The 72,089-nt window shown below is 29.3% G+C and overlaps 1 protein-coding gene and 1 long non-coding RNA gene across 2 annotated transcripts in view; both read left to right on the forward strand.

The window, feature by feature from the left end:
* Positions 1–4,618: 4,618 nt before the first annotated feature.
* LOC121118286 (uncharacterized) lies at positions 4,619–41,368 on the forward strand. Its single transcript, XM_040712854.2, has 6 exons — positions 4,619–4,640; positions 38,711–38,772; positions 40,202–40,393; positions 40,448–40,533; positions 40,612–40,854; positions 40,917–41,368. The coding sequence occupies exons 2-6, from the start codon at positions 38,712–38,714 to the stop codon at positions 41,091–41,093; spliced, it is 759 nt and encodes a 252-aa protein (XP_040568788.1). The 5' UTR covers positions 4,619–4,640; position 38,711; the 3' UTR covers positions 41,094–41,368.
* A 29,568-nt stretch (positions 41,369–70,936) lies between these two features.
* LOC139905352 (uncharacterized) overlaps positions 70,937–72,089 on the forward strand; it is a 1,395-nt gene continuing 242 nt past the window's right edge. The window contains exons 1-3 of the long non-coding RNA XR_011780017.1: positions 70,937–71,447; positions 71,522–71,855; positions 71,919–72,089. The exon at positions 71,919–72,089 is cut by the window's right edge and continues 242 nt beyond it. This is a non-coding gene — a long non-coding RNA (uncharacterized lncRNA). The remainder of the gene's footprint in view (positions 71,448–71,521; positions 71,856–71,918) is intronic.

Raw genomic sequence — 72,089 nt, forward strand, 5'->3', positions numbered from 1 at the left:
TTATAATTTTACGATGTTTTTCCTGCATAAATGAAATTTTAAATGTTGAAGGCTCTCCTTTCTTTAGTATTGATACCTCCAAAATCAAATAACAGGCAATTGATGTTAACAAGGGATCCGGAATAGGGTTCGTGTATATTTTCTTCATGTCGTAGCTGCTCACAGATAATTTAATAAAACGTCATGACAGCTAAGCTGTTGTCCTCCAAAGCATTCTTCAGTTTGTCAAAGTGACCACGTTAATTTTCGGCTTCTTTTTTTTAACATTCCTGTATTATTATCATTGAGGATATATACGTATATAGATGAAATTAATATTATAATGGAAGAGGGACTGGATTTTTGTAATTGCTACCTGAATATATGTTTAATTTCTGGCTTCAGATCATTCAATCAAATATGTTTACATATTTATGAAGAAATTTTATTCCTTCTCTTCATTTCTGTAAGAAAATTTTCATGGCTGTTTTTTAATATTTCAGTTTAAAAAGATAAGAAAATTATTGTGCTCAAGCTGTATAGAGTTGTATTAATAAAGAATTTATGTTTTACAGGGTATAATAAGTTTGGGAATATATATTTTAGTATTATATATATTTTAAAAACTTTTTTCCGTAATACATGATAGAGGTTGCACGGACAAATTTGCTCACTGCTGAGGCTATTCAGAATGCCCAAAATAACTTTGTTTTAGGCAAAACTATTGGCACCATCCCTCAGGAGCACTTGATCATCATCAGGTGCCAGAAGCCGCCCTAATGGTTCAAATATCTAGGTCATGTTGATCGACAAGATCCTTCCCTAGCTTCAGGACACATCAAAGCTGGGATCCTCTGGAAAATTTTGTAGTAATTCAAATAATGTGTGGCCTCCATGCAGCTATGATCGGAATCCTATCTAATACATCCTTCAGTCTATGGCATGTACCAAGCAACACCACCAGGCGGGTAGGGAAAAAAATCGATCCATTGATTGATACCCAAAAAATTAAGTCTACAAGGTGTGTTCAAAAATTATGTTGACTTTTCAAATTTCAAGGATAACGTAAATTTCGTATGCCCAATTTGTTATGTTATTACACTTGCCCCGAACATATATTTATTGGTACAGCTATATAATCTGTTTAGTAAGTTTGTGTGAGGCATAACGTTTAGAAGTATTTTGCGTGTTCGGCGATTTTGTTCTATTGAAAAAAGAATTTGCATCAAATTTTCAGTCAAAAATTTAATTAAGCGGTCTAAAACACTTGTAATGTTGACAAGAGCATACGGTGAAACTCTTCTGAATTAAAAAAAAATGTTTACAAGAGGTACAAACTCGTCCAAGATAGCCAAGAAGATGCCAATGACGAGCTTCGCACGTCAACAACCAATGACAACGTTGAAGAAGTGAAGAAAATTGTTTTTAAAACAGTCGAATCCCTATCGATGAAGTTGCTGAGAATATTGATATATTCGTTGGCTCGTTCAGTTACATTTTTGGCATAAGACAAGTGTCAGCCAAGTTTGTTCCGAAACTGCTTAATTTTTATGATATGGCCACAAGGACAATACAAAGTATTATTTTGAAGTTATGTGCCACTTATGCCAAAAATAACACCACCATCATGCCTCAGCCCTATATTGACCTGTTTTGGACCCATATGACTCTTTCTTGTTCCCAAAACTGAAGAGACCTATGAAAGGACACATATTTGTAACGATTGAGGAAATTAAGACTCTATCGTTGGAGGAGGTCAAGGCTGTACCGAAAAGTGCTTATCGGAAGAGCTTTGAGGATTGGAAAAAGCGTAAGGTACAAGTGTTTTGTATCTGAGGGGGATTACTTTGAAGGGAACTACATAAATATTCATGAATAAACAAATATTTTTTCATAAAAATACAAAGACACCTTTCCTTTTGAACCCAACTCATATATGTTGAGAAAGAAAAAAATTGGTGTAAGATTTGAAAACGATTAAATTTAGGTCTACGGTCCTAGTCGGGGTCATAATATCGGTTTAGAAAAATAACTTAAGGCCTAAATAAAAAGAATTCCGTCACAATCACATATGTATGAGTCAATTATAATTGATATTAATATTAGTAAGGATATTTATAAATAAGAAATATACCTACTTTCTTAAAAAGACGTATTGAGATGGTTATCAAATACAGCTTCAAGAAATTTTAATGAATGAACAATCCATCCCTCTGTTGAAAATATTTATCTATAACATGTGATCTCTTTTTAACACACAGACATACTATTTTTATTTTACCAAGGACAAACTTAACCCCTCATATTCGGAAGGGGAGGTTGATTTCTAATAACAAATCATGGCACTAGATAATGCTATCTATGGGCTGAAACGTGTTTTCCAATACTTACATAGGTATAGTAAAGGAGTATATTAAGTTCCAAGCTTTTTTCATGAAACCTTGAAATAGATTAATAAAAATATAAGATAACTTGAAGAGTTCCCAATTGAACATCTCTCTTTTCCACCTTTTTTTCTCTCCATTATTAAAATATTAATTAATCTTCATTAATATAAATATTATACATCCAATGATATTTCCTCACTTCCCCCGACGTAAGAAAAACGAAGTAGATATAAAAAAAGGAGGGAGAGTTGAAAATCCCTTTTAGAAAATTCCGGTTGATCGTAGAGAGACTATGTAAACATAAGAATTATAAAAAACTATCGTTTTCCATGGGCTATTCGCTGAGAAATCAGGATATTCGTAGTCGAAAATTTAATCCGCCTTCTCCCTGAATTGCACGTACTAGGAACTGGTTTCTTAAGACTAGCATAGTAAATATGACGAATGGAGTTTGATATTATTATCTCACTAAAATTATGCCCTTCTACGTTATGGACCGTCGTAGTTTGAATCACAAAACCTACCATTTCCTAAATGTTATTGCACGAGGTTGAGTGGCTGGAAAAAGTGAGCATGACACCTCTCTCATAAATTATAAGCGCCAACAAATTTCAAATTCTCGTAAAAACTGATGCTCTAAATTAATTTTTATATGTTTTTACCAAATCAATAGAAAATGGTCAAACTTCCTTATGTTTAAAAAAAATCTTTATTAATTGGAAGGGTCATTTTTGGCCCAAAACGTCGCAGCCAATTTAAAGATAAAGAAATAGTCCTATTATTAATTAGCGAGAACAAATTTCTTAAAATCATAAAAACGGATTCCTTGAATCAATTTCTATATTTTTTTCACTAATTAATAGAAAAATGTCCCATCTTCCCTAGGTGTTGTAAAAATTTTCTGTCAACTGGAAAGGGTGATTTTTTGCCCGAAACTGCCACACAAATATGTAGTTCATTACCTTCTCTATTCATTAGCGACTATAAATTATTTCATCTCATAAAAACTGATGCTCTCAATCAGTTTTTATATTTTTTTCACTAATGAGTAGAAAAATTTTCATGCCTCCTTACGTTAAAAAAAAATCTCTATTAATTAGAAGGGTCATTTTTTGGCCCAAAACGTCGAAACTAATTCGGAGTTCATTTTAAGATATTAAATGAAGCTCTATTTGACCAATTTTTCTTGAATTTTTGTAATGCCAATATAGCTTAACCCCTTGAGTACATTGTAAGGGTAAAATTTTTGTAATATCTTTAAGAAACAGTCATCAAATTTATTATTTAAAAGATGCACATATTTATGGGGTTTTATACGTCACCAAACTTCGTATCGATAAGCCGTTCGAGCAATGAGTAATACGTGGGGGAGAAAAAAGATTAGAGCAATCCCTCTTTTGTAACACACCTAATTAGTGTAAATTAGAAAAACATATATACACTTAACACTTTTATAATATATATTTTTTCCCGCCATCCATGCATCCTTTCTTAAATCCATCCATCTGTCCATTCTCCCGATCCAAGACGGGCTCCCCTATCTGTTAAGTATCCGAGAATACAGATATATTACTCAATATATTTCTCGAAACCACCAGCAATAAAAACTTAAAGAATAATACGTTTACATTTATAAATATTCCATGTCAAATCAACCCCGAAAAAATGAAATGTTTTTGTATCCACCACCCATTAGGGAAGTTTCGCTTTTTAGTAGAATTCTTTTTTTTTTTTTTTCATTTGGCAAAAAATTTAATATTTGAATTTTAATTATTTAAATTTTTATTTATTTTTTGTTATTAACTGTGGATTTTTTTTTTTTTTAAATTTAATATTTGAAATTTAACCTTTCAAATTTTTATCCAAAAAAATTTAATTTTCTTTGAAAGTTATGGATTTTTGGAATTATTTTCTTATAAATTTTATATTCGATTTTTTTTTTTTTTTGTGATTAATTTAAGTTTTTGAAATTTTTTCGAAAAAATATAATATTTGTAATTTTTTCTACAAAATAATTTTTCAAAAATAAAAAAACCAAGCCTCCCTAAACATAATCCTACGGACGCTCCTGCGACCCAGTCATATGTAGATGGTTTTTGCCACACAGCCTTAAATTTATAAGCAGATCAAGTGAACTAAATTTCAGTACATAATTCTTACGTCATTCATGAGATATAGTGTAGATACTCCTCCCAGTTAGGTTTTATTATCATAGCTTTCAAGACGGGATCTCAAAGTTAAGTTACTTTTCTCCGAAAATAGGGTCAATTTTACGTACGTATTTACATCTCAAACTTATTTTACGATTTAAATATACTTGCAAAAGAAAACTGAATTACAGTAATTCATAATATTGATTAGACGTTCACAAATTTTAAAAATTCAAACAGGCAATATATACATGGACTGAAACCAAAATATAACTAGTATCAAGCTAGGTATTAGTATAAATAAGTCTGAATATCACTCATTTTATATACATTTTAGTACAATAGATAAAAATTAGTTACAAGTATGAAAATACCTCAAGCAATGCATTTAAACTTATTAAGAAAAAAAGGAATCATACAATCAGTTATCATTAAATAAATATTTATTTTAAAGCCAAATTAATATCATAGAGCTCACTTCTTCTCAGATTTCAACTTCTTTAACTTATCTGGAAAACTTTTGTTTTTTGCTGTTTTGCAGGTTTCTTTCGGTTTCATGAATTACGTTATTAATTTCTTGAGTAAAATTTTTGCTCATGATATTAATTAACTTAAAAACACATTGCTTGATACATTTTTCGAACAGATAACCATTATCACAATAAGTTTCAAAAAGTTTGCTGTAGTTTGGAATTCAGGGTAACCATTCTTTACATAAAATTCAAGACCATAAATTGTACTTTTTTTTAAATAAGGAATCTCCTAGCTTGACGTTAGTTTTCTCAATCGGATAAGGGTTAAGAACTTTGTCATTCAAATTATGTGCATACTTCACATTTGTTTTGTTTGTTCGAGATGATATAACTTTTTTATATGGATAAATTCAGCAATAATTTCTTCATCATCAAACAAAGGACATTTTAAAAACTTTCTTCCTAATAAGTTGTTGTATATGCACTGAATCAAATAATATAAAAAAATCTTAGTATCACAATGGTTGACTATATGCATATCCAATGCGTTGTTGCATACCTCTTGAGTATAGAATTTTCTTTTTTGCTGAATAAGCTGCTTCAAAACTAACAGGTGTTATTGCTGTTACTTTTCCATGTAAGAGCCATCCTTGAAAATTAAATCCGTTACTTTTAATTAATACATTAAATTAAAAACAATATTTACCAAGCGTACTTTGGGAGTAGTTCCTAGGTTCTCTTTCGGCTTTACAAAATCCCAGTTGCACAGTCAAACAAAGTACCAATGATTTTAATCTGCTAAAACCGTTGAGTAATTCAATAGAATTCTCAATTAAGAAGTCTGCTTTGACATTACGGTTTGAGAACATAGTGATTTAGTCTAGGAGATCAAATTGCACCACTAACTCGTTGATGTAATGATAGCCCGTGGAGCCAACTCAGAAAAATGTATCATGCCCACAGTTCTTCCATTAATATGTACTTCAAAGGGCATAAGTGATTTGACCAAGAGGCTGAATTTCAAATGAGGATGAGAGGCAATTGCAAGGAGTAATTCTCAGATATAGTCCAATATATATACTAAATTCAAATTTAGAAAATTGGATGGTATCGCATCGGGGTTCAGTCTTTCTTGGAGTCGAGAGTAGAAAGAATTTTTCCTCCTCGTATTGGTGTCCTGAGAAGTAACTCCATAGTTGGAGGGATTGAAATAACTTGGCTTTTAATTAGATCTTGGAATTGTTTGAGTTCATCCATGACAAAGATCTTCCTTCTTAGGCAATACATGAAGAATAACCCCTGGAGCCTTTTCTTCATTCTTGTATCCTGTTCTACATCCAGGGACACAACATATTTCATGCATTGCATATACCAACGGAACTCAAGAGGAAATGAGACTTCATATTATTTCCGTGAAGTAAGTATTGAAAAGAAGGGAATTCAAAATACTACTTCTCTCTATAATCCCCACCGATGAACACTTTCCTTTCGAGTAAAAACTAGTTTAATTCCATTTATATATATAGTAGTCATTGGAGTAGGTTATAATAATTCACTACTTTGAAAAGCTAGACATAATTTTAAAATAGTTTGTTCATGCTTGTGAACGAAACGCAAAATTGAACGGTATTGCATTCAATTGCGTTCGACAAACGGAATATATATTTTTTTCGAACGCTAAAAATTAGATTTTAGCGTTCCACTCCATTAGGTCATAGTAATTTCGGAAGGGGTGTAGTTTTCCACGGGAAATAATATTCATGTAATAGTGAATTACTACTCTAATAAGTACGTAATTATTATTAATGTACTTTTACGCCTAGAGTCGAGTTGCTTGAAAGTGCAGTAATAATTTAATTTCTCTTGTACTTAATGAAAAATATTATCAGGCTCTTCACTATTTAAAAAGTACTTTAGAGCGAAAAATAAAAAACAGAGACGCACACAACATTTTTCGTATGAATTTAAAGTACTTCACATTGAGTCGAGATTTGAGTCATGTATTATGTTAACGTTACTGGTTGCAATCAAGGTTAAGTTTATTTCTATAATCTTGGCTGCAATGTATTTTTTCAATGTCGCCTACATGTCCGGGTTTAGTTGGAGAAAACTATTTCCTTTTAAAATATTGGAATCATATCAAGAGCGTCCGTAGGATTTTTTTTTGGGGGGGGCTTGTTTTTTTCACAACGAATGACTTTTTTTTAATAAAAACAAATAACAGGTAATACATATTTAAAAGAGATATTACAGTCAATTTTAGGATTTGAATTAAGATACCCGAGATGGTTAATTTAATTTAAAACCTCCGTTTTACATATCATATTTAATTTTTCTTATAAATATCATTTAATAATTTCCTAATTCTATAAATATTGCGGTAATTTTGGCTCCTTTAAGTACAATTTGTGGTGCCTCCAAGGGAGTAATCAAAATCATTTGTTCATTGAAATTAACTATAATTTGTTGGATAATTTTTCTAGCTTCTTTTTGGGTTGATATGCTACAATTATGCAATTTTATTACATTAACTATGTACTATTAAGAGTTGGTCATACGTTATATAATTCATCTATATTTACATACAGAATTAAGGGGAGATCGATATGAATCATAATAAATCTATAAATCAAAAGCTATTCTACTTCGGAACGCTTACAAGCCTATTTTTTTTAAGGCTTGAAATTGTCGGCTGTCACTTTCATTGGTGCTGTTATCACCATTTCCAACCTGATTTTTTTGCTTAGTAATACCCATAAAAAAATGTTTCCAAAGTTTGATTTTCATTAGAGTTGTGAAATTTTTTTATTCTTGTTAAAGTACTTGCCAGTGTATTTCAGATTATTATTAACATTTAAAAAAAAATCAAAATTGAGGTAATAAAACATATTAATAATCCACTCTTGACATAAATTATTAGATAACACTTCAAAATAGTTAAGTACTAAATTTTAGTTGTTTAACCCATTTCGAATACATTTTTTATAAGAAACCGTAGCGTAAGCTAATACGACATTAAAGCGACGCTGACACTTTTCGTCCAAAAAGGAATTGTGACGAGTATCTATCTCTCATTAACAACCAGAATTATGTGCTGAAATTTGGTACACATACTTTACTTATAAATTTAAGCATGTGTGACAAAAATAGTATAAATCTGAGAGTGACATATTAAATGCACCGATCAATTTAATAGCGAATGACCAGATATGAACTATGTTAAAAAACATACATGATAAAGTTTTTAAACCATACCGACAAATTGAACGATATTATAACTTTATAAAAGTTAATATGTTTTATGATATCAAATACTATATTTCTACATACTTTCTATCATGTTTATTGTATCTCGCAACCTCTTCTCCGAAAAGAAACAGAAAAAGGTTCTAAATTAGTTCATAGTCAAGGCGTTGCCCTATAACACAAAAATATAAATTGTGTTTTGTTATCAGCGTTCAAAATTTCTGTTTCTTCTCGCCTGATAAGTGTACTGAAAGTTGATTGGTTGAATTAGAATGATCTTTTGTTAAGCTTTGAACCCTTCTCAATTCATGAAAGCAGCTAAAAGCAAAAATTTAAATCGGATTTTTTTTCAAAAACTTGTCGTGCTAATAAGGAGAAAAAAAGGAGATACACTGTCAGCTGACAGCAAAATACTGCGTTACGTAATGTGTTATTGTAGTAAACCGTATACAAATCTATAGAAATAAAAATCTTCATTAAGAGAAAATTAATAGTTTTACTCATATGTTTTTCAGTTTTTCAGGTCAATTAGTAGTTTTTTGTATTAATAAAAAATAATTATGTGATAGTGAAGTTGACTACATACTTTGTTAAGTAATTGTAATTAACATTATATGTTGTTAATATATAATAATGAGGATGATAATGGGAAGAGGGGAAAAGGGGATTGAGGTATGCATCTGTTGATGCCAAATTCATCATGGTACTTTGGATCAATCAAGATTTTCGTTTTTGATTCTAGGGCAGACTGGGGAAGTTGACCGGTGTTTTTCTCAAACATCAAAAATATACAGCCACAAAATAAATAATTATATGTGAATTTGAGGAATAAATAAATTTTTTGGAGAAACAATATTTTTTAATAAATGAGTTTTAAAAGATAGCCCCTTATTCATTTTTTTTTTAAATTTCTTTTTTACTGAGCTGTAAAACTTTACTGCATTTGGTAAATAATTATTGACTGTTAAATATTCTACAAGTAATAGCAGGCAGATTACGTATATTGTTTAAAATTTAAACATGTTTGAATGTAGTCAAGTCTGAATCTAATGGTTTAAAAACAAAAAGTGTTGCATTTTCCTCGATCTTCTATACTCAAATATAAAATTTTTGTAACAAATTCTAAAATCCATAGCTATTCAAAAATATTTGAAAAATTTAATTAAATTTCGAAAATTACATTTTCTAGTAGGAATAAAAAATTAATTCATTTGGGGGGAGCCAAAATTAACTATAACTATTAATTATAACCCTTCCACCCTAACTCCTTCGGACGCCCGTGCCAAAAAAGCATCATTATTAAAAAACGTCATTATTCAATAAAATGTTGGGTTCACAACAAAATTATTAGATGAGTTAAAATTAAATATAAATATTAATTTTTTTAGAAAAAAAATTCTAATAATAAATTTCAATATTAAATTTCTAACATTTTGATTTTTTGTGAAAAAATATACAAAATTCAGAGTTATTTACAAAATGTTATTTAAAAAATATTCTAAAATTTAACGGGTTGAAAAAAATATAGTTATTCTCAAAAAAACTCAATCCTCAATTTGAAACAAATTCACAACTGTTCAAAAAAATAAATATTTGGAAAAAAATTCTAAAATTAAATTTCAAATATACATTTTTTGTCCAAAAAAAAAATTCTAAGATCCATAGCTATTTACAAAAAATTTGAAAAATTTAATTTCAAATATTACATTTCCTTGTAGGAATAAAAAATTCCTAATTTTTTTTTTGGAGGGAGGGGGGGATGGGTGGCTACACCCTCTCCATTCAACAAATCCTCAGTATTATACTCCGTCGTTCATGAACTAAAGATTACTTTTTGCTTAGATGTTCCCTTTTCAAGAATGAAACAATAATTATAACAGCTTTAAAAAATAGCAGCCAACTAGAAAATCTGGCTCTTTTATACAACCCTCAATCAATATAAGTACTTCTCTTTTCTTTTCTTTTTAATATAACGCGCTGAGCTTAAGTTACACATGTTATTTGTTAAAAATAAGTCCTGACCAGGGTGACATTGATTTAGTAATATAAATTTCTTACTTTTTTGAAGAATAATTATTATTTCCTTATTTTAGCGAATAATTATATTAGTAAGCACATATCTAAATATATTCCAACAGCAGTAAATATATTTTATTTACCGATCCAAAGTCAAACCAGCTCTAATTTACCGTTTAAAAAAACAAAAAAAAACATATCACAATGCAACCTCACTCTATAATCGTGTAAAAAGATGATATACATAAATTGTAATATAAATACAATGCTAAACCATAACACGTGTACGACTTATGTTTGACTTCCACCACACTTTCAAAAATAGACGTCATAGAGTATGAGTGGTTGCGTGTTTTGTCAAAATCTGTTTTTCTTGCCCAGCAGTAGGTACACGATACATTAAATTAAAAGTTCTAGCAATAGTCACGTCATACACTATGATTGGTTGTGTGTTTTGTCAAAATCGGCCTATCTTGCCCAGCACTCTGTACAATACATCAAATTGAATAATATAGCTAGCCCAATTACATGATGGTCTAACCCTGTATTTCTTCTATTAACCTTGATATACACTATATTTATTAGAAAATATATCTTGATCTGCTTATTCTTGATTTACACATCATAAACAACAATATGCACTTTTTTTTAAAGGATGACTGTATGGTCCTTTTAGGTGTTAAAGGGTGGCACATAACTACAACATTTTCCCTACAAAAATGCTAATTTAAATATGGAAAATTATCCTTTTTATATCAGTAATACATTTTCTCACCCAAAATCATAAAAGGGGCAGAGCTTATATTAACAAAGGCTTGGTTTTTGGATTTTTTTTCTGTAAAATTTCAAAAATTAAATTTTTCATATCAAGAAATAGAGAACTCTTTTTTTTTTTTACTTTTACTTCATAAATAAATTATACATACATTTCAAAATATCATATACATATTACCACATTCGATTATAGATTATTTTTTCAAATTTGTAGGAAGAGTTAAGGTACACAGGCTATAGCTTAGAATTTTTATATGATTTAAGAGACTTTTTTGCCCTTTTCAATTAAAATATATGAATTATAAAATTTGTTTTATTTTGTTTAAATAATTAATTAACTTTGTCAAAGAAATAATAAAGTATTTTATATATATAAAAGGGTCATCTTAAAATTATTTAAAAAAATAATAATTAGATTAGTCGCCGAATTCTAGATACTTAAAAGAAAGACGACACTTTTTTTTTCTCAAAAAAGTATTTTTTTTATAATTTACAACTAGTAAAAATAAAGATAACTAATGAAAAAATAAATAAAAAAATATTTAAAATTCTAAACCAAGACGATTTCATATAAACTACAAATATATAATTTATAAATTTTTATAGCAAAATCTCCTTGTATATAACAGTTTTTGTTATTCATGTCCATTTGATGTAAATATAATCAAAACCTACGCACCTTTTTGACACTCTTGAAAATGTAAAATTTAATTAACCATATGAAAATACTGGTTTTTGGTAAATATAAAGTTGTTTTTTTTCAAATCTTTGACCCTGTAATTTATTTATTGTCATTGCAATTGCTAACTTTTGTTCCTTTTTCAACAATAAGGAAGATTGAAGATACATCCTACACTTAACTCGCTCATTTTCTTCCTAATTTCCTTTTTTAATTCGTATTTAATTTATCTTCTGTTAATGTAATAATTCGGTTTTTGGATTTTTTTTTTTGGTGCATTTTTGAAATGATAACCCTTACAAAAAACTGTGTAACACAAGGAATCGATCTTGTTTTATAAAAAAAATCAACTTATTTGGAAAAAATCAAACTTGGCCTCCAGAGCCCAGGAATTTGGTCTGATCAGAACATAACATAGAATTACGTAGGTAAATCAAAATTCTGAACAACTTTTTGATATTTCTAAGTTCTGTATCTGTCTCTGTTTTTGAAATAAAAACGTTTTTGTCATTGTTTTTCTAAGCGGGACGTACATCACATACAAACATAAATTATTTAAATACTATGTAGGATTATGTGTATATATCAGATTAAAATAAGGTCTGAATATATATTGAATGAAACATTTTTAGAATGTGTAACTATAAGTTTTAGTAAAGATTGGTCTTCCTCACATTTTTTTATAACTAATTTTAAACAAAAATATTTTGACAATAATTTTAATTTGTGAAATTTTAAATAAAAAACTCATTACTAGACTTTGCATTTGTCAGTAATCGCTTACTCAACCAAAAAAGTGATCCTTTTGTCCTTTTTGTTAGAAATCTCTCATTTGAATGGAATTAAAATAATGCCCTGACCATAGGAAATTCCTAAGAAGCTGTGGAAGATTCAGCCCTTGGAATCAAGTTGTATTTCATAAAAGCTAGTTTGTCATTTTTACCGGAAGCTATGACAAAACTAGAAACAGAAGGAATGCCCATTTATAATTATATTAATAGAATCAATAGAATAATAGGAAAAAAAAAAAAAAAAAATTGGAGAAAAAAAGGAAATACTTCAGAGAAAAATGACTTCTATCATTCACAAAATATTAATCTTTCATCAATGCAAAAAGTTGGACGTATAATAATCAGTGGTGGTTCTTAATGAGATGCCTCCGTCTAACAAGACTCCTGAAGATCTCACCCACTTTAAATTTTCCATAACTACGAATTTAGACGTTGAATGCTTTTCTAGTATTTTTAAAACTACCAATACTGATCAAAGTTAAAAATTAACGGAAGAAAATATTTATAAAATCTTGATTTGTCGACCTAAAAAAAAAAGAAGAATATCAATAAATGATAAATAAATTACAATACTAAATATTTTAAATTATTCTTATAAAACTGTATTTTTCTTTAAATACAAATTGCTAAATTTTGATATTTTCGATGATCATTATTTTCCACGTTTATCATTTTTATTGTCTAAGAATTATCAACTAAAAATTAATTTAAATAAATATTATCCACTAAAAACTGTAAATATATAAAGTATAATGAGAAAAAGAATCTATTACTCAGGTGGGAGGGGAGGGGAAGGGGGATGTATGAAAGGAAACCAAAATGACGGCAATATTGTCAATATGTATCTAAAATTCCATGAATCTGCCCAAATTTTTTTGTCAAAAGTAAATCATAATTCTGAGGGATGTTGTTAATATTTTATGAGATAATGAACACTGTAAGATGCTTTAAAACCCCTTTTTTTTGTATAAAAAACAGTGATTCAGTCACTTGCAATACTATTATGTGCCATATTGAAGAACTTTTTTAAAGCTAAAGTATATTAATTGAACAAAATAACTTACAATGGTTAACTTAACGTTAAACTTTGAAAAATATATACCTAACCTTGGACATGTAATATTGGTCTTAAATACTCTAATATAGAATAAAGGTAACATAAGATTAACAAGTTCAATATTTCATTTCTGTGTAAGATCACAAGAGTTTTTGAAAATAGTAAATTAAATGAGCTTGACACTTTTTTTAGTTGATACCTGAATAGTGATTTATTTTCCAAAGCAGAAGGGAGCCGCTGAGTATAAAGAATAATACAGAAGATTTGTTCTAAAGTAATGTCCTCCTTGGACTAAAATTATAATTTAGGATATATATTGGGGTAATTCCTGCATATGTCCTTGCTAGATACGGTGACCGATTTGTACTTCTTGCCTTCATTTTATAGCTACTTGCAGATGATTTAATGAATTTTTTTTTGAGGATATCAGCAGGTAATATCACAGTTCTCTATGTAACTATCAATGATACTCAGAGTAATGAAAAATGCACTTGTGCATTGAGACCTTAAAATACAGTTCACTTTGACAACCTGCATAATTTTATAAAGAATATTATTTCATCAAGCTGTTTATTATTCGTTGCAGCAAGGATCATATTACAGCTTCTCATTTATAGCGTTCCCTCGACAGTAAATAAGCAGACTTCCATGAAACCATATAATGTTTGATGCCATCAGGTCCATTTTAACAAGCTTAATGCACTCATTTCCCCTTATCTAATCTCAAATTCGTTTCATCCTGAAAATACTTCATAAAATACTCTTATTAGTATTATTATTTTTTTCGTAACCTATTCTAGACTCCGAAAAAACAGAATGGATCGAGTAAATTTTTGGGATGTTACCTTTTGTGATACAAGCTAAAAATAACTTATATTTACCTGCCATAAGTGCCGGGATCCCCCAATCCCGCTTTTTCTGTAAAAAAACATCTGATGCAAAGAGCTTGGTCATATAAAAATAGATTCTAGTTATATTTTTTAGGTTTCTAGCTAAAAGAAGGAGATCTTTGGACCTTGATAAGTTATTTGTGCACCTAAATATATTTTTCTTTTGTTTTTGTATATGAGTTGATTCAATTCGTTCAACTTTCAAAACCAAACGAATATGCAATGTATTATTCCACAGAAAAAAAAGACTCTGAATGAATTATTAACAATGAAATTATTTTTTTGCATTTTGAGTAATACATTGAATTTCTTTTTTATTATTGTTCATATTTACAATTTATATCAAAATGTTCTTTAAGTCAGAAAAGTGCACTGAATTTTTGTTTTAGAGGGAATCTATGTAATCTATAATATATATAGATCTTATTAATCCTTAATACATTAAAATTTAATTATTCAACATCATGAAAAGTCAGTTATTTATTCATAAAAAAATAATGACTTATCTTTTTAATCTATTTCTTAACTCAAATTCGATATTTATAAGTAACGATGTAAATCGTGTGAATTTTTTAGCTGGGCCGGTTTTTTTTATTACTGTCCCTGTAGCCAAAGACGGTTATAAAATTTGACGAGTTGTATTCAAATGCCATTAGTGAAAAAATACAATTGACTGGTATAAAATTTAAACAAATTAAAACAATAGCTGACATATTTAGGTATGTTATGTATAAATTTGGCGATTCTAAGTCTAAATAGCTCGGACTAATTAAATTAAAAGCAAAAGGTGATGTTTCTGATTTCTCTTACTATGGACTTATTTCAACTGTGAATGCAAACCATCATTAGGATATAAAAGTCAAATTTATGGAATAGTGGTGTTAAAGAGCTTTAAATTAGTTTATAATTATACCTTAAAGGACATTTTCGTCATCAGTTATAATCATCTGATTATAATACATTAATCAAGGTGTTTTTTGAACAATTAATTTTAATGCATTACCTAATTTCATTTTGGTTAAACTTTGTCGTAAGAAAAAAAAAAGTTTTATAATTAGAAGAACAGTTATGAAATTTAAAATTAAATGAAAAGAAAAATAAAATTGATGAAGAAGAAGAAAATAAGTACTAATTATATTTTTGAGGAAATTAAAAAAAAATGAATTGCAAAAATTATACATATTTAATAGAGAATTTGACTCAAATTTAGAATGTACATGGTAGGGCAGCAAAACATGAACTCAACAAATGGATTTAGAAATATATCAATAATTTTTTTATTGTCAATAATAGGTAAAAAGATATTATTAAAAAAAACATGTAGGAAAGGTTTTTGTAAAACTTTTTTCACTTAATATGTCCACCTTCAATATCAATCACAGACTTTACATGTCACCAGAAAGCTATGTAGGAGTTGATTACAAACTATCCTAACAAACTTCAGTGGGTCCACATTTGGGTGTGAGGTCCTCTTGGTTTCCTTCTCCAATGTACCCATATAAAAAGTCACGTGGGTTGAAATCTGGTGAGGAAGGGAGCTATGCTCTAGAATCGAGCTATGTAATCTACACATAACTTTTGCCACTTGGCGGACATGTGAGGGGGGCGCCGATTTGAGTCAATACGTAGTTACCCTCAGGTCTTCAATCATGGCAGGATGGTGTACCTAAGCACATTATAGTAGTCCTCCTGGGCGATTTTCAGTCCATCCTTGAAAAAGAACAGATACATCTTCTTTCCATCAGAGACCACAACACCTAGGACCATTGTTTGGGCCGAACATTTGGTGTGGTAAACCCCTTGGACCTCTTTTTTTGTTTCAGCAAGGTCGTTACGGCGGTTGTGAAATTAATCAACTTTGAAAATCTTCTTTTCTGAGAAAATTAACATATCTGAATTAATCTGTGTGAGGATTGTCTTGCACCTCTCGAACCTCCTGGCTTTTATGCCCTCTACCAGAAGTTAACAAGGGGTTTTATAAAAGAATCTAATCCCAAATTGTGCTTTATAGCACTCTTGAAGGTCCTAGGAGCCACAGAGAAGTCTTTTGCGAAACGATTAGTGGGATCCTCCTTTATATTCTTCTCCAAAATTAGCATGAACTTCGTATCCCTCTTTAAACTATGCCCTCCACTTTTTGACAACAACTTGGAGAAATCTTATCCATTTTTTCATCTAGGCCAACTTAAAAACCAGGCTCCTAGAACACTTAACAATGTCCGTAATCTTTATCATATCAGCTCCAGCATCTAGGAGATCTGAGATGCGCTTCCTTTTTCTTGTTGCTTGCTCAAGATGATGATGAAATGAATACATTATTGGTATAGTTGTTTTATGTAAAAAGGATGGCGGAAACAGAATATTAAAAAATAATCACAAATCATTTTTATAGTAATGAGAAAATAAACATTAATTTACAGTTCACGATTAGCTGCCTTTACCCTGTTGTATACAGGAATTAAATTTGTGAACCCATAACTAAATCCAACTCTAAGTTTTGGTGACTTAAATAAAAAGAAAAATACTTTTTGATAGATTTTTTATTAGTGATATAATGTAAACCGCAGCAAATGAGAGGAAAAAATAATGCCAATGAAATAGGTAAATTAAACTTCGATTAAATTTTTATATTATTTATGATATGAAAAAAAAAAAAAATAGTAAACCATGGCCAGGGTTGTTTACCTGGCATTTTTCAAGATTTATTGTCCCTGATTTTTTTAATAGATATATATTGATTATGATTGAAATCAATGATTGTGTGTTCATATTTAATATATTATGAATTAAAGACCACCAACCTTAAAATATTTAAGGTCAATAATAAAAACATGGTTAATCTTTTTTCAAAAAAAAAAAAAAAATTAAATATGTTTTTTAAGATCTTTTTATGGTGTATTATATTTGACTATCATTGCTTTGATTACGAGATATCGCTAATAAAACATTCATCAACATACTGTTTTCTTCATTTTAAGACCTTAAAACTCGGAATTGTTTGAGTTACAGATCACAATTTTTATTTCTGAGCTGTTCTACTCTCAATAAAACTAAATACCAAATTTTACTCCAATTTGTTTCCTCCTGAAAATGTAACATTAAATGATCCATATTTATCTATTTTGTAATTAATTTTTTTTTAAATGTCTTTAAAAATATGATTTTCTTCCATAACAAAAAAAAATCTTGTAATCACATAACGTTCTCCTCTAAAACAGTCATTCTCAAACTTCGTATATTTTTTGTGAAAACTTTTTTTGATTATTTGTTATCAATTAACTCTGTTGAATAATTTATGTTTCCCCAAAATTACGATAAGTATGGGTAAATATTTCAAATAAAATACTTATTTTAGGTAATAACAAATATTAAATACTAAGGCTGAAACTCGGTTCGGGATCAATTTTTTCCGGTTGGATAAAGTGATTTTTTGTACAGAATGTTTTGGACCAAAATTACTTTGAAATTGTGGGTCAATTTTTTAATCTCATTTCCATGAACCAATTTTTTTGTCAGCCTCATTCTATGGACCAATGTACTTCCCATCCCACTTATACGAATTGTGCACATATGAAACGCTATAAAGTTATAACAATATAACTGTACAATTTTTGAATTAACAAGAAATAAAACAATTAGTTATTGTTATAATTTAAAATTTAAATTATTTCTTTTTATAAATATTAATATTTTTGATGTCATTTTAATTTATTTTTTAACTTTTTTAAAAATTTCTTTTCACTCTTCTTAGGAATGAACCAATCACTTTTTTTTCCAGTTCTGTCTAAAACTGGTCTTTAAATTATATTTTTATAAAAAGAGGAATTTTTCTTATAAAACCATCTTTTTAATTTAAAAACATTGTTATGGAAGGAATGATAATATATTCAGTTTACGGCCCCTGATATTGTACATTAATGGCAACGAAACATACAGCACGGATAAAAGAGTTTTTTTTTCTTGGGCAGTAGGCGTATCTATATTTCAAAATTTTTAAAATCAAAGCCTCACAAACAAGGAAAATATAAATGCTCGACGAGAGTTGCACAATAAAATAAGTATATTTTTAGCTACAGTCACGAAAGCAGATATATACTTATAGTAGAATGTCAAAATAAAAATGAAATATAGTAATATAACGCTATAAAATCTTTTCTAAAAAATATAAAAGCAATGCGAAGGCTATAAATACTCTTAAGGAAAATAATTGTCAAATAAAAGCACCTAAAAGCATTAAATCATTTATAAAACATTTATGTGTAGCTTCACAACGGAAAATACGACAGAAAGGTTTGCATATAAAATCTGGTGAACCTTTATGATTATGGTGTTCATAATTTTTTCTTCATTTCCACTGTAAAAGGCTATAAAATGGTTTTTCTTCAACTTATGAAAGTCGTAATGTGTGTGTAGAAGATTTCTTATGGCTTTTTACAAAAGGTCCAAGTGTAGTGCAATCAAATAAAAAATGCTCACTTGATTAATCATGGGTTCTACAGAAAGAACATTTTTTTCCTATAAAAATTTGGCTCTTACTTCCAGAGTACTAGAAAGAATCCATTACTGAAGGCATTTATCTGATGAAGACAAAAGCGTACTTTTGAGAAAATTCAGACCGTTCATGACGGGAAGGTTAATTTTCCTTCGATCGAAATTGCTGATGAAAGTAGTCAATGTTGGTGTTTATTTGTTTTTCCTCAGAGCAGAAGCAGTCGTGGAGGTTAATTGAAATGGATAAGGTACCGCAGGTCTCGGAACCTGTACGAACTTCCCAAAATTTACTACGAAACATTTAAAGACATTTGGTTAATTCGACTACTTGAACCATAAGTTTCGGCAACAAAATCGACACCAATGGTCGCAACTCTAATGTCGTAAATGGAATCTCTGGTTGCTAATTTCCACTTAACCCTTTAACGCCCAGTTTTTTTCTTGTAGATAATTTATTTATTATATTATTTTTTTCCGTTGTTGTAGGCCATATGAAACTTTTGTGACTCCATTTTTGATTATAAATATAATTATGACAGAAATAATGAAATGGAACCATAAAGTCCTCTCCGACTCATCACATAAAAATGAAACCGGAATTAACAGTAGATTTAGATAGATACGTGACATGATTAGAATCAATAAATCCTCTTAATGTACTATGCTATACGAACAAATAAAATAAATTGTAATTAATTTTAATATAAGCTATAAAACTATAAAAAGACTCATATTTGACTTAATTATTCTTTATTTAAATTGTTAATTATGACCTATCACAAAATATCTTTGTATAATAAGGAACTATCTCAAAAAACCCGCATTTATTTTGAATGGAACCGAAGGAAGCAATTTCGGTTCTTTTGACAGTATAAGTGAACTTTACATTTAATGCAAGACATAATAATTTTGCCCTTACATCCAGGGTATTTGCATAAACCCCTTCTTTGATCTATTTCTGGAAAGTGTCCGATGCCATTTAGCATCATACCTTGCTGTAGTAATGACTTTGTTGAATGCCGAAAAAATTAATCCCATTTCAACGCTAGAGGCTTATTTAGATCTCTTTGCAATGAATAAACATTCAATTGTTCACAAATCTTGTCTAGAAAGTCATCAGGAATGAAACTCTTGAAATAGTCCATTGGGGACATATCAGTTTTTTCTTCATTTTGATCAAGAAATGGAGGGACTGATGATGGTACAACATATCTCGAGATTACTTTTTTTCCAATAGGGACCTTGATTTATCATTTTCGTTGGTCGAGACAGCCTTACACAGTTTTCAGTAGAGTCCATATCCTTTTCCTGATTTTTCTAGGGGTCAGTTTCTTCAATTCCGTCGTCATGAAATTCTTCATTAGGCAAGAGAGAGTCTAGATCCTGGAAATCAAGGTCAGATCAATAAGAATCAGAGTTACTATGGCATGCAATATGTGTAATCAAGCTCTGAATGCGAATAAATGATACCTTTTTGGAGTAATAAAGTACGAGAACGTATATAACTTGAAAAATCTAAATAAAAAATATGAAGGATAATTTTAATTCTTTAACTACACGTCCAATAGGACTGTTGCAAATAACCAATCCAATCAATTGCTGGACCGTACGGTCCTATTTAGAAAACTGCAATTATTTATTTATTCATAGGGGCGAAATGTTAAAGAAAAACATCCATAGTATATGCATGGTTTATATATATATGTATTTGAACATAATAATATGACTTGGTTTTTATGCCACAATTCCTCAAAACGAATTGATGAAATATTAATAAAAATTATATCACGCACTATCAAGGACAACTTACAACTAACACAGTAAAGTGAGGTCATAATCATAGTACATTTATTGACAGCTCAACTGCTGAAGATATGTTCAATAAAATATCAGAACTAGAAAACAGCTGGTTTTATATTCATAATCATTTTTGAAACAGAATCCAACGGTCCACATCCAAGGGTTAAAAGACTTTTCATGGGATATAATTATTTCCAAACCCCTATATGAGAGTGCTTGCATCCTATCTGCATATTTGGAACACTTATGGAGTACCACTTTGAGGCTGGCTGTGGGATCATCCGAGTATTTCCACCCGACGAATCCGAAAAGGTGGTGGTTCCAGTAATTATTTTCCGTCCAAAGGAAAGTTGTTTGTTTGTAAAACTTGCTTTGGAATAATTTTCTGACCCATGTGGAAAGCATATAGAAATCTGCAACTACAAATATTCAATTGATAAACTTTATTGAGGCACATTTAAATTAGATTTGATTCAAATTCCGTATTTGGAATATTATTAAGGCTTATTATTTTTGATGGTTTTGTTCATTTTCATGTACATTAAAATTGATATAAAATTATATTCATTTCTTTTGATTCTGACCTTTTTAAGTTTGTTTTTATCCTTATATTACATATTTTGCCTCTGGTTCGAAATCATATGATTTTGTTATGAATAAGGAATTGAAAGCTTAGGAATTAATTAGTTCAATCCGTATTCAACCATAAAACAAGGATTGTATATTTTTTTCGTCATCATAGTCACTACATATTTTAATTTCAATTTTTTTTTAAATAATAAACATAACGACGTGTCTACTTCATTTATATAGAGAGCATTATTGTGCTCAATAAATTTTTTGATGTTATTTCATACGAGGTAGAAATGGAAAAATTAATACAAATTTATACATATGAGAGACAATTCCAGCGATTGTATCGCTCGTTTTAAAAAACACTGAGCTCTCGCTCAGTGTTTTTTGGCAGCTCACTTATGCTTTTGTTTTTTACAAAAAAAAATTACCTGAAGCAAAAATTATTTTAGGATAAAATTACTTAGCATTATTTAGACCTCACACTTTGTTTGTAAAAATAATTTTAATCAAATCTGATTTAAATGTGTCCTCAATTATTTACAAATATTTATAGTGGTGATTCGCTGCATGTTGGTATGTATGTTTGCAACCATTTTTTAAAGGAGGTTATAAGGCTTAGAAAAAAAGAAGAAAGATTAAGGCAAACGATGTATGAAAATAATATAAAGGTTGAGCTAACTTAGTAAACTTAAACTTTGTCTTTTTATGTGTCCTGGAATTGACAAGATTAGATTGACTTTTGGCTAATTGTTGTATCTGAACTTTATTTAGAATGATATATAAATCAAATTATTTCAAAAAAACATATTTTTACTTATGTTTTGTATACATTTTTTATTTGAATTATCTTTTACTTTGAAGCAATAGAGAACCGTAAATTATTTCTTATTAAAACAGTAATAAAAGTCAAAAATTTAGTAAAAAAATAATATTTAATTAATAAATTTACTGCCTTACGAGGTAAGGTTTTAGCTCAAGGTTTTAAATGTAAAGACAAATTCATTACATATTGATAAGGTAACGATCCTATTAATTTATGGACGTATGAATTGACCCCGAATTAGTGCTGTGAAATGAGACGATTCCCTAATTATCCTTGAATAAATCATTTTCTGGATTATTATTTTAATTTTTTACTATCAACAAAGTACACTCCACAATAAATTATTTTAATATATGTAATTCATATATTATGAATTAATGATTGTATCAAAATAAATGTACACTAGAAGGACCGTGGTATAACAACTCTCTTTGCGGACTGCTGGTATTGAAAAAAAAAAGAAGAAGAAGAAATTACCTGTTTTGTAGAAATCCAAATTCGTAAATATATTTACAAATATATTATGAAAAAAGATGTTATAAGCATTATAAATTAATTTTTAACAAATACGTTATCAGTTACTCTTTTTGTATAAATGAAGTCAAGGCAAAAGAGGAATTTATCTTTGATCGCAGAATCCAAAACTGATCATAGTTTTTATCTCAGTCATCTGAATTCTAAAATATATGGGGTTATAGTAATTCGTGACTATCATCGTTCAGAGTCATTTTTACCCTTAAAACAATGCTCAAATTAAAAGTAGGATAACTAAAACTGTAAAAGTGTTTTTATTATTAAAAAAATGTTCTTATTGACTCTGTATCTTGTCCTGAAATCGATATATTTCCATTTTTAGGGTGAAAACGACACTCATCTATTAACCATCATGACTTATTCATAATAGATAGTGATGAGGAATATCATAGCTTATATTATAGAAAAATATTCAATGTTCAATTTAAAAAATAAGCATCTCTAAGGATTTTTGTTCCACTTTGCAGTATTACATTTTTTATGAGGGTGTACAAACAAATAGTCAAAATTATCATCATAATTTTCCCAATTTTGATACCAAATTCATGACGTCATACTTCGTAAAAGGAAAAAGACGACTATAGGACATTATAAGGGAGTAGAATGGACTCTTTCCTTGGGAATGAGGTACCAGAATTCTCCTCCCGTCGTCCCACGTCCGTATACTCACTCAGAATTGTGAGTTCCAAACGGTGTTGGAGGCTACTGCAGACACTCTGGATGTACTCGGCGCTTATAGAGGTACAGACCATGTTGACGGAATTATTTAGGGCGCGTGTGCTGTTGTGGCGTCTCCTGCAGGTTTGGACTCCACGTGCGCTTAGACAGAATAGTCCAGGAAGTTGAAGTTTGGGCTCTGTGGTAGCCAGTAGTCCTTATTTAGGACTAAATATATATCTGTTCGAAAACTTAAAAAGTGTGATCCTTGATAACGTCATTCAACTTTATTATTTTTTTTTTTTTAAATTAGTTCTAGTACTGACAGTCTGAAGGAATGATGGTCTTAAGGACCCATCCCAAGAACTGATAGGACTGGTTCTAAGACTGGATTGGACCAAATAAATATGGCCTGACACAGCACTATCTCTGAGTACATCTTTGAACAAGTACACAACTGATTCCCCACGACATTACCTCGCTAACACAAAAATACCCAATGTATTTTGTTGTCAGTTGTCGATTCCGTTTTCTCCCTTGATACGTCATGGCTATTCCATAATTTATTCGTTTTCATAAATACACAAAGTAATCATTTCTTCTAGACTTATGCTCTGTTTCCAAATGGACAAGAATACAATTTCTTGTAGATCCCATGTCATTTATATAATATATATATTAGCTATTTTATTATTTATATAAATACATTTTGGCTATTTCTTCATAGAAGTAATATAATAACTAATCATAACCAAGGTTAATAACCTTGATCATAACTACTCTTTTAATCAAATATTACTAAGCAATATTATAATACAGGATTGAATAAAATACTATGTAGATTTTAATAATATATAATTATTAATTCATTTTAAAAATAGTAAAAAAATAATATGACTGTGTTTAATAGTTTGTGAGTATATAAGAGATAAATAGCACTTGGTATGATTGACTTATTTGGGCAACTGATTTTGGTTTTTTTTTCTGTTTCTTTTTGAAGGAAGGGTTACATGTTACAATAAAGGTAACGACGTGTCCATAGCCCACTTAGAGAGAATACCAATACTGTCTTAGGGGCATTAAAAATTATATGGCTCCAAAATATCATCGTCTAAACTATTTTCCACAAGCTTAATAAAGTTCCATTTTTTTGGTTAAAGACTAGATTTTGAACCTTACATAATATTTTATGACATAGTCAAAAATGAATAACTTTCTTTTTTTATTATTAATATATTCGGTAAACCTCTCATACAACCACAAATCATTCCTGAATACAACGATATTTTGAACAACTACCTATGTAGCTACAACTTTTTTAATGTGTGACATAATCTTGTATCCAAAGAATAATTATTATGATCCAATTGGTTAGCAACGTAGCTACAAAATGGGTCATCTTCCAACCTATTGCTCCTGTATGATTTGTCTATTTTTAACCAATCAATTTGATTTTTATACGTCGAATCCTGTTTTCTGTGTGTTTGTTTTTTATTCATGGAAACAAAAGGATTTTGAAAGAAAAGATTCATATTTATTTACAAGATATATTTCTATAATAGGAATAACTTGCAGAATTTGTAAGTAATTATTTTTGTGGATGTCAGATTTTACAATTTTACTCATTAGATAATTTATCAGTACAACTCTATTAAATTAAAAGATGCAAATGAATTTGTCTACACAAAAAAAAAAAATCCCCCGTGAATTTTTACTTTTATTCAATGCCGGATGGATTTCAACAAACAATCCGTATAGAGTGTTTTCATGTGACGTCAGCATTACTGATGTCGACCATCCTGAGTGTCTAAGCCGCAAAGTTTTATAACAATAAAATCCTGTTTAATTCAGAGTATGCGAAATGATGAACTACTGACGTGTATGGAGATGTCAATTAAAATACTACCAAAACAATATACCTAGAGAAAATATAATTTTGGATTAATGAAACATTTGTATGCTTCACATTTTGACATATTGTACAGATACAACATAAATTAAACTCGTACTTTATTTAACACTAAGCCTTTGCCCTCAATAACACACTTTAACCGGTGTCGAAGTGACAGATACCCCTTAATAATCTGCCTGGTGCTGAAGTTTTAATTTTTCCTAAGTTATTTGTTCCTTAGGGCCATTCAAATTTGTTGCAATTTTAACACAGCCCCTGGCTTTAATACGCACCTACAAGAAAAAGTTTGGGAAAATATACTTTTCCGTCATTTTCATAAATTTTTATGACTTTCTTAATGTTTTTTACTTTAACCCGATAAAAATTATTATGAACAAAATAGATCCATAGAATATTTATTTAATTATTTGCATGTAAAAAACGAGCTGTTTTGGAGATTAATTGGAAGGAAATTTGTTTTTCAACAAGACAACGGTCCAAAACCTAGATCCCAGCTCTGCAAAACTTCTTGGAAAAGAAAGAAGCCTCTCACATCTTATATGTTATGCAATGACCAGTTCAATCTCCTGATTTGACCCAATTCTGGGTTATTGTGGGAACACATCGACATAAAAGTTCGGAAAAAGTGCCCCACAATTAAGTAGAACATTTAAAAAAATGTTTGGAATGATATCAGACCTACCTATCTAGAAAAACTTAAAGTAAGAATGCCAAAAGTCTGTAAAGCAGTTATAGCGGAAAAGGGAGGATTTTTTGATGAAGCTAAAATTTAAACAAAAATACTTTGATTTTTTACAAATAAATGTTTATATTGAACCTTACGTTGTCTTCATTTTAATAGCTTAATTACTGTATTACCTGATGATAAAGGCATAGCTAGTTACAAAAATAAGTAAAATTCTTCTTTTTTTTTCCAAACTTTTTCTTGCCAGTGTATGTATATGAATAATCAAAGGGGTTGAGGTCAGGCAAGATTTAAGGCAAAAAGTGATTTGGTCAATAACAAATATTTTCATCCAATATGCATCCCTAAGGTTCTCTCCTTCCATAGGACGTTGTTTTATTGGGTGTAAAGATGACCAGGATGCATTTGATTGTTTACAAATGCTGGGTTGTACACCTTTATATTGACATGCAGCATATCTGAGATTTGATTGCGGATTTCGTTTGGCATCTCAAAAATGTGTTAAAATGATGAAAAATATTTTTTTTTTCTAAATAGAACCCTAACAGCTGAATAATTATTATTTATTTAACTTTGGGACTGCTATTTATAGTACCTCTATAAAAATCATTTTAAAAAGTATGTCATAATTAACTTTACAACCGATATTTCTAACGACCAGATTTATTAGCCATTAATCAGATACGAATATATATTAAGAAAATTGTGTTAGATCATTGCCATTTATCTTATTTATACAGTGCAGCCAATAAATTAACTATTTCATTTGAAAAGATCCAACATTTTTCTTCACCTAACTTAATTTTCAACTCTGTGATCAATGCAAAACAAAGTCAATTGTAAAAGTCTAACGATTCATATGGATTTTTTATTTCCAATTAATTTTATTCATTCGCTGTTTTATTTGATATAAAAAAGTATTCAATATGGATGTTAGGATATTTTTAATTTTTAAAGCCATTTGATTAAGTTTCTTCATGATATTTTGGAAATCTATCCATTACATTTAGTAAAGGAGAGCCCTCAAGATGGTGTCATCCTCAATGATGATGCAATTAATGCCGTTATTAAAAAATATCTATTAAATACGTAATATGCAATCGTATAAATCCATTAGAATTTAACTCACACTTTTTAAGCTGGTAGACAATAGACAGTAGACAAAATTGACCCAAAGACTCAACGATACAAACACCATTGGGAAGGTTCTATATGCCAATGAGGCATAGTTCTACATTGGCAGTTGCTCCACCAATTATCAACCTATTATATATCTTACAATAACCGGTTTAAAAGTTTCAAAAAATATCAAAAACATCCATAAACATAGGTATGATAAGAAATTCAAAAGAATTTTAAATAATAATTTTTTTAAATCTTTTAAATAAATTAAGGTATATGTATTTGAGGAACATTCTATGATCATTTCTCAGGTAGTAAAAAATCCTTCAATGAATAAAAGGACGGAAGGGGGGAAGGAGGGAATTATCTTTATCGTTATTTTTTTTTTTTTTGAAAAATAAAAAATAAAAACACGACATCGAAACACAGAGTGTATCCCTCTCACGCGAAACCAAAAGTCGCAGTCCAGTTTTATTTCTTTGAGAAACCATCATTTATTTTGTTTTGAAATTTCAACGTGTGCATTCCATCAAAATATTTATCCTTAAGGATTTAATATAAGAAATCTGTTGGTTACTTCTCTTTCATTTCTCAGTTTATAAGAATATAATATATAGGTAAGAGTGTTTATTTTCCCCCTTCTTTCTGCTTTACTGATGTCACGATACCAATATTTTGTTATCAGTTCGAGTGTTAAAGTTTGTATTGGTACTTTGATACTTTTCAATCTTTATTCGACTGAAAATATAGAGCATAAATGTTGGTAAGAGCAATTCAGAAGTAGGATTTTTGATTGGTGTTTGGATAATTTTGCTATAAATTTTTCGACTCTTATGTGAGTTAACATATTAGTTATTCAATAAGATATGAGCCTTTTTATTTCTCCCCAAAAATGAAAAAAGGACCTTTCTTTATAACTATTTTGTTTTATTTTTAATCGAAGGATATTTCATTTTATTTTTTGATAACCTGTTTTGAAAAAGGTCACATCTTATTCATAGACTGTGTGGATTTATAGTTTCATAAGAATAATATTTATTTCTAGTTCTAAAAGTATATAAACCTATATTGTAACAAGAACCAGTTCTAATTACAATTTAGCATAGTAGTATTATAAAAGTGTAAGTACCCCAGTATGACATGGTACGATTTTAAAATCTCATTATTCCGGCTTAGTGATGTTTTTGTACATCAAATCTTTTTGTTTTGTAGTTTTTTTTTTTTTTTCAAATCATAAATTTATTCCTGCTTGCAAATTAGAAATATTTGAATCCATGATCCTTGGATCTACATATACATGCTAATAATACATAATTGACAACAAAAACAAATTATTAATCAGTTGACAACTTTTAAAACCCATATAGGTTCAAAATATTTTAATTCATTCACATTTTTATGGGTTTACTTTGCCTGTGTATATGGCACGGTTGTGGCTTCATTCCACATCAAATTTAATATTCGTATAAGTTAATCAAATAATAAAAACCAAAATAAATCATTTATGTAAAACTTGATAATTGGACTCTATAAATTACACAGTATAAATACAAATATAATTAAGGCCGAATGACAAAAGTTTTCTTCAAAACTTAAGTAAAAAAGGAAGAACCAGAAACTCCTTGGGGGAATTTGAACAATATTGTATCTGATTATAAAGATTCAGACACCAATTTAAAAGCATTTATAATGATCAATAGAAGCGTTTCAGATTCTTTGTAAAATGGCTTCAAAACTAAAATTTTATAATATCTATTATGTTTTAAATTAACATATAAACATAAATTAATGTTTCACAACTTTTTAGACGTTTTTATGTTGTATTCAAGTTTTTTTATTGGTGAAAATAGATTTGTTATCAAAAAAAATTGCGATACTTTTTACATTTAGTAATTTAAACCTTCAAGATCCTGAAAAGTTTTCAAAAAAAGCATGTGTAACTATGTTTGTATAGTCAAAAGTTTGAATTTCTAAGTGACAAATAATATAAAAATCAAATTTATATTCTTGTTCTTTTTTGAGATATTCATTTGTTTAAATTGACCATTTCACATACAACAAAAGTTCCCTCCCATATATTATAGAATTACAAAATATTTTATTTACAAAAAAGCCTAGTAAAGATCAATCCTTCCGTTCATAAGGTATTTGAGATTGGTAGAGATAGGCTGGATCTGGCTATTGAGTTTTTGTCAGAAGGAGCACAAAGAAACACAGAACAAATTAATTACTAATGCAAGACTCAGTCACATTTGTCAACACATAAGCAAACTAGAATAATTTATCTCAAAATGGAGTGTATGTTACTTGTGTACCTATTCTTCAAATAATTAGTGTACGTTTTTATCAACAAATTATTCTTAATAACCCTAAAAGTAGCTAAAATGGATTTTATGGAATCACGGTAGCTCATGAACAACGAGCTCGATATAAATTTTTCTCTTCTACTCAATGTGCGTAAGTTCGCCCCCTAGTCGTTCCAAGAGTAAGAAATATACTTTATCTATATGGACACAAGATTCTTAGGTTAGTTGGAGTAATTGTAATACTATAATGTTTACTTATACTTAATCAATGCAACTCCATCTAACTAATTAAAGGAACATTTTAAAAAAATTAAAAAAATGTACGTCACATTCAAAAAATTTTAAAAGATCCGATCGGGGGCAATATAAAAATTTTCAATCGAATAAAGATTGCCAGCTATAGTCCAAGTTATCTGGTATCTTAACCCATTCCATAAAATTAAATATAAGCATATCTAAAACTCCGATATGGTCATGAAATATTGGGATGTATTTATATTTTAAGTAAAAAAATAAATGGGGATGATCTTATTTCTGGATTTTTATTCAAGATAGTTTTTATATTGTGCAACACTAAAAGGTTTTTGGTAAAAATTTGTGGGATATAAAATGTTTTGTTTTTTTCAAATAATTGTTGTTCAGGTCACCATGTGGGGAACAATATTTCTATAATACTTATGAGTAAATATGAATTGGGATATTTCATTTGTTTGGTTTCACTGTTTTAGTTCATAGTAGCGTTTTTATCTATTAATTGAAATATATAATTATTAATTTTTGGATTAAGGGATAAATAAATTAATTTAAATCTCTTTTTTTTAAATTTTGTCCCTCTTAAAAAATTTGAAGTCTAAAATTTATATTTGTCAAAAGTCCAAGATCCCCCCCCCCTTTGTCAAAGAAAAATAATTTTTATGGCCCTATTCCCTAATAGGGCATAGGAGAAAGTGGTCAAAACGAATAATTGACCACCAGAGGAGTTCTTTGACAACAATAAAGTTGAGCACAGTTGTAAAAAGCTTCATTTACGTCACAATTTTACGGTGGAATGGCCATTAGGGGGGTCAATAACTTTTGTGAGAACTTTTCTTCGATATATTGGGGAAAACTGATTTTGATGAAAATTAATATTTTGTAATGATGCAGTTAAAAATTTATTGTTTGACTTCTAACTTTTATTATTTCAACAATCAACTACTCTACGGTCCGTTGATTTAACTTTATTTATTTTGAATTGTTTATTATTTTAGGCATAAACCTTCAAAGTAAGCATATTTGTTTGTCAAGGTAGGGCCCAGAAGGTGTATATAAATGGCGTTATTTAGACTTCAAAATATATTTTGTAGCCTAATTTTCATAATTTGTAGCTCAAAATGTATTTTAAACCATTATAACATTTGATGAGTTGCATTCAAATACTGGAAAAATACTCATGACTGGTATAATCTATAAATTGATTCCAACAATAGCAGACATAGTTGAGGTGGGTATCCCACAAATAATAGAATTTGAAATTAATGTGTAAAAATTAAGGTTTATGGATCTAATAAACAAATATGTCCAATTAGATTTAAATTTATTAATATCCACCTTGATCAAAATGCTCATGAAGTTTTTGACAAAGTGACAAGAAATTATGAAAATATCATTTTTCGGTTATGATACATTTTTTTTTTATAGCTCTATATTTTAAATTAATATGCAATTAATAGAAAATATTCATACGGTTTTTTAACAATAAACACATACTACCAAAAATAAAGGATAGTTTCAAAAACTGTAAATATTTACTTCATTTACAACTTTCCATATATATTATACATAGACTGACATTAGGGTATTTTCCTTATATTTCAACAAATTTAATATACCCATGGTTTAATTACATAAAAAAATTAAAAATTACATGCATGCAGTTAAATTTACACTTCCAAAAAAATAATTTTAAAATCGGCTGATCGTTTAGCACGATATGGCCCTTTGTAAAATCTTAACCACTAGGTGGCCCTCACATATTAAAAAACTTTAAAAACTGATTTTATAATTATACTTATGATAAAAGTATGGTTTTGCTATCAAATTATATGTTTTCGGAGCGAGGAGCTTCAATTTAATGGTATTATCAGTGGAAAACTAAGGAAAAGCAATGATCTTTAATGTGTTTATGTTTCGAGAAGCATATCTTTGGCGCCCAATTTGAGGATGAAGGATTGCACCATTTTTTTTTTAAAGGCCCATATCTCGCTAACCACTTGTCCGATTTTGAGATTATTTTTTTAGGTGATCATATTTATTGAGATTCTATGCTACAACGTAGTTAAAATAAATTTTCAGCGTAGTGGATATAAAATTATGTATTTGAAAATTTGTTGAAATATAATGGAAATTACCCATAATATATTACAAAATATATAGACGAGTATATTGGAAGGAATTCAAACAGTTTAACATAAGAATTTTAAATTAAAAAGGCTTGGAAATTTCAGCTTGTGATATTGGGAGCGTACATTGGTATTTTTATCGTGTGAATATTTTTTATACTTTTTTGGGATATTTTGAGGTATATGTATGTTGGAAGATGTTTTTTTTTAAAGAATAAATAATTCTAAATAGAATATTTAATAATCAAGTTTACTCTGAGAAAAGGTAAAATTTATATTACTCTTATTTATTAATATGGTATTCAAATCCAAAAAAATATTTAAGATTGAAGGAGAAAAACCAATTTTTTGAAATGAGTACAAATATATTTTCCCTCAAATTGTGAATTGGTAAAATATTGAAAATAAACTTATATTAGTGCAAGACTATACTCGGATGCAATCTTTAAATCGATTGAATCATTAAGTGATATGGGTGCTCTTAAAATATGGGTTTTCTCAGTCAAACCAGCTCCAAGTAATTACCCCAAAACAAATGTAAGCACTTTTGACATATAAGAAAAAAACGACCAAAATTAAAATGTTAATCTGACAATTTGGAGGAAAGCGGCTAAGATTGTCCTGTCGTTGCATAAATTAATCCCACTTTGTACCTAGAAAAGAAATAGGCAAAATAGACTCTGATCTCGATCGTCAATTCTACGTATAACTCCTTAACAATTCCTCAGCATTACTCTCCGTCAATCAGGAGCATCTTCACTCGAGGTTCAACTTTATGCATAGATGTTCTCTCTTTAAGAAGGAAACAATAATGATGACAGCTTTAGATGAAGAAAAACACTCTTCAAATTATCAACAACTACAAAAATCCCACCCTAAATAGATGCTTAGGAATTACAACCCTAATTATATTGAACAATTTGGCTTAAACAATTTTATTTAAATATTCTGAAGTCATTCAAAAATCCAAGACACGTGTTCTGACTTTAAATGAAGAGAGTAAACAAAAATAAATAAACGAGTTTGAGAAATTATACATAAATGAACTCTTAATGTTTCATAAGATATTTCTGATGTAAGCTCAGAAGTTTGAAGACACATTTTATTGAGAACAATTTTAATTTTTAAGCTTGCTCATTAATGGGGGATTACGCATATTTTTTTAAATTTTAATGGCGTTACAAGTACCATTTTCGCCCATTTTATTTTGATTTCTTAGTACAGCTTGAATTGCGTCAGTATCCCAGTAGTACCACTACAATACCGGTTGACCGAATATCACTAGTATCTATATATATCTTTTTTTTTTTATAAATCTTCCAAAGTATTCAATAACCCTTCGATTCGGGCTAATGTTGAAACGCGGTTTAAGGCTATTTTTTTCTGTTTGGTCGTAAGTTATTTTTTCTTCATCAGTTTCGGACGATATTTTGGTCCAGAGAGCGGATTCAAACCGTGGAATAAATTTCAATTATTAACCAAAATTTATACACATTTTTTTATTGAAATGTAAATTTTAATCCAAATTTTATTTTCTAAAAAAATTTAATCTCTTTAAAAAAAAAATTTTGTGTTACCAGATAAAGACGAATTTTATTACGAGACTGATTCAAACAGAAGTTGAACATAATCAGCAAAAATGATAACAGTCTCAGGTTTCGGTCTAGGATTTCCAGACCGAAACCCCAGACAAGTTCAGACCATAGTCAAATTCATATTTAAATAATATAAGTCCTACAAAAGTAATATTTATTAATATTTAATCATAGGCCGTATAATAATAATCTATTTTTTCCAATTGAATTGCATGATTATAAGTCGTATACATATATTGTACAAATAACCCGTAATTTAAAATATTTATGCCTTGATTAGGAATAGAGCAATATCGTAAATTAATGGTTTTTTTTACTATACATACACATTGATTTTGGACCGCATATTCTTCATGCTTGTCATTTTTCTTTCACAAATTACTAGCCTGCTCAGGTGAATATGATAAAGAAGCGAGCCATAATATGACATATCTCTTTATAGAATAATATAATACTCGTGAAGCACGTGTCAATCATAGGATCGATAAATCAATGTATTTTAACTCTTAACTTATTAATTCATTTACTTTAAAGATCATACAAAAATTTAACAACGAGAAAATAAGTAAACCTTTAGCATGTCTATCTTAATTACTAGTTCCATAAACTTATTATAGAGATTTAGACATGGTAAACCCTGTTTTGTTCTTCATATCATGATTCGACTTTATTTTTCAAATTTCTTTAAATAGTCATAAATACTTCTATATAATTAGTAATAAGAAATATTATTTATCGTTTAAAAAGTTTTTAAATTCTCAAAAAGTGGGCAGCTAAAATATTTTTATCTAGCAGATATTTAGAAAAGGATTATTCTTTGCTATTTGCCAAGTTCTGTAAACATAAAAAGAACGACCAAGAACTTGTATAAAATCTAAAATATTTCATAATCAAAACAAAGAGTTATAAATCATTTGAAGCTTATTTTTTTTGTAGTTCAATGATTAATTATGATTTATTTGTAATGAAGTACATACATTTTATTGGCATTAATTATGTAGTCAATAAAAAATTATATGATATTAAGAAATAAATTAGTATACGCACTCTACAGTGTCTCTTTTTTTTTTTTTTTTTTTTTTTTTTTTCTTAAGCTAAATATGTATTTATTTACTATTCTTTGCCATTATTGTAATTTGAATAGTCTCAATGATAACTCCTCAAACACAAAGAAGGAAAACGTGTCTGTAGTTAAATGAGTATAAATTTATGAAAAAAAAATAAGAATCTTTCAATTTTAATTAACCAACCTACAATTAAAAATAACACCCTAAATCATTAAGTAAATTTAAGTAACGTTTGACAACCTTTTTCTTTATGATTTCATGGTTTATTTATTTTTTCAGGAGGGTTGTTCATTTATAAATTTTTGTAATATTTATAGAGTACAACTTCAAAATATGTAAGCGAACTCAATATGATGTTCAAAATACATTTAAATATTTTGGTACAAAATTTCACAGCTATACCACATTATTTAGTATTAATTAAGATTCAAAGTCAGGGTTAACCATATCACAAAGACAGGAAGGAAGATTCTAAATTTTCTCAAGGCCAAAAAAATCAATCAGGCATAGTTTTGCTTTGTTCTGACGAAAAAAATTACATAATTTCAACTAGTATGTAATTAATTACGTATATTTTAATTTCAATAAATATTTGTGAATGGTTGAATTTGTCCCTTAGGTAATAAAGTGGGAAAAATAGAGTTGTATGGCCTTCATTAATGAACAATTGTACATATTGTAAGAGTGTAAAATGTCACTCAATAGTATTACAAAAAAAAATTAAAATAATGTTATTTAATTCAACTTTCAACGGAATTTCTTGATTAATCTCCGTTAGATTAAAGAATAGAGAAAGATTGACTAACTTAATGAAAAAAAAAGAAAAGAATGAAAGCATAATAATAGCACCTTGATATTAAAATGCTGTATGAATATAATATATATTTGTTTGTTCTTTTAAAAGTGAGAGCTTAACTCTGAGAATTTGTTGTTTACTTTCATTCTCTTCAGGAGAGAGAATATCTATGTATTGAGTGGGAGTGTGTGACTGTACTCATGATAAACGAAAAATAACACTACAGATGTCTTTTATATTATTAAAACAAAGATTATATGTTCATCAACGTTCAATCAAGTTTTGAATATAATGGAATCTATTTAGTAAAGGATATTCATGATTACAAGTTGCTAAACTAGTTTATTAATAATATTATTCAATAACTTCTTTTCGTAATAATATCTTTTTAATAATAGAAGTCTAAGAAAATATGTAAAATAATATATAAGTTATATCATTCTGATTTTCAAATTGGTATTAGAAAAATTATTTAAAATAAGAAATTGAGGTAAACCTATAATCTTTTGAATATATTTTTATCTTTTTCGCAAAAAATAAGGTAAATATATCATAAATTAATTTTGGTGGATGGAAGTATACAATTTTAGTACTGCCGTTTTCGTGCCTAGCAATTTCTCTTAATCTTTATTATGCTCTACAATCTTGATAATTAGATAATAAATTATAAAAAAGTATTATTTAAAAATGGACTATATTTAGTTTAATCTATTTTTTTTTTAAATTAATCCTGTGTTTAATGTATACTTTTTGAGCAAAAACTACTCAAAATCATCAAAAAGTATATTTTGGAAAAACTGAAGGCCGATGAGACAGGGTATAGGAAATATTTAGTAGTTGTGAGACTCGGTCCAACATCGGTTTTTTTTTTGGTGTTGGACCGAAGTGACATTTTCTAGACGGATTTTTCTCTCCAGACCGCGGTCTCAGACCGTGGACCGATTCACTTTTTAGGCCGATTTTGATTCCGTCTCACTTTATGGGCGATTTTTTTTGGGTCTCAATTCATGGTCTGATTTTTTTCGGTCCCATATTTTATGAGAGACGAATTTTTTTCCTAGATCAATTGTCATTCATTTTTTTCAAAAAAGTCTCAAAGGTACAAGATAAGTTCTAGAACAAATACTGTATACATATAAGAGACCATGGGATCAAAATTAATCCGAGTTATCTGTTAAAACTTCGTATAACGTCATTTTTTGGAAAAAAACATATGATGTTATATTTTGAACAATTTATCTGAAAAATCGGCCTAGAGCGATTTTTTTTTTGGGGACCGAACTACACTAAATTTTTCCTTTGGACCGATCTAGACCGAATTTTTGTATGAGAGCGGTCTAGACCCAGCTTTTTTATAATTATATAATTTATATAATTGTCTTGGACCGTTCTAGGATTTCCTTACCGAAACCCAACACTAATATTTAGATCCATAAAAAACATGATTTTCGAGCTTCTCACATCTTAGAGTATGGGAAAAATGTGGAAACATATCAAAATTCAAAAAAGTATATTTTTGAATAGGTATAAGGATGTATTCACTAACCATGTGGCCACATTTATCATCGTTGGGAAGGGAGGTGTCAACTTTAAACAACCTAGGCCTGAATAAGGAGACAAAATAGTATAAATGACGTCACAAGCAATAATAAAAAAAATATTACGGCCTAGCTCAATGGATAACACGCTCAGGAGAAATTATTCTCTTGAACTCAATCTATGTAGGTGCAAAACTCGTTGGATCCTAGGTAAGGATATATACATAATGAAAGTATTTATGAAAGAACCCATAGTTTAAGAAAACACAATATTGACCATTTTCACCGAACGACGTCTTAATTTTATTACCATATGTGGAAAGTAATTCAGTCAATTAGAGGATAAATAGTAATATGTATAGCATTTTTGCAAACTGATTTTTTTTTCTTTAGTGTAAAATATGCCTATATAAATATATTTTAACTATGGGACTCAATGTCTCAAACTATCAATCACTTTCAGTCAACTCAGCAACATAATATTTACAAAAATATTAATTGAATACATACTTATTTTAATAATTTTTTTTATAGAATTGAAAATACTTAAGTGATCAAGAAAGAAGTAAGGATTGAGATATTTATCTAGCACAGCAGTTTTCTAACTGGGAGTCTTCCCCTTTGGGGATGTGATAGTTCTTGAAGGGGCGCCAAACCTGAATAAAAACTTAAAATGCTGTTAACTAACAAAAGAAGAAGAAAATGGGTGAATGGGGATCAGGGGTGACAACTCAATCGTATGTGAGGAGAGGGGGATATTTTATAATTATGAAGCTGTTGAAATTGATGAAAAAATAATCAATAAATTAGCTTATTTTTCATTGTCGTTGTATTGAAACAGTGACATGGTTATTATCACCTATTTCAGCGTCTATGCGCACCCCAGCTATTCATTTATTATTAAAGAAGGGATTCACTCTTGCACACTTTGAAAACCCTTAAATGCCCCCCGAAAAAAAAAAAAAAAAGTTTATAAAACTTTATTTTTTCATATGAATTTCTTCAGTGAGAAATTTTCCTGATGAACACCAGACTCTAATATATTCATACGATAATTAAATAACTATCACTTAGAATTTTTTTTCCCCGCATAACACCAGGAGGTTTATATTTGCCGATATACTGAAATGATACACAAAGTTTACTCAATAATGCCCTATAACTTATATATATTTTATGTTTGACTCCTCATTAGTACGAATAAAATAATGGTTAACTAAATATTATGTCATAATAGATTTCTGGCAAAAAAAACCGCACAAACGCAATAAAATTATGTGCAGTCAACAGAAAATAAAATAGTTCGGAGAAACACTGGATTAAAATATTTATAAAAAATAATACATTTTCCTTATTTCATAATTAATTATATAATATAATAATAGCTGTCCCTTCAATTCTTACAACTATATAATTAATTGAAGAAACAACTTTTTTTGCTACTTCTCCCATTATTAAAATTGGACATTACATGAATTTATAATAAAGAATAATGATGTAAAAAGACTCTTCTGAGTCTCTCTGAAAGAGATAGGTTGAAATCTTTATCAGATATCTTGATATTATAAAATAATCATAGCCAATCTTAGACCATTTTCCATTTTGGTTTTAATCAATACAAAATGGCTAATCTAATAGTCATCACAATCATTTGTATAAATGTATGATGTAGATGATTGTAAACATTGCAATTGAACACAATTTGGATAAGTAAAATTTTATTTTAGAAAACTTTCCGTAACTTTATTTAAATGAAAGTCACTCAACCTAGGGGCTTGTCATTAAAATAAATAAATAAAACTTATAGATCGTAAATAGTGATTTATTCATTATCCTTGCACGTTTTAAGTTTCCTTATTATTTTATTCCCCTTAAAATGTGTCTATCATCAAAGAAAGCTTTCATAAGTTAGAAAATATAATTTTAAAACTTCATCTAAAGTGTGTTACTAAGTTAATTATTAATCTCATTATTTTGTTTTCTAGAATGAAGTATTTGTACTGTCTCGTCTTGGCATGCATAATTCCTTTAATTCAATCTGAAACAGGTAAGATTAGAATCATTTTTTAATTGTTATGTATTTAGGAAGTGTTAATATACTAAGGAATACTAATTACCATAAATATGATAGGAGAATAAGTTCGAACTTTGTTGGTAATAGATTTGATAAAAATAAACATCCATACTTATCTGATCAAAACTTTATCAAATACATTTTGCTTTTCGGAATCATTGTTATTGCAAATCATTATTTAATTTCCATGTAATGTGTTAAGGGGGGTGGGGCAACACTAGAGAAGCGGGAAATTTGAAATCTTAACTATTATGCCTGGAAATATGCTCTTTAATATACTTTACAATAGCTCCTAAAAAAGGACCTAAACAAAATTTCTATGATAAGTAGAGTTGAAAAGGATTTTTTTTCTTCTTTAATTTCGAATTCCCCACTTCATTTCTTACGTACAAAAGATCGTTTAGTAGTATTTACTTTTTTAAAGACAAAGATAATGAGTTAAGATAATTCAAAAAATCCTTTTCAATCTGATATATTTCCAGGCAAAGTTGAAGATGATATAAATGCAATTTCCTTGATACAGTCAAAATCAAGCTATTCTGCTTCGGAGCGATTAGACAATCAGATTTCTTATTTAATCCAAAGATTACCTGGTCTTATCTCCACTGCAAGAGATAAAATTAATGGTGCTCAAAGTGGTGAAGAACTGCGATTCAAGGTTTATGGAGTAACCGTCATCTTGGCTTCATTTAAAGAAATTGTTGCTGATTTTTTGATTTCTGATCGAAATATTATAAACTTCGGAGGCTCCGACACTATATATACCTATGGGTTTCTATTTTTTTATGGTCTTGGTTTTGGGTTTGGTAGTATATGGGCTGTTGGTCCATATTCGGATCTTCCTTGCGGCCCTTCTGATTTTAAACAATTAATCAATGAATACGGACTTCAAAATGGTGTTGTTCCATATCTCAATGGTTATGATAATCCTTTAAGTTTATCCACTAGGGTTTGTGAGTTTGAAATCCTCGCTTATATGAAACTTAACTGTGTTCTCTCTGGAGAAAATGATCATATCGAAGCAGCTGAGGTTCTATTTTCTCTCGAACAACTAATTGAAGCTATGAAAATCCGCATTGACTGGGAAACAAAATAATAGGCAACAAGTATTGTTTTAAATACTATTATCCATTTTATTAGCATAGCATCGCCGAGTGTTTCTATAACATTTATAGGATCATATTATCAAAATTGGATTGTTACAACTAGAATATTTTAAATAAAAATATTTTTTGAATATGACTTTGTATCCTATTTCATATATTATAGAATAATTTCATGAATAAATTATCTGAATCTAATAATACTTATGACTTTTATTTAATTATTTTTATAATTTTGGACTGAACATATCCTTATTTATCTATAAAATATATGTTGTTATTGTTTCACTCTTTTTCAGTTTTCACTCATCGTTCATCGAGGTACAATGCTCAGTCCCTTCATTCTGCTGCATCAAGTATAGACGAAAGAATGCAAGGGATACTTGGTCAAATACGTAGCACTATTCCTTCATCGATTTCGAGCATAGAATCCGATATAGCGGTTTTAAATATTAGAAAAGCATTTATCGGAACAATGAATTTATTTGGAGGTATTTCTTTGTTAAATTACTAAATCCAAAAGTTCTATTATAATTTTTGTACAGCACTTTTTGGAATTAGAGGAGCTATTGGAGACAATTTGAGTCCGGATTTTACTCTAAAACAACTTTCCTTTGGAGATCAGCTCAATGTATGTCGACTAGTTATTTTACTCCTTACTTTAACATTGTAGTTAAAAGATATGTTATATTCTTTAATCTTTTGTTAGGCTCTATCTCAAGCTATGTATGGTTTTGGGTATGTTGGTCCATTTTATTTGGAACTGGAAGAGGCTCGACTAGATTGTGGACTTAGCGATTTTGACAATGCCTTAAGAGAATACGCATATGTTACGGACTTCTCCACGACTTATGGTCATTCATATACTGGATCAAGTGATACAGATCCACATCTTTTAACTTACTATGTTATTAAAATGAAACATGCTCTCAAGAGGTCCATTTATTGTATAGTAAGTCCTGCATCATATTCTGGTATTTAAGTATATATATCATTTGTTTCATCTTTTTCTAGACAAGTCGGAAAGGAAGCAATCAAGAGGCTGTTATTACCAACTCATTAATTGATCTATACGCAAAGCTGGCCACTGAAAGACTCTCATTGACTGACGGAATTTTATCAACATCTAATAATGTTGAAAATCCCACATATCAAGGTGCATCTCAATCCCAATATTTCTTTAATAAATAAAGTTTGTACAAAGTTGTGAAGATCTTTAGTTACATATTATTTACGCAAATGTTACAATTGTACATAGATCATTTCTTTCATAAAGAAATGTACCTCTCCTAGAACGATTATAAAGGTTCCTCAAAATGTTTAGCCACGTTTTTTTTCCTTATGATTTAAAAATATCTATTTTGTAATTTATATTTAAACAATACGTGCTTTTATAAAGTGATATTATATTTTTAAAACACTAATATATAATATAGCGAATCTAAATCCTTGAAAACAAATTTAAACGTACGCATCATACATATTTAACTATTTTCTGAAAACATTCTAATAATTTTCACACATAAGAAATGTATTTACAAAATAAGACTAATTTTTTCTAATAATTAGCTGAGATTTTAAGAGTTAATATTTTATATTTTTATTATCTAGCGAGGTTAAATTTGGCCTTTATATAATGGATTTGTATTATTATAAATAAGAATATACTTAAATTTACTTTAAGTATATACATATATTCAATATATTTAAATTATAAACTCATGTTAATAATAACAAATACATTTAAAAAATGTGAAATCACTACTATAGGGTAAAATATGGGAACTTTTGAAGGACAGCTTGATGATAATAGTTTAATATATATACCTTGTATGTCATTAGTTGTTAAATGACTTGGGAACGGAACACAAAGTTGAACGGAGTTCCATGGAGCTTGAGTTTAATGAATGGAACGCTGAAGAGATTGGAATTTTTTATATAACGCTGAACGCTAAAAATGAGATTTTAGTGTTCCCTTCTAGTAGTACTTGCCAAAAATTCAAGAAATCAAAGTTAATATTTTTTCTACTTTTTAAATATGATTGAAAGGGCTGATGAAGAAAAAGACGAACGCATGAGATACCTATTTTAACAAAAACAAAACAAAACAACCACAACACAATGTATACTGACATTTCATCATACCCTAAAAATACATCATATTAAAATTTAGAGTTTCTTATGTTTTTTGGGGCTATAGTATATCTGCCTCCCTGAGGATCCCTTGATGAAATATCAAGAGTCATATGCTTAGCTAATTAGGAATCTTCCAATATTTAGATTGTATTTGTTGTTTTTGGTTATCTTTTATATACAGTGTGTGACAGCAAAACACGACCTGTTAGTGTAGGATACGAAAAATGAAATTATAAGGAATAACGTAGTGTTGAACAAGTAGGTGTATTGCGATATTTCTTTGCTTAAACGTCTTTATGCGTCCTCAAAGTGCTATATTTCATTATTAAAAGACGAATTTATAATTAAATACCACGAAATTTGGATTTTTTACGAAAAATATGTTATTCAAAGAAATAATAATTAAGAAGTAATTCTCTAAATAACTGGCATCTGCTGCCACCATGGTCAGGAACCCGGGTCTGAAGGCTGCGCACACCTTGACGACGTACACCTGGGAAATGGTCGCCCAATGCCTCTCAGCGGAAGTCTTTGGCACGTCGATGCAGGGATGATGGACGGCACATCATCTACTTTTGACATAGCCCTAGATACTATAGTAGAGAGTATTGATGTCGAGCGAGGAGGGAGGCCATAAATCGTGTTATGTGAAATCGGAAAAAATATCTGCATGGCCCTGGCCACGTGCCCTGGGCGGAGTTCTGCTGGAACACAAAATTTCCCTCTGGGTAGTTGGACTTTCCACAGGGCATGACCACCCCTTTGAGAACGTCCTGGTACTCCTTTGCCCCGATTTTCGGGCCATTCGGGAACCAATACGGGGCATCCACTTCCTGACTAATGAAACGATTCACAGCATCATTGCAAAGGCTGAGAACTTCGTCTGGTTAACTGATGGAACCTCATCGACCAGGTAGGCGAGTTAGTAGTCGTTTTTGAAGTTTCTTGACTAGTGCACGGTCCAGTTTTTCTTGTTTTGTTGCTGCGCTTGGCGCAAATCACATTGGCTATACTTTGCTTTTTGGCCTCGTCTCGACAATGGGTGTACAGATTTGAGTTAGTTGTATTTAAGCATTATGGTTTTGAAAAAATCTTGAAACCAAGTACTCAAATGAGGCCTCCCCGACACTATCAATGCGGAAGTCGTGATTTGCAATCGTAGTGTGTATATGGCACTACCTTTTGATTAGAACGCGGAACAGAACGGAAATAATGGCTGAAAGGAATGCCGAAATAGTAGAACACTTACAAACATGGTTGTTCAGCCCTTTTTAAATATATAAGTGATAACTTTAATCGAGGTCATGAGGTTATGTTGCGTTTATATCAATTACTTTTTCTAAATAAAGTGCTCGCAAAAAAAAAAAAAAAAAAAACACAGTTAAATTACAAATTTTAAAAGGCGGGACAATGATAAAGAATGTTTTCCCCTATTTTAGCTGAAGACCGTCCTTTTGAAATTGTCTGCCGCTTCTGCATTACTAGGGGTACCTTTTAAAACACGAATAAGATGTGTAATAAGTAATAACTAATAAGCTGTGATACTAATCATTAACATTTCGGGCATGTTAACAAAAAAGTAATCGACTATCATCATGAGGGGGAGGGATAGAAAAAAATAGGCGAGAGTAAGGATTCTAAAAATGGACATGTTTAAAAATATATTTTTTTAAACTGTCATAAGTTTCACAATTTAAAAGGCAATTAATTCAACGCCCGGGCAACATGGCATAGGTAGTTACCCAAGACAAATAATTCCAGAGTATTTTTGATGTAGTGCAATAATTAATAACCGTTTATTGGTGTTTTCGAAACTAAACAAAAGTAGGATACTTGATACACAAGAAAGAACCATGATACAGGGAAGGAGGAAACAGGGGTATAGGATAGGATAGGATAGAATTATAAATGTTACAACAGGAGGAAACATGTAAAAACTGTAATTTATTATATTCCAGCATTTATTTTAATTTTTATTACAGTTTGTCAGCAAAGTAAATACTTATAATTACATATATAAGATAAACAAATAAAATATTTACAAAAACAGAGTATAGCTAATAATAAAATTTATAGAATATTTTTTTTACTACTTACTGTGACTGATAATTAAAGTATATCATGAAATTACATAAAAAACAAAACATAATTAAACATAATATATATATATCAAAGTATATAGTACGAGTATATATAATCAAAATGGGGTGTAACAAGTCTCCTGGATAGTGTTTGAATCAGAATAAATGATGTGAACTGGATATTGAAACGATTAATATATTACAAGCATGTTAATTAATTGAACAACATGCTAGACTATGCTATTTAATAAAATAAAATTGAAATATCATGTTTTATAATAGAAATATATATCAATAAACACTTACCTAAAATGTTTCCTTTTAGTGTCAAAAATTTCAATGTCGAAATTCTCTATAATTGTAAGCATTAGCCAATTTAGGTTTTATGTTGATTTAATAAAAAAAAAAGACATTCAATTCTATCAGAACAGGGTTCTTAAATAACTTTACATGTCTCCTCCGTTACAAGTATCCTCACTCTCCCTTACAATGACATAAGGAAGAATCACTCGGAAGTCAACCCTAAATTATACTTTGAGTCCAATATGTACTAACAATTACAACTTTGTAACAAATCCTTTGCCTTTTATGAACACAAGCAAATGTTTAATCCGTATTCTTTTATATCAATGATAGCTTTGTATGTTTTAGTATAAAAGGATTTTCTCTCCGGAGGAATTAAATAATAATGATCACCAGAGGTGTGTAAAATATGTCCTAGAAAGTGGAACCGGATTTTTCTATTTCACAATGTTATTTTTCAACGTTTTTATCATTATTGCTTAATTTTTGAAGACTAGACATCTATTTATAAAGCCATGCTTGTGAACGGAACGCAAAATTGAAGGGACATATTTTTTTTTTTTTACGATGCACGCTAAAACTGAGATTTTAGCATTCTGTTCAAAAAGGTGATAGTAATTTCGGAAGGGGTGTAGTTCCACGAGATAAGTATCCCTAAAACCCGACAATGGAAGTTAAGGGGGATTTTTTTTTTAAATTGAGGAGGGACCTAAAGCCCCCCCGGGTAGACGCCCCTGATACAAATATCCATGTAAATGTGAACTGTTCACTCTAAAATGTACATAACTATTATTCATTTCCCCTTTACGCAGTAATAATTTTTCGTATGAATTTAATGTACTTCACATTGAGTGGATATTTGCGTTAGATAATATGTTGAATGTTACTGGTTGCAATCAAGGTTAATAGTATTTCTATCAATATAATGTATTTTTTCAATGTCGCCTACAGGTCAGGGTTTAGTTTTGAAAAAAAATATTTATTTTTATGAAAAATACACGAATCATAAATACAAAGGTTCAATCATTTATATTTATCAAATGACAGACAATATTTCAAATTGATATTACGGTCAATTAGAAACATTGAATTTTAATTTCTGGGATGAATTGAAATACCCTAGAGTGTTAATTATAGCTTAAAAAATATATGTTTAACTTAATTTAGCCCAATATTGTGTTCGCTCTATAATTTATGAAGTTCCTAGTCCTATAAATGTACCGGTGAATTTTGGCTCCTTTCAATACAATTAGCGGTGCCTCCAACGGATTAATCAGAATCATATGTCCATTGAAATAAACTATAATTTGTTGTAAACTGTATTCTATGTTCAGTTTTAGAAAGAGTATTCTACCTTCCCTTTGGGGTTGACGTGCTACAAATATGCAATTTTATTACAATGACTCAGTACTATTAAGAGTTGGTCATAAGTTATATAGTAATAGATTTGAATAATTAATTATGACTTAATTCATCTATATTTACATATGGGATTAAGAGAAGATTGATATGATTAAATCACGAGTTTCTTTGAAAATAAAATATTGTAATTTTTATTCGGCTATTTGTGTTTTGAACTTGGGTTTGATTTTTTTAAATTATTCTATCGACATTTTTGACAAAAAAAAAGTTTTGGTGTACCTGACATTTTCAATTTTTTTTCGTTTTTTACATTCAATTGAATTTATAAATTTCATTATGAATATCCGACTATTTTATGCCTCAAAAACTGTAGAGCAGGGGGGGCCGCACGTGGTCCTTTGCCATTTATTTTGCGGCCCTTCCTCCTTTCCTTGTAACTTATTTATGGATATTTACTCGGAAAAAAAAATTAAGCATATTTTGATAAATACGAAAATTATATTAATATTATACAAATTCAGAAAAAAGTTATAAGCTAATGTACCTCATCGAAATGCAATTTTCGTTACAGCTAAATTTTGAGCTAAGGATGATGAATACAGCTAAAAAGAAATTATATTACATATTTATGCAATGCTAAAGGAGTGTTAAATAAGAGAATATACACACAAAATACAGTTGGAAAAATATTTTTTCCTTCTATGGATTGATTTGGTTGGGTTTTTGGGAACCTGTAGAGACTTATGGATTTAATCCACTGGAAAGAGTTATTTAAAACGAGAAATACATTTTTATCGTTGTAAGTCATCGTGTAATAGATGTCATTTAAATTTTAAGTATATATAAAAAGTGTTGGGCTACGGTTTATTTTCTTCGAAGGAGAGTAAATATATATTTTTGGGCCACCGGTTTAGGATTTGGATGGGGGGAGTAAATAATTTTAATTTTATGTTAAATTTTTACTTGTAAAATGTTACATGACTAAATGTTTATTATATTAATTACATATAATGAATTTAAACACGGCACAAAAAATATGGATTAACTGTGACAGCTGTTACCACATGATTTCCTGTTAGCTGTTTGCAGGTGTAACTTTTGGGTTTTTTGTACAATCATTTACTATTTAAAATAGGTAATTCTAATTTAATCAAAAAATTTTGAATTAATTTTCTATTCTTTGTGTAGTTCAACAGTAAAGGATCCAATTAATTCAGATGGGCATTTAAGTTGGACCAAAGGAGCTAGTATAGAGCTCAGTTTACTAGAAGTTTCCAAGAACTACTTGATGATTATTAATCCCCCATAACCATCCCATATTTTTGAACATTCTGATAGTTTTTTCCACAATATAAAAGATCCCAATTTTCAACATTAATATCAGGATTCTAGCATTATTCATCTATGACATACCACACTGTCCAAGTCAGTGTTTTTAAAAATTTATCGACTCTAGTAATATATTTGTAGTTATCATGAATCTGTAACATCTAATAAATTTTTTACAAGTTGATTATAATCTATTGCACTTACTAGTAAGATGCAGGTTCAACCAGTTTAATCTTGCATATATTATTTTTCATCATATTGACGCTCAGTTCTAAGGAAAATGTCAGACTATGTGGTTGTGGGCAATACTCATTGTAGCAAAGTTTGGAATCATTTTATACAAAATTGAAAAACACAGAGAGGCAAATGCAATTATAGTGGCAAAATTTTAATAGCTAAAGACTAAAATACAACTGGACTTTGTGAACATGTGATAAGAAAAAATGAAATCCACATAGATAAAGGCGAAACATTACAGAAAACAAAAGTTATTAAATAAGTACTTCAACCAAATAACAAATCCTAAAAATGATATTCATGAAAAATGGCATATATCTGTGCTCATGATAACGTGTCATTCAAGTGTAACTTTGCAATTTGTGTTTAAGGAATCTGGTTATATCAAGTGCCACTCTGAAATTTAAAAAAATATGTGATCGAGCATGGCAAAAATATGACTAATTCCATCAAACAAAAAATGTAAAGTTAATCAAATTGAACAAGAAGTGTTCAATATCGTTGGACGAATATACAAGCATTCGAAATCAGTAAGTTATTACTTTGAATTAAGATGAACGAAAAATGGGGATTTTAATTAGTTTTGGTATTCATTTTTATGAAGCAAAGAATTTTTTTTTTTTTTTTTTCTACAAACGTTATATGAATATAAATTTTTATGAAAGCGATTCCAATCTCTTCACATGTGAGCAAATGATTACGAACACTACAAATTAACTTTATTAGAGGGATACGCAAATCAGGCAAAATTTGTGAGATACTTGTATTGAAAAAAGCTTGAGAGACATCCTTATGAACTAATGCACCTCATGTAATATTTTTATGATAGTTAATATTTTATTTTAAAAAAAAGATAATTTTGATGTTATCATTAATAAAACAAAGTTTGTCAATCTTGCAATCGAGTTTGTGCGAAGAATTTTTTTAGTCAAAACGAGTCTCATGATCAAGATAATCATATAGAATAAATAATTGTGTAGATTGGATAGAAGTTTTATACAATCAATCATATCAGAAATAGACATATTGGCACTTTTCATGATAAGTTTAAATATTTTATTGATCTATTATAGTTTAATATAAATGTATAGAGCATTGGATTTATATGTATGTGTGTGACACTGACCAATACTTGAAGTAAAGATTGTCAGTAGGTCAAGGTTACTTCTCTTCTCAGCAAATAAAAGATAATTCAACAACTCATTCTAATAATAGGCTCACGCCAAGTAATTTATATACACCCTAGACAGATGCCAGAAGGTTTGCACATTCATGGTAATTCTTAAGTGATTCTTGCAGGGTGATTATTGTAGAATTTATAAATTAATGTATGATTAAATAACACACCACCAGGTGTAAATCCTGGATTTGTAGAAAACTACGGAAATCGGTAGTGGATATTTTGTATTATATTTATCAAAATCCACTTAATAAATCATGCCCACACGGGCTGTGAGTATATACTGTCATTCAATACAAAGAGGAAAATAAGACCACTAAAGCTCCTCCAGAAAAACAAACAAGCACATTCAGCTTTTAGTCAGCTGGGGCTTTCATCTGAAATCAACTCCTCTACTATTGTCACAGTTGAAAAGTTTGTGAGTGAAATGTACATTATACACAAAGAAGAAAATGACCATCTTCAAGATCACTACACCAAAAGATACGTCGCACTCATTTAGTTGCAACTAAGTTGACCCAAATAGAATTATCTCCCAAAGAGTATGGGTGGAAGAATGTAAATGGTTGCAACCAGTTAGTGTTGTTTGAGGGCAATTTTCCCCCTAAATCATGAAATGTTGTTCGACATGATATCTTAGGGGAAGATAGTCAAGAAGGTAAGTTATATTTATCTACAACAAAAGTTAGGCATGGTTGCCTAACAAAATTTTGTGAGTACAAAATCTTAAGAGAATAATTTAATTTTAGTTTCTTAAGATATCATTTGAGAAATGAATATTAAGAGCGTAGCGAGTTAAACAGTTTTGAGTTTTTTATCACTTTTTATGTGACAACTGAGGCTGGAAAAACAAGAAATGATGTTACAACTACACTTGAGTTTAATAAATTGGCAAGTGCTTTTGCAGATACCATTCGTTACAGACACTATTTTTTCATTTCTTCGTCACTGTCTTCACCTTCATTACTGCTATCGTCATCTTTGCTGTTATATTCATCAACATGCGGTAAAAAAGAAAAACACAGCAAAAATATAATTTCATTAAGATTATTTGCTAAACAATTTTAAAATTGTAATAAAATGGAATTTTGAGGTATGTGGGCATTAATTGAGAATTTTGTAAGACAAAATTCTGGGATGAGAATTTCAAGCTTTTGACATATTTTATTGATAATTCAGCCTTTTTATCCAAAATATGAGCAATTTGGTTTGTTTTAGCCATTTTTGGGAGGAATTTCGGACACTTTTTCAGTTTCTATCAGCCATTATAGTACATACAGTAACAAAAAAGTAACAGGAAACCATTTGTTTATTATGATACAAGTGGTTACCTGTAACCTTTTTATTACCATTTTGATTACCGTATGTCTTATAATGGATCTTGTAATGTTCCTTTATGTAATAGCACTCTGAGGTAAATTTGAGGTTTTTGTGGGTACGTTGTGGTGGGTCTCAACTCACTTTTCCGACGCATTTTTGTTGTCAATTTTAACTTTTTATGATTTATGATTGGTTTTGAATTTTTTTACAAAAAATTCATAATTAAAACTTTTTGTAAAATATTTCAAAAATCCATATCTATTAAAAAAAAGAAAGATTGAAAATTTAATTTTAAATATTAAATTCTTTGAATTTTTTTTTCGAAAATCCATAGCTATTCACAAAAAATTCAATTTTTCGGTTTAAAATATTAAATATTAGATTGTTTGCTCTGCTGCATAATTTCCCCGAATGAAAAAAAAAAATCTTTTAAAAAGCAAAAAATTCGTAATTTGGGAGGGCTACAGCCGATTCCCTGCGGACGCCCTGATTTTCAATATATGTTTAAATTTGAATTGAATATTAATGCTGCTATGTAAAATTACAATTAAGTTCTGAGACTGCCTGTGGTCTGAAACCCACTTATGTGTGTGGCGATGGCACAAAAACAACCTGAGAGTTTTTTTGATGAAACAAGGAAAAACAAATTATAAGTTTTTTACTTCAATAAAAAACCGAATAGGTTTTTTCAAGAGTAAAATACAATATTAAACCAACGAAAAGCTGTCCCAGAAGTTATTAATATTATGGATTTTTGTTTCAATTTTTAAATGAACATATTATATGCAAGTTCAGTCAATTTGATTGTGCGGTATTTGAACTTTTAAATGGAATTTTGATATCATCAATACAATCAATTTCAGTTGAGGAGGCATGCTCTTAACAAGCTAATCCCTTTCTTATTTTCTTTATTATCGCAACGTGAAGACTCTTCTTTAATAATAATTTTCACGTTATGACGTCTCAGTATCTTTTATGATCCGTGCTACCAAATATCAGGTTCATTTAACCTTAAAAACCGTGGCTCCTCATTTTTTGAATTAATGTAAATTATAGTACTCATATCAACAGATACGTTTATGAATAATTAATTGAATCAAAATCAAAAAAGTTATGGCAAAAAAAAAATCGGTGAAGATTACTCTTTTCTTATTTTTTTTTTTTCAGGTGCTAAAAATTGGATTTCCTATTGAATATTGGATTCGTAAATAATCTATATTTATATTTATGTGAGAATAAAGTTTGTAGAAATTTGAATCATAAAAAATGAGTTTAACCTAAATATCTGACCTCAATTTTGAAGAAGGAAGGGCACGAAATGATGCATGTTGGATATAAAACATAATATTATTTCAATTTTCGTAACATATTTTTTACATAATTTTCCAATATTTTCACAAAAATTAAACAGTTATTGAGGGATATTTTTTCGACAATATCATTATTCATAACTTTTTTGTTTTTGTTTTTACAAGTACGAACAAATATTGGTAGGTTTATATTCATCTTTAAAAAGCCAATATAGGCTTTTTTCTACTTTTTTGTGCCCAATTCGTGGGAAACATTTTTGATTTTGATTTGGCAGTTATTTGAAAAATAAAAGATAGATTTCTCATTTAGACAAATTTTTCATGCATATACATATGTGATGTTATTTGAAGTTTATAACTCATTTTTTCTTAAATAAATAATAATACATATATTATACAGGCGCTATATTATACTGCTCGCCCGCACCAAAGGGTTTTAAACATTAAGAAGCAATAACACTGTCATAGTAATTTACCTCTCTGTCCTTGGTCCGAGCAACGCCGTTGAACCCTTTGCTCGTATCACTATATTATATTGCTACTGTAAATAATAATTATTAATTAAAACTTTTCTCATTATAAATAAATAAAGCACAATTTTAATATTATTTGTAATTATGAAAATTTGTAAAAAGTTGTTTTTTTGTAATTTTACAATTTTATGAGAAAAAATGAATTTTGACTTTTTCATATCGCTTTTTTTATTTTTCAATCAAAATCAAATCCTTTGTTTTTAAACCAATTTTAAAAATCGTTCATTTGCAATATGAAAATATTTAGAAAAAAATATAAACTTCCAGCAGGGAACATTTAAATCATGATTTAAAATATTATAACCGATGCAAATTTCAAACACCTTAGATATTGACTAATTTGAAAATGAAAGAAGATGTCTCTCTTTCTTTTTTATTTCTTGATGAATAAAATACAATTTTGGAGTGAATAAATTGGTTAAATAAAATGTATTTAACCAATCAACATCTATTTACTAGGTATGGAGATATGAAGATTATCCTATTTCCAATTACACTTCTACCTCTTGCAACTCTACTTTGGTCCATGAACGAATTAAAATCGTATGTCAAGGTATTACTGTATATTTTTTTTTATATCTGGATATAATGAGGTATTCATAGATCAATATGTGCATAGAGACAACAAAGATTTTCTATTAGCTTTTTGGCATACTAAGACAGAATTATATAGAAATCTTCAGTCTGTTGCAATGAACAGTAACTTTAGAAAGGGGTATGCTATTTTCAATGTAAGTTAAAGGACAGCAGTTGATTGGTGAACTTTTATCACGTCATCATATCTGAATATATTTTTTCTTTTGGGATTACAGATAATTACTCATTGAAGTTCTTCATCCGTTAATCTAAGGAGTACTATATTCAAATGTAATTCAATAAGCATGTCATAGTTATTGATAATTAATTCATATCATGAAATGACGATTCTATATTTGTTTATGAAAGAGAGTTTTAAACTGAACATATACTAAAATGGTAAAATATTGACTTTTAAATGAATAGCTGTACTCATTTTCATGTCTTTAGTGTATATCAATTTAATTGATAACTTAATTCAGTGGACATATATTAGGTTGGGGGAAAGTAATTTCGTTTTTACCGTCATTTCTTAACTAAGATATCTTGTTCATTATTGATAGAATCGGATTATTCGAAATGACGTTGTAAATGTGTAAGTGTATACTGCCAACGTTTTTTTGAGAGTATTAGGCTTGGTCTGTTAAGTCGTGCGTCGCGTATGGAGGTCTCGAAGGAAGAAATTCAACATATTTTACATTTTTACTAGCTGAAAGTGAAAAACGCATCGAAATGAATTAAAAAAAAATATCGATTTATATGTGGCAATATTCTTCGGTTCGTGTTGCACAATAGGGGTTCAAGATTTTATTTCCCCGCTCAATTATTTCATCTACTGTTTGAAGCTGGTGATCGAACAGACCCGACCAGCATTGCTGAATAGGTGACAACAGTACATCATCAAGAGAATACCAGTCCGTACATATCTTTGATGACGGGCCTGAAGCTCTGGGAGCTCGGATTGGAAGTTCTTATGCATCCACCCTAACGTCCAGACCTGGCAATAAGTGACTACCATCTATAGACAACGAGCTTAGGAGATTAAATTTGGCCTCAATAGAAGACTGTGAAAATTGGCAGTCCGAGTTTTTTGCCATTAGGGACAAGGGATTCAACAGAAAGGGCATTATGAAGTAGGATTTTCGTTGGCAACAAGTTATCAAACAGAACAGGCATACTTGGGCTAAATAGATGATTTTAACTCTTCTTAAAAAGCATTGAAATATAGCACATAACACGAAATTATTTTTCTCCCAACTTTTTATGGATATATTCGAGTGTGCGATATTTTATAAAGTTGACCAAATTTAAGATTATCATGGATCTCGAGATGTGCTTAGGTGTTGGTATTTATCTCCTTATTTTTTTTTCTGTGCCATCAAAAACCGTTACCCTCCATTCGGTCAAAGTTCCAGTGTACCGAAAGTACTTCAAAATGAAGTCAAATTAAAAAAAAAAGAAAAAAGATTCTTATAATTAAGGCATAAGAAAAGAAAAAAAATATTATATCATTTTTTTTGAATTTGTTAGTAATTTTTTTTTGCTTTATTATGTAGTAAGTTTTGTAATTTAAAATTCATGAAGTAACTTTTGACGGCGTAAATAATTATGGATTGTCTATTTATTCAACTATTTATATTTTTAAAATTTTTCAAGAACAAGATACAAGTTGGCATAAACATACATAGTTTTTAAATCTTTGAATACTCCTTAAATTAATTCATGAAATCCGACTTTTGAAAGTTTTTATTCAATTTTGAATATGTGTGATTTGTAACAATTAAATTTTTTCTGTCTTTTCTCTTCATTATATGTTTCTTGGGATTTTTTTCTGCTTGATATTACATATTTTTCAACGTTTTGAGAATAAAACGGAGTAGCTGGTAGAGTTAAATCTTCACCCTGTGCACATTTTAATAATTAATTATTTGTCGTATCAAATGTTAAAGGAAGTTAAGTTTTAGGATTTGTATTCAAGTTAATTAAGCCTAGGTAAGTAGTGTGAAGTAAATTAATACATTCTTTTGTAGGAAATTATTGTCTGACTCAACTATTTTGTCTTCTTTTACGATTTTCTAAGATAATGTCAACGTTTCTTTTTTCTTTTCCTAAGGCGAACAAAGTACATATAAGGACATTTTCTGGATGTGCAAAGGAGGAATTTGTCATAAATGAGACTGATTTTTTCATTTCTTTCTTTAGAGTTGAGATGCTGTTTTTCTCGATTTATTGAAATGAAAAATTGTTTTGATCAGTGTTGGATCTAAGGGAATCTTTTATAAGAAGGTATGTAAGACCACATTCATTTAAAATCATTATAACAAGTCTTAAACTCCATGGATTGATTTTTGAGTGTATAATTCTATAAGGGTAAGGGTTATAATCCACTTAGTATCTTGCATTGTTCTAGAATGTTTTGCAAGAAAATTTGCATGTACATCTTATGATATTTGTTGTACAATCTGACAAATACTGATGATCTCTACTCAAACACTTATATAAATATTCATCTACATATGTCTGGTCCACTTCCTTTGATAGCCACAAATGTTTTAGTGTCCATTTAAACATGAAAGTTTGAAATTTGAGAGCTGTATTATATTTTGAACCTTTTCTTTCGTTTCATAGTATTCAAATATTGTTTTTCAAGTCAGTTCATTCATGTGAAGTAAAAAAAAAATCAATTGCAACGATGTTTCCAATTTTTATAAAATTTGTAAAATTATTCAACTTTGATATCCAGTGTTGACTGGCGCACCATCACTTCCAATGGCTCTGAGGGAATTGACGCTGCCAGATTCGACAATTATGGCATGCTCATTTGTAATGTCCAGTGTTTGTCCTGATATTGGTGTGAAATGATATATGTATATAGTTTCGGACTCTGAAATAATAGTAATATGTTCTTTCAAGGTTTATTTTTAAGAAAATTGAGACGAACGTTTTATTCTATCCTTGCGTCAATCAAATTTGATACAGATAAATACTTTTTCTTTGTGTTTGTGGAGTAACTGAATACCATATTTTACTGCTTTATAAAATCCTTTTGTTGTGGGGAGCAAATTTTCTGAACTAAAAAATTCCAGATCTTTCGTTAAGGGATTGTCTAAGGCAGTTGCAGCTATGACGGACAAACCATATCTCACGAGTACTTTACTGGATTATGAAAATTCTTCATGTTTTTTTAAGTCAATTATGTTACTCTTCATTAGAAGAATCATTACCAATTTTATCGGAGATTTCATTCTCAAAATTGTAAAATTTAAACATTTTTGAGTATTTTCCTTTTCTTTTTCAAAACTATGTAAATATATGCCCGTTTGTATGTTATAAAAAAAGTTTAGGTATAGAATAAAATTTGTTGTGATCAGAAAAAAGTAACATAGTAGTTTTATTCTTGAAAAAATTTAATTATATAAATTGATGAATAAATAGAAAATCCATAATTATTTATCTATATTTGTATGCCGTCAAATTCTTAATACATACTTGATGTACAAGAATAGCCATTAGGTCGTCATCCATCCATTTAAAAATAGTCAGGATTTCAAATTTTTAAAAGTTAAGAGAAATTCGAATTTATGTCAAAAAATTGAAATGATGCCGTGGCATCTTTTCCCTTTGATATAAACTTTGCTTTGAGCTGGCATTCTTCAGATTTCACAATATTTACAGTCAAAATTATGGTTTAAAAATCTATTGAGATTTGCGTCATACTCTCTCGCTGTGGATCTGCAGACAAGTCATGTCGAACATGAAACAGTCCCTATATATTATTCCAAATCAAATGTGACGATATCCCGTTGAACATACCCCTTTTTTCAGCTAAAACATTTTGCCCAATCTTTCATGCATCTTGTCGCGTCTCTGGATGTATTTATTTCTCTATGAGTGTATTCCAACTTAAACATCCGCTAAAAGAAAGAAGTTGATTGATTAACTTATTATTACACCATCAGCGTTTAATATTATTTCTTTAGTTACCATTACCGATTATTAAATGAAGATAAACGAAACACAAATACGAGGTTATATTTAATTGTCATTTGATATCTTTGCTTAATCATTCATGCATCTTTATATATTTCTTTCTCGAGGATGTCTTTTTTTTTCCAACAATAAGAACTCCGTATTATTTCCTCGCTAAGATAAAAATGACCTATGGATTTTTGTTGTCAGCTTTCAATTCACTTGATACGTCATGACTATTTAATAGTTTATTCCACACTTATGCTTCTTTATCAAAAGGACAAGAATAAAATTTCTTGTTGACCCATCCTCCTATAAATATACTATATATTAGGCCATGTTATTCTGAATAAATTGTGACAATCATATCAAGGGCGTCTGCAGAATTATATTTGGGGGAAAGCTAAGTTTTTGGAATTAAGTTATTTGAAAAAAAAAAAAAATTCAGAAATTAAATTTCAAATATTACATTTTTTGGTTATAAAAATCTTATATACCATAGCTGTTCGCAAAAAATTTAATTTTTTGCAAAAAAAAAAAATTAATAATAAAATTTCAAATATTAATTTTTTTGGTGGTCACAAGAAGGCATTAAAAAAACTCCCAAATGAGAGTGAAGGACTGTAAAAATGATGTTAAAAAAACAACAGTTTATGAATGACCCACGAAATTAATGTGTTGTATTAAGGATACTACAAGACAGCTTACTGAAAACATCGCAACATGTTCGGCTAGGAAAAAAAAATGATTAATTAAAATGTTTTGATATGTTTTTAGTCTGCTTATTTTCAAGTTAATTACTTGATATCTTCTTCTTAGTCTTCAACATGATATTTAATTAAAATATTATTTCTGTTGTATCAGCTTTTTTTGGATAAAATTAGATCTTACAACATTATGATGTATATTCTTTTATCAAAAATATATATACAAAAATAGTAAATAGTTACTAAATTTTCAATGCTACAAGTTAACTTTGTAGATTGTAGCAACCAAGTTCGCGCCCTAATCGTTCTAGTGGTTCCAGTTCTTGAACACCTAGAACTGTAACAAGCAAATTCGAACCCAGATCGCAGTAGATGGCTTATCGGTCTCGGTTCTTGTTCTTTTGTTCCTATAAAGAAGTTACGCATCGTTGGATGTTTCAAATTGTCGGGCACTTAACGGTTTAGTTGCAACAATTCTTTAGTACTTCAACCAAGGATATCGAAAGATATTGTTATAGAGTTAATTTTTTTTTAAATATATAGTTATTCAAATTAACTAAATTTTTGGAAAAAGTTTGAAAAATTAAAAAAAAATTCAATGTAAATAATCACAAATAATATTTATGTTTTTTTTAATATTTGAAAAATTTAATTAAATATCAAATATTACATTTTGTGAAAAGAGCAATAATTCCTTAGTTTGTTCGGAATTTTTTTTTTTTTATAACTAAGAAAAGTAATAAATAAGAATCGGAATTGGGGCTACGTAAAAGCAAAAGTATATGTGGATAAACCTGCGACGATTGAAGCATTGGAAGCAAATATTGAGAGAGTTATTTGTGAGATTCCGGTCACAATGCTCGAACACGTCATTGAAAATTGGTGCGAAAGAATGGACCATTTAAAGGCCAGTTGTGGCCAACATATAAAGGGGATTATTTTCTAGAAATAATTGTAAAGGATTGCTTTTTCGGCTCATAATCAAGTTTTGACCAAAATATAATATTTTATGTGTTTTATTTCTACAATCCAAAAACTGCTCGTTTTGAATCACCCTTTATAAGAAAAATAGAAATAGATGTCATTTGTTTAAGGTTTTATTAATTAATGGATTTATTTTTTTAATGTAAATTTACATTCTGTCAAAAAAGTACCGAGAATTGTTTAACAAAACAAAAGTTTCACATTTAATCATTAAAATTTATTTTTAAACTTTCTAAGTAATCTTCATTGGATGCATGGCACATATGCCAACATTTGATTGCACTTTATTGCATGGCCTTAAACTCCTTCCGCGAATTTTGTTTTATGGATTCATTAGACTATAAAGGGTTTCCACGAAATTTAAGTTTGGGAACAAATAAAAGTCATACGGAGCTAAATCAGGTGAATATGATGGTTGATAGATGGTATTTATTAGGCGTTTGGCTTTGAATTCGCTCACAATCGTTGCTCAATGCGATGGTGCGTTATCGTTGTATTAAATCCACGAGTTGTTCTTCCATAATTCTGTTCTTTTTTGACGGATTTTCTCAAGCAAACACCTTAGCAAGCCCAAACTACAATTTCCATCACTGCGTTGAGGTTCAATTAAGTGGTACAGGGCGAAGATCGTCCAGAATGCAGCAGTCTTATACGATTTCACGGCCCTCTTTGAACGCTTTGTACCCCTCATATGTACGTCTTTTTGATAAAACTGTTTCACCCAAAACTTTTCCAACATTTTCAACTAGTAAGCACATGAAATTTCGTCGCAAATTTAAGACAAACTCTTTGTTCAATAATTTCGTTCATTGTAAAAATCGTGAAGGTCTAGTGAGGTAGACTGACTTATCCAGCTGTTGCATGGAAACAGGTCTACAGACTCGACATTATAATGAAAGACCGTGTTGCCGGCCTTGATTTTTTTTTTCAAATCCCTTCAGCACGGGCAATTTAAGTTAACAATTCCCGATACTTTTTTGAGAGAATGTACTAATATTAGGGTAGCCATAAAAAAAAAAACAATGTTACACATTGACTTATCAAACAATTCCATCTGGTTCCCTTTATAATAAAATTTCGCTCTATAAAATATTTTTTTCTTTAATTAAAGCCCTCGCTTCTCAATATTTTACTCTACGTTGAAAAATTAGCCGAAAACCTATTTCATATCTCCAATTTTTTCTAATACCATAAATTTACAATATCAACTTTGTCTGTAACCATAAATTTTTTATGCTTTTACTTTGGAGCGTCCACAAAATAATATATTTTATTTTATTTATTTTTTTGACTTGGAAAAAAATCCAAAAATTACAGCAATTCACGAAAAATATAATTTTTGGAAAAAAAAATTCAAAAATCCATGGCTATTTACAACAATTTTTTTGGAAAAGAATTTCGAATTTTTGCCAAATTTGTTTTAAAAATTTCAAAAATCTACTTCTATTTTTAAGAAAAATAATTTTTTTGGAATAAATTTCAAAAACCTATCAGTATTCTCAAAAAATTCAAAAATCCATAGCTATTGACAGAAATTAAATCTTTTGAATAATTATTTGAAAAATGAAATTATATTTCAAATATTATATTTTCGAAAAAAAGTTATATATTAAATTTTCAAGTTAAAAGCGAAAATTCCTTTATTTTTTTGGGAGAAGAAGGAATGGCTACAGCTCTTCAGCCTATTTGTGGATTTAAAAAGTACTTTATGTACAAAACAAATCCTTATTTGGTGCTTGCTTCTCTTCTGTGTAGTAGTATAATTTACAAATTATTCTCCGTCTCATTTGTGTTTCAAAATAAAAAAACTCTGCAAATGTTGAGAAATTTATCATATCGGCAAGGGTGGTTTTCTCGGAATGTTGCTCAAATGTTACTTTTTTTTACAAAGAAATATATTCTTACTATTAGAAAAACCGATTGAGAAAGGTGAGAGAATGAAAGAAAACATATATTTTTTAAGAACACTATAAGAGCCACCCTAATGCATATCTATATTTCTATTAGTTAAAGATGGTAACTTATTATTTCTTAAAATTAGATTTAATCTGACTTCCAAAAAAAAGATATTATGTAACTCTTCATTTATTTATTTTGCTACTTAGCTATAACTAATTAATTTCTTTTGAAATCTTTATGGGTTTTTCATTTTTCCTTAAACATACATATATATGTCATAATTTGATTGGAGAGCTATTTTTTTGTATGTTTAGTTGTATTAAGTTATTATTACGTATTTATAAATTTTTGTAAGGTAAGAAAAATTTAATTTAAAATTTTTTTTTTTTTTTTTTATAGAGAACTTCGGATTTTGGAAATTTTTTGTTGAACAGCTTTGGATTTTGGAAATTTTACTCCAAAAAATTGAATATTTAAATTTTTTTTCTAAAACCTATATATTTGAAATTTTTCTTCAAAAATTTAATATTTTATTGATAACTTTTAATTTTAGAACTTTTTTTTTTTGGAAAAGCTTTGGATTTTTGAATTTTTTTTCTCGAAAGAGTAATTTTGGGAGAAGAGCTATTGAATTTTTGAATTTTTTTTCCAAAAATATTTAATATTTATAATTTTATTGAGGGGCTTTGATCAACTTTTTCGAATGTTGAAAACGAGTTATTGGTAATAGTTATGTGTGGGTTTAAAAATAATTGTTGTAAAATATGAGGTAGACGGAGTCGTTTTTAGAGGTTCCCCTTAAGATAAACATTTTAAAAATGTATAGTTTTTCATATAAAAAACTGTTTTAAGAGCCTCACTCATACATAGAATTTGATCATTTTACTTATTCTAAAAAGGCAATATTTAACAGGAAATACATTTTTTTTCAATCAAAACGAAACTAGAGCAATTCGATTACTAGAGATTAAAAATATTATAGAAGTTTCTCCAAAAATCAAATTTTTTATCATAATTAGTAATTACTAGAGTTGAGACTCGGTCCAGGAGGTTTTTTCCCGTTTTTATAAAAATGATAATTATAATACACAAAATATATATCAGAAGCGTTCGCAGGGGGTGGGCTGGGAGCTTCAGCCCCCAGCCAACACAAAAATAAATTTTATCTTCGTAATAGAAAATTTAATATTATAACTATTATTATACAAAAGTTTAATATTTGAAATGTAATTTAATTTTTCAATTTTTTTTCCCAAAAAACTTTATTCTCTATGAATAGCTATAGACTATTGTTTTTGTTTTTTTTCCAAAAATTGAATATGTGAAACTTAATTTCTGAAATTTTTAAAAAAAAGCTGTAGATTTCAAAAATTTTTACAAAAAAAAAAAAAAAAAATTTTGAGAACAGCTATAGATCTTTGAAATAGTTTATGCATTTTAAAATAAATTTCCCAAAAATTTAGCCTCCCCACCCCCAAAAAAAAAAAAAATATATATATATATATCTGAAGTCCTTGTGTATAAATATAATTTCAATGAAATTGGAGAGCCTTTGAATAGTCTTTCATATTATTAGATTTATCAATAATCTACGTTATTGTATTCTAATATTCTTATTTTCGAATCACTCTAATATGTAGTTAACCTACACTTTACTCAAAAGAGCATCATAATTTATTCTTCATTCATAATAAACTCTGGGTTATGTCCATCATTCAGTGATACATGTTTGATATATAAAAAATCATAAAGATACCCTCTTGGGAAAAATGTGAACCAACAACTTGTTTACTTTATAAATATAATGTAAGATAATTCTTATGAATAATTTTAGTGTCCAACATCGTCATACCTTTTTACTTAAGATAATACGTAGAAAGATCTATGAGGGTCATTTGAAAAGTCCACAGCTGATGACAAAAAATTTCAAAAATCCACACTTGTTCATAAATTATGAAAATTTATGGGGAAAAAAAATTAAAATGTTAAATTTCAAATGTAAATTTTTTTTTCAAATATTACATTTTTTGGGAAATAATTTTAAAAATTCTACAACTATTCACAAAAATTCAAATATTAAATTTTTTCCTCGGTTGCACAATTTGCCCAAATGACTTTCTTCACCAAAATAAATCTTTCAAAAATAAATTTTATTCCTATTTTCCGTAAATATTTTAAATCCTGATGAAAAAAATTATCCCCCTGCCGATGCCCCTGACTATAGTACCGGTATACCGAACAACACTAGCCTGCCCTATCTTTCTCTTTTGTTACGAAAGAAGGAACCAATTTACTCATTCTTATGCAACACAGGTCATTAGAGTTTTTTGTTCAAAATAGGCTATTTTTAGGCCGCTTGTATCGATCCAAATATGATGCACTGAGTCGAAAATTGTATTTTTCATAATTCTTAGTATTATAAATATTGTTTATCTTGTTTTTAATCATTTAAAACGTCTACTATGTGGTCAATTATTTGAGGTTTCTCTGTTTTATCAAACAAAACACAAGATAATGTTTCTCTTTTATGCTCAACAACAATCACTTCAACTAGGGTTAGATTTTGATATGTTGATATTTTTTTTGTTCGATTTACTTTTAAGATTCCTACTAATACGTAAAGGCGGTCAGGTTCCATCCTTAAATAAAGGAGTTTGGTGGGATAATAAAAATTGTAGACTCCTTTGCGTCAAGGATATTTTAGAGAGGGCTATAGTATGTACGATTTTTCTTTTCCAAAACTATATAACAGGCAGCTAATTTTAACCAGCGTATTATTAATTAAAATACACCATTTAATACTCCCGCCTTCACCTCAGACTCTACAAAATTTCAATTCCAACCATCGTCCATCAGACCATCATACAGTTGATTCTGTCAATGATTTTTAATATTAACTTTTGTGTTTTAGTTATAGTCTGATACAACAGTTTTTGTTTTCTTCTAGCTCTATCTACTCTATCCATGAACACTTATGAGAATTCAATCTGTTCAATAATTTTTCTGATAGTAGCATGAAGGGGAGATTGCATTCACCAGTTAATTCTTCTTGGAGTGTTGCAATTCAAATAAACACTTATTGCTGCAATTCAAATGAACACTTATAAGAATTTAATTTGTTCAATAAAGCCAAATAGTGACATTGTATAACTAATTTAGTAATATTTTGAAGTACCTATGGCCCATAAGCATTCTATTGAAGCATTGGATATTACACAGGAAACAAATTTATTTGAAAGTAAAGTAATTTTATAGTTGTTTAGTAGTTGGTGCATGTATTAAGCGATCTTCAGTTTATGCAAGTTAGGAGAAGGTTAATTAATTGACATGGGTTGCAACAGGGCTTAATTTAGGAAGGTTATTATAATACACTTTTTATTTGTGATTTAAAAAAAAACATCAACAAAAAAATGAAAAAAAAAATATTAGTGATAAATTTTATTTAGTTACATACTGAGAGGATTGTTACGTAGAAATCTGTTGATTGTTTACTGTTACTGATTATTTGATTTACCGAACTAAAGAAATTAGTATCTTTGCAAATTGTTGGGTTTTATTCAAGCAGGCGTAACTTTTTTTTTATTTACCCCAAAAGGTTGTGTTTTTTTAATTATTGTTCGGAAATAAATTAGGTACTTTTACATTCAATAAAAATAGACAAGCATAAGTTATAAATAACATTATTTATTTTAAATTATTTTACTAACAAAAACATTGACTATACACCTTCAGCATTTGGTGTCCCAAGGAGTCCCCCCCCTCCCCGCCACATATTTTAACGTGAAATGAATAGGCTCATACTAGTAAGAGTACAAATTAGAAAGGATCATCATGTTCTAACGATAATATAAACTGAAGGATGCATCTCACTATATGTATTTAAGAAATGTATACTATGATATTTGAAATCCTTTGTTTTATAGGCTGGAAACTAAAATAATATAGTTGTTAATTATTACCCCTAACACTCATTCAAAATTACCTCATTAAATATTTTTTGATTTAATCGGTTATAAGGTGCCTTATTTTAAGCACTAATTAGTGGCAATCATAAAATTAAAGATGACTCCTTAATCACATATCATTAAGATAATTGGGTTAGATTTGTCCTTTGACTGAATTACCTCCTTTCGTGTCCCTACAATTAATACAGAGAAGAAAGACTAGGCCGACCTATAAAACTTTTAGGTGGTAGTTTTTTAATTAATCAAGCATATACGAGGGTGTTCCGATAAGTTTCCGACCTCAAAGTGAAGATGGCAGAACTCGTAATTAAAAGCTATTCATCTCTATCTAGCATCTGTTGAGAGTTATTCACATAAATTTTAGCTATTTTGGACATGTAGTCGTAATATAAAATTCGTTTGAGTGAGTTGATGGGAGTATTTTTATGTACATGTATAAAATAAAGTATCCAGCTATCATTTAATATTTGTATTTTGTAAGTGTAACTTTTAAATAGATTCAAACAATAGCGAAAATATAAAGACTTGTTGTGTTAAAATTTGACGCGTCTAAGTCAATCCAACTCGGAGTAATTGGGTCAAAAAAATAATAAGTGTCTCGGAAACAACTATTTTGAAGAGAAAATCGCCGAATAATATTTGGGTGGGTAACAAAGATGATAAATTGCTGGAAGAAGTGTGAGGAGTTACAAAGAGATTAATTTGAACAATAAAAATGTCTTGTATCTGTGTTAGATCAGGAATTTATAGGAGCACCCTCTCGTATATAAATATAAATTGCATGTAAATTAGAACTCTCCTTGGCGTGATACTGTTAACTCTTGTAATTCATGGTTGGGTGAACAAATTTAAAAGCTTTAAATTGCGTCTGAAACTCCTAAGTGTATATTTATTTCCCCACATCGCACGTCACTCTCATGGTCAACATGAACCCAGAAAGACACGCTCGTAACAAGATATCTACGGTTCTCGGGACGAGAATAACTCCCAAAAAGATTTATGACAAGCTCAAGGTGTCAAGAAACAATGTCTGCCTCGTCTAGCAGCGGATTGCCATTAGGGAGAATGAAGAAGTTATTCTGAGATGCAAAAACGGTAGTGGCAGCCAAGAAAAAACTGACGTGAGATTAATGATAGAGGTTCTCCAAGCCAATCTGTAGATGTCAATTGCAGTGCATGCAAGTAGGGTGTTTCTTATTTTGTTGAAGTTTCCGGGTCCTCAGGTTAAAGTATATTTATTTTGATAAAAATACAATTGGAACAAAATTGTACAATCATTATAATATTTAAAGAATATTTGGTAACAAATAATACTACAAAACACTTTTTTAGTTTCCTTTTTAGTGAATTCCCAACGATACTAACGTGTTGAAAGATAGAAAGGAGATATATTACAGTAATATTTTTATAAAGGAAAAGGTAAGTAGGATCATAGTTTATTCTATAAAAATAGTGTAAATATCTAAATGAAAAGACGGACAATATGGAAAAATTAATATTATTTCAATGTAAGTTATATCTTAATGACATGCGTGTTACCAAATTGACTGGGAATAAATTGCTTTCTTCACGACTGACTTTATGATTATTCCTATATCATCATTTTAAATTTAAAAAAAGTATCTGAGAATCATTAAATATTATTATTAAAGAGTCATCAAGTTTATGCAAGAAAGCATGCGAGGTAGAAGATATTTCTTCTCCCGAGGTGCATCTCTTTAAAAGATCCCAAAAAAGGTAGCAAATGATAAAAACAACTAATTATGAGCCTGAAATTTTGAATAGTGAATAGGGTGCATTAAAACCTCTTATGGTTGTAAAATTGTTTTTATTTCGTTATGGCAGTATAGAAAAATGGTTTTCAAGGTCTCATTCAGAGCTGGCAGTCTGAAATATTCTTCTATTTCACAGTGAAACGTGTTGGGCAGAGAAACCCAATATGAGTCTGCGGATAGCAAGAGTTTTTGCCACAGTCTTAACAATGGCATTTCTCTTTGGCGAATCTTTCAAAAAGTTTATTAGATCGAAAATGAATATTTGAAAAAAAAAATTAGCAATGAAGTTTCTAAGCTTGGGAAATACTTGACCATGTCTTCCACAGCAAGATTGAATTAATGAATGTAGCATTGTGTTGTTGTGTTTCGTGGTTCTTCTTCCTGGAGCCTAGTTTCCACACCAGTGAGCTGGCCTTGAAATGAAGGGGCTCTGTTAAAGCCTAAGTGGAAGATTATACCTCGTCAAGACATCCTTTTTGTTTTGAAAATCGATTCTGCATTGCATTGCATTGTTCTAGGGAGAAAAGTCCTAGGAAGTGTTCTTTTAGTACCAAGTTATCCGATGCGATCACAACAAAGATCCAGAGTACGTAGATGTTTGTGTATGTTAGTATGTGTTTATGAGCTTGTGTGTGTTCTAATTTATGTATACAGTTTTGATGTTAATTTTTCCTATGTGGAATGATGCAAGGCTCAAATAGTTATACTTTTTTGTGAATCTCTCATTTTTCTACCATAATCTTTATAAAATATCAAAAAATATATTTTTTTGAAATTTGCTTTCCAAGATTGGGGATTTATATATTTTATGTATTTAACCCATTATATTAAATTCTTTCGTTCCATTTATTTATGGCTAAATCAACACCTTTAGTTATGCATATTTTGTATAATTTAATATTTTGTTTCAATTAAATAAATTAAATTGAATTGTTATAGAACATAATTGAGTCCCCAAAACACAACATTGTGGCTCTGTACTGATAGCCAATAAAATCTAAAAAAAACTAAATTATTCCAACATTTCGATATCGATGTTATGTTCTTTTAGGCTTAGCCCTCTGCAAACTATACATCCGTATATACTAACTGAGATAATTTGTGCACTAAGTGTAAATATATAAGTTGATGTATGAATAAGATTAAGAAAGTTTTAGCTAATATATGTATTTTTTTTGGGTGAGAGGGGGTTTTGGGGATTCAAAAATTCATCCCCCTTTTTGGATCGGGGGAAGGGTAGCCCCTTGTCTTCCACTTCTGGAGCCTATGTCTCCATCGATGCTAAGTACTTTTGAACAGCCTCCTAACAGTTATAGCCCTGAATTGAATCCGCTTGAGTTTACGTTCTGACCGTACGTAGAGTCAAGTACCTGGACCCTACGTTTCCTGAACTTCACCAAACTGATGAGGGAGAAGACTATATTCAAAAGTTGTGCAGCTTTAGGCCACTGCTTGAAGACCATAATCGCTGCCGAGGATGATTGTATTGAGAATTAATTGTTCTTTAGGAGTGTGTGAAGAAAATTGACAAAAATCAAGCTGTAATTTCAGATATTTGTTATTGAAATATGTATATATTATTGAAATTATAATTGAAAAGTGTACTAATTTCCAAGTAACACTCGATATATAATATTTCTTAAAGAGTGGAAATTTCTGGTGAAAATTTTAGATATCCAATGAAATGGTGTCCCGGTCAGTGTTGGATAATATTATTTAATTCCTTAATAAGTTACTTATTACAAATTACTTCATGGAAAAGTAATATATTTATATTACGTATTATTTCCAATCAAGAGTAATAATATGACATTACTTTATAATACTTATTTTTCGATATTCGTATAAGAGATAAACCATTCTAGAATCAATGCTATTTGTACATATATGACATTAAATCATAATTAGATGAATAAATAAAAATTAATATACGGTTTTACCCTTCAAAATCTAATAGTTACTGCATTTTCTATATCAGCCTTTTTTAGAGTATATATTATTTTTTGTCCAAATATCTTCTGAATATAGCTAAAAAAATTTAGTTTTTTAAGTATTAGCAATAATGAAATGTGTAATATAAAATAAGTATTATGGATAAGTACCATACATCGATTGTTTTAATCATCTAAGTAAGCTACGGCAGCTGAAACGGTTTCAAAAATATGTCCTTCTGATTTATCAATGTTCAGTACTTTATTTATATAATTTCTATGAATATAAATTCTGATTGGAATGGTTTTTGTACTCGATCCCTGATTGAGTAAAAACTTATTGTTTTTGAAAAGTATGAATCCTGCACTTTTAAGTACTTACTGTCCTTCCTTTCTGGAAGTATATGTCCTGTATGATGCTGTATGTCTGTAGCACGTTATGTTATTTTTGAAATCACAATGTAGTAATATTAGTCAAATATTGCGAGCGTTTTTATTAACCTTTATTTAGACAGCAAATAATTTATAGTAATTAGAATTATCTAAAATCTTCTGGTGAAGATGCATTTACAGAAATATAATAAAACATTACAGTTTAAAATTTCTTCACTAGATTAAGGCTTACAAACATAAAATATTCAAATATCCAATTTAAAAACATTTGCATCTAAAATCAATAAAATACAAATATGTAAGATTAATTGCAAATATGCAAAAGTTAAGAACTACCTCGTTTTTTTTTTTTTTTTTTTTTTTTTGCTCTTTTTAAAAATTTTGAGTATTTCTTATAAAGTCCAAAAATGTCTTGATGCGTTTACTGGATGATATCTAATAATATCAGAGTCCTAGTCCCAAGCACACTCGATTGTCCTAGGGATCTTTAATTCAAACACTCCGTATCTTGCAACCCGCCGAAATTAAAATAGCACAAATATCCTCTAGACCACGCATTCTCCTACAGTTATATTTTTGCTAGGTAACTCAGAATATGCAACTGAGTACATTTCAAACATGCATGTCTACTAGTGTTGAATAATTTACCACAACCTTTACTGGGAGTCCTGAAGAACAAAATTCATGTGGCAATTTGAAATTGAACTGTGAATTTTATTCCATCAGTTATTTGGGAAGTCGATGACATAATCCTATCCATCCAATTACTAGATAGATTTAATTCCCTAATGCATCCATCCTACCTGTACCACGCAGAGTCCTCCTTTGAATTAGAAAAAATCATTTTCAAACGGCAACTGAACGGGCACATTGTGTAACATAATGAGAGGAAAAGTAAATTTCCCGGGAAAAAAAACAAAAACAAAAAACAGAGTGAACACCAATATAATGTATTGTTAGCTGAATTTTTGAGATTGCCTCCCTTTCTACAGACACAGGGGGCACGTAAATTCATAAAAAAATTGTATAAGACTATAACGAATAATATACGCTGTCGTTCCATAATCGTAAGTGGGAGTCGCTTTCCAAAGAAATTATCAAGATTTAAGCCATCTTCGTTTTTGGGGACTAGAATAATTCGTCCTTTAGTTATAGCTTGTGGCATCCTTTCTTTTCTATAAAGTTTCCAAAAGACACGGGACAATCTCTTCCCTGGACGTCGTAAATACCTTTGGTTCAATCCCATCTAAAACGAGACCTTTCTTTAAAGTTTTTCCTCAAATATTCAATAATATCTTGTTAAAGATTATCGAGGTTCTTTTACTTTTAAGGAAATTACTTTTGATCCCACCAACTAACTTCTGGAAGGTTTTACGAAATGCCTCTGCAATGTCCACTTGCTTTTCCAAAGTTTTACCTCCATACTCTATTCTCTTTATTACAAGAACTGAGTAATTATTTTGTTGGTAAGGTTTTTGATCCTTCAAAGGGATTATTTTATTATCTATTTTAGCCCTTGCTTCTAACCCGCGACCTCCACAATCCGGAAGGAATGATAAAACTCTGAAGTTATATTTTGTTGAAAAGGGAACTATGTTGAAGGTGTGTTCGAAATTACTGTAAAAATCATCCATCACTTTTCTTATTTATTAATGCAGACTCTGGCAGTACTATGTATTGAGCTTTTAAAGTAAAAACAAAACTTTTTTTTATCGAAAATGAAGAATTAAGCCTAATTGCTATGTTAGTTTCCATTTATTTATGCATTTTTCATCATTGATCTACCCCAATGGGAGTTTCTGAGGCTTTGAAGATGTTTTGAGTAAAATATTAAGCACTATGATCTTGTGATCGGACAATGTTTCAGAACGATCAAAAGTATACTTAGTATTTTTATCCCTGAGTTTTGACGCAAGTGCTAAATCAATTCGTAAAGTCGATCAACTTCTTCTCTATAACACATTATAGCTAAAAATAAGTGCAAGATGGTTATAGACTCGTAAAGATAATATGCTTCTCTTTTCTAAATATTTTTGTCTACAAAGGTTATTCTATTCTGATATTACATATAAATAGTTATTTAAAACTGTAGAATTCCAAAAGAATAAATAATTCCCGAATGAATTACCCAGTGAGGAACAAAGAGTTATCATTTCTCATCCACAGTTCCTTCGTTGAAACTCTTGAACCCTGTTCCTTCCAATGTCGACTTTTTTTTGGTCTCTTATTCTGAGAAAAATATTTCATTGTGAAGAATCCTTCAGTTTCCTTGATGTATATAATGCAGAAATCCCTTGGAAAAAAGTAGAAGTCAATTTTAGACTCTCCATGGATTTTTATTATCTCCATATATAGATTTTGTGAATTGTTGAGTGCTAATTGATAATGTGATAACAATTCAAGAGTGACCTCTTAAATTCTTAAGATTTATATTGGAAAACCTTAATATAATTACAATTTTGAAACTTAATCAGTATTTATCATTTTCCAAAAAACTTGATTGCTTATCACCATATTGGAATATTACGCCCATGAAGATTTAGGATCTCCACACTAATAAAGATTCTTTATAAATGTTTCCCATAACAGTTCTTATATTTAATTATTAGTTATTTGAAAAATTTAAGGGTAACAATTTATATTTTATCCTGTTTTTCTATGATTTATTCCTATATCCATATATTTAGTGTTTCTGGGATTAAACGCGATAATTGAAGGGTAGCAATTCTTTATTTTAGTATGAGAATAAAATGGAGAGGTACAATGTCTCAAAGGAGATCAAGTCGTGTAGCTGAACACTACATATATATATTATGACCATGTATTTATATTTTAAGATCTGAATAAAACACTTTTTTTTCGAGTTAATCTTTTATTAAAGAAAAGAAAAGGTAAATTAAAGATTTAGAAGATAACTTAGTAATTTTTCTGGAACTTGTACCATAAGAATTTGACCTTTTTTTATCCGAGTGTATGCTTCTATTGTTACGTTTTAATTAATATTACAGACTGACTCTTTATTTCATGTACTTATACATATTTACACGTATTTCATATCATTTCCCTCCCAAGTTCGATCTTACTCGAATTTGCACATTTATGTAAATAAATGTGCAAATTCTGACCTTCTGACTCCGAGTTCATGTGTATCCCTTTGTTTTCCACACAATCCATTTCTTCCCCTTTCTTCAGCCTCAAGAAAAGTCTATTTCACCATATAGTTCTTCCTTTATTTAATCGAACTTGGTATTTTCTGTTTTTTCCTTTCCAATAATCCGTCAGTCATCCCGACTATAGATTATTCTTGTTATTTTGCACTATCACCTCCATTCCTATTTTCAACTCCGGTAAATCCCTCTTATTATTAATATAACGGATTTTCTCCTTCTCTCTTTGCTCCTCACTTCTCCTCAAACAGTCTTTTTTTTTTTTCCGGATCTTGGACCATAGCTCTTCTAATGAATAGGTAAACACGATCTTACTTGATGACCAAATAAGATCTCATTTGGTGATCTTCCATCTGCCTTTGGAGTGTTTAGAAACTCCAGATTCCATGTAAGAATTAATCAAACTACATTTTCCTCCTGTTTTCACTAATAGATTCTTCATACATTTCACCAAACTCTCAGCATGCCCATTACTTTGCAGGAAATGGGGGAAAGAAGGCCCCCATGTTACTCCCCACATCTTCAAGAATGTCTTAAATTTTCTTGAATTTCCGAGGGCCTTGATCTGTTCTTATTTTTACTCGAATCCCGGTTTCAGAAAATATTTTTCTTAATGTCACTATTACTTCGCCTGAAGATGGAACTCTTTTGAATTCCTCTACATATGTATGTCTTGAAATACGATCTCCATATACTAAGTAATGGTTTCCTCCAAACTCAAACAAATCTGCAGACGTGCTCTCATATGGCCTCATTGGTATCGGGTCCTTCATCATCGATTCTTCTGGTAAACTAGGTAATCTTTCTATACATTTTCTACATGTTCTAATCATTTCTTCAATATTTGAGTTAATTCCAGGTCAATAAATCGTCTGCCTAGCTCTTCTTTTCGTCTTCTTGATATCTTGATGTGAACTGTGCAATCCCTGAAGATCTTAAACTTGCCTCTCTTTTGGGATTACCAGCCTATTACCATATAAAACAAGACCATTTTCAGTACTTAAATTATTTAATATCTTGGAAAATGGTT

This window comes from Lepeophtheirus salmonis, chromosome 5 (genome assembly GCF_016086655.4).
Source record: "Lepeophtheirus salmonis chromosome 5, UVic_Lsal_1.4, whole genome shotgun sequence".
In the NCBI taxonomy this organism is placed as follows: domain Eukaryota; kingdom Metazoa; phylum Arthropoda; class Copepoda; order Siphonostomatoida; family Caligidae; genus Lepeophtheirus; species Lepeophtheirus salmonis.

Coding starts and splice junctions, on each gene's coding strand:
- LOC121118286 (XM_040712854.2), top strand. CDS start 38,712: ATGAAGTATTTGTACTGTCTCGTCTTGGCATGCATAATTCCTTTAATT. Junction 40,394..40,447: donor AACAATGAATTTATTTGGAG/GTATTTCTTTGT, acceptor ATTTTTGTACAG/CACTTTTTGGAATTAGAGGA. Junction 40,534..40,611: donor CCTTTGGAGATCAGCTCAAT/GTATGTCGACTA, acceptor ATCTTTTGTTAG/GCTCTATCTCAAGCTATGTA.